Source organism: Zingiber officinale, chromosome 10B (assembly GCF_018446385.1).
Source record: "Zingiber officinale cultivar Zhangliang chromosome 10B, Zo_v1.1, whole genome shotgun sequence".
NCBI lineage: Eukaryota > Viridiplantae > Streptophyta > Magnoliopsida > Zingiberales > Zingiberaceae > Zingiber > Zingiber officinale.
This window is the reverse complement of record NC_056005.1, coordinates 96,056,286-96,128,374: the sequence shown is the minus strand read 5'-3', so window position 1 is coordinate 96,128,374 and position 72,089 is coordinate 96,056,286. Positions and strand designations below refer to the sequence as shown.

Sequence of the window (72,089 nt, the reverse complement as noted above, 5' to 3'; positions counted from 1 at the left end):
AGTAAATCGTGCTTGTCAATTCATGCATGCTTCAACTGAACAAAATTGGAATAATATAAAAAGAATACTTCGTTATCTCAAAGGTACTATTCTACATGGTCTTCTTTTATATCGTCAATCGTCTCGAGATTTACATGCCTATAGTGATGCGGATTGGGCAAGTTCTACTGAAGATATACGCTCTACTAGTGGATATGCAATATTTCTTGGATGAAATCTTATCTCATGGAATTCGAAGAAGCAACCTACGGTATCTCGTTCAAGTACTGAGGCAGAATATAAAGCTATAGCAAATACAACATCTTAAATTATTTGGCTTCAATCACTTCTCTCTGAACTTCATCTTGCATCAAATATTGTACCAAAAATTTGGTGTGACAATATTGGAGCAACATATCTCACAGCAAATCCAATCTTTCATGCTCGTACAAAACATGTGGAGATTGATTTTCATTTTGTTCGTGAACGTGTGGCAACTCAACAATTATCCGTCTCTTATATCTCTGCTGAAGATTAAATTGCTGATATCTTTACTAAGTCATTATCCAAATAACGTTTCAATAAGTTAGCAAGCAAACTCAACGTCAAAGATCTCCCGTTGAGTTTGTCGGAGGTAAAAGAGATGAAAGAGAATTACCAAAATTGATCGGATCAAATCATCAAATCAAATCAAATTAATTTTAGGATTATTCTAATAATTCTGTTATAATTATTAGAATAATTCTCAGAATAATTTTTAAAATTATTCTGTTATTTAATAATTGGTTAATTGGCCGAGTACTTGTTTAAGCCCTATATATTGTATTGTCTTGAGGACAAGTATCAATGAACAATAGATTTTATTGTTCTTATATTATGTCTTGCTCTCTCCCTCTTCTCCTTCTTTTTACACGAACAATTCATTCATTGTCGGGTTCGGTGTCAGATTTTTTAGAGGGATTTCTTGGTAACATTTGTTTATGGACTTCATTTTATTATTATTTAGAGGTCGTTATGTGAGGCTCTTATGGACCTTGGGGAATCTATATCGGAGCCATGGTTGATTCTAGGAAATTTTAACTCCATTATATCGCCACTGGATAAGCAAGGTGGCTCTTCGATCTCCAATTATGAAATACAGGATTTCTAAATTTTTACTCAAGTATACGGTTTGGTGGATCTTTGCTCCATTGGATGTCAGCTCACTTGGACTAATGGCATAATTTTTTATAAATTGGATAGAACTTTAGTGAACTCTTTTTGGTTAATGGCAAATTTTGATGCTTATGCGGAATTTACGATGCCTGGGTGTCTATCAAACCATTCTTGCACTATATTGCAAATTTTGATGCTTGTGAAGTGTTCATCTCCGGCATAGGGGCGTCTTCTTACTGGCGATACCGTTCATCTATTCGGTACACCTGTTCCTCCCCTCCCCTTCTTCTTCGTGTTTTCCTCGATTTCATCTCCTTGGTTTTCTTTGGCTTCCCCTTTCTCTCCCCTCTATTCTGGTGCTCAAAAGAAGGCTCTTGGTTGGTCAAATTCCCATTGCAATGTTCTCTGTTGAAGATTTTTCGACGAACTAGATCTTCGACCAACCTATTGTAGAAAAGGAAATTTCATGACAATTTAATCAGCTTTAATGGTCAGTAATTGCACCAGATTCTAGCATTAATTGAAGTGGTGCAGTTTTTGGAAAGCTAGTGGTAAATTTGAATTGGTACTTGGCTGGGAGGGACCACACACATGTTTTTTGTTGGAAGTTCACATTCAATCATTCTAAATTGGTGCTCGTCATTTCTTAATTTTGTGTACATTCAATTGAAGACTCCTTGATTCAACCAAGTGGACTCCTATGCACAATGGGAAAAAATAAAAAAAGCTTAAGTATTCACCTTTGAGTCAAACCAAGGAATCATTTGAAGAATGTAGATTTGGCCAAATGCAAGATGCGGTAAAATTGGTAGCACTTGACTTTAATGAAGCCTATGGTGGGGAATAGTGTAATGATGTGGATCTAGATGATGGTGTCCCTCCTCATGTTGATGATGGTGTCTCTCCTCACATTGATGTTATTGGCGATGAGATGGCTAGTGAATTGACGGATGTTGTAGTTAGAAACGGAGTCTCTAGTGACCTTCCACAAGGGCCTATTGTGCAGCAAGCTCAGATACATGTGAAGGCAGTGTCACCACTAAAGGGAGGAGAAATCATGATGGAGGTAGTGCAACAATGGGAGAAAACTAATTGATTAGAAGCCAATGACGCTGCAGGAGTTGCTAACCATCCTACCCAACACAAAAGAAGACTTGGGTAAGCTTATTCAAGAACAACCAAAAGTCAACTTCAGGCATTGTCTTTGGAACAATATGATGCTAAAGGCAAGAAAATATCTTTCGATTTTGATGATATTGATGACATCGAAGACACCTTGGATTTTTGTCTTGTTGGTTGTTTCATGGGCCAACATCTAAGATAAACAGAGTCTATGCGATAGTCAATCAATGGAAGGTTCACTACAAATTTTTCATGCACAAAAGTGGGTGGGTGGTCTATCATTTTGATACAAAAGAGAATCGAGATGGAGTATTACAAGGAGGGCCTTATTTTGCTTTTAGAGTTCCCATTTTTTTGAAGATCATGCCAAGGTGTTTTCTCTTCCATAAGGATGGTCGGCTAGTCCCAGCTTGGATCCAAATCCATGGTTTACTATCAGATTGTTGGTCACAGAAAATATTGAGTATGATTGGTTCGGAGGTTGTGAAACCTTTATACATGGACAACTTGACAAGATCAAGGGAGCGACTGGAGTATGCTCATCTTTTGGTGGAGGTTCTGATAATTAAGAATAGAGTTTATGAGGTACCAATCACATTACCTACTGGAGTGCAGATTGATCTCATAATTGTTTATGAAATGATGCCCGAATATTATGATGTTTGTAAGAAGATTGGTCATCGAAAAGAAGATTGTGATGGTGCAATGCAATCAAATATAAATGTGCCTCACACAGAAAGGTCGAGATCTAAGTCAGCGGGTCACTGGGGGATAAGGAGATCGAGACCAAGACCGAGATGCAGAAGTCAGACAAGGCAAACCAATCAACAACCACTGAATGTGGAGGATCCGGTGGCACAGAATGGATTAGCAATTATGGTGATGCATAATCTTACGCTTGTGGCGGTTGAACCTCCCCTAGATCATGAAGAGGTGGGCATGCAACATGTACATCATGAAGAGGTGTCGAACACAGAAGAGTTGTCTGCTATATCAGAGGTTTCAAGTAACAAGGAGGCCTCTTCCTCTTTAGCGGATAATCAGTCCCAAATAGCTAGTAGTGGTGCAACTCGATCTTCGGCACAATCATCTTTGCCTGCATCAGTGACACTGGGATCGACTTCTTCAACATCCTCTCAGGTTGATTATGTGAGCAATAGAGTGAAGAACAAGAAAGTGATTGGAAGTACAACGGCCCTACAAAGTGGATGACAACTACGCTCCGAGCAGTCCGATTGGGAGGTGTCAAATGAAGGTAACCACATGGAACTTTAGAGGCTTTCATAAGTCCCTAAAACATAGGGGCATGCAACACCTCCTCAAGCAAAAAAATATTCAAGTGATGATATTATTGGAGACGAAACTAGATGGCAATTCTCTTTTTTTGGGGGAAGGTAAATGTATTATGCTACTAGAACTAAAACAATACAAAGTACAAAGTACAAAGTAAATTACTTGATGTCTACAAAGCGTCAGACATGAATCTAAACTTTGTGAAACATCCTCTCAACACAAGGTACAATGCCCTCAAAACGTGATCGGTTACGTGCCTCCCATATAAGATAAATCATCGAAGATACAGCAAGATATCGGGCCTTGACTTGGCGCCCTTTGCCTTCATAATGGCGTTGAAACACAGCAAGTAACTTTGCCATGCTAGTGATATCAAATTTGATGTCCATCCATCTCACAACCCTATCAAGAAGAGACTTGGCAATTGCACACTCAAAGAAAATGTGTCCATTGGACTCTTCATGTTGCTGACATAAAGCACACATCTTGTTAGCTAGAGCCCTAGAGCCAATCATTTGATGATTATTTTTTTGGACTTGTTATATCATATTCTATATAAATAAAGGCATTTGGTTTTTGGTTATTATACTTACTTGTATTGGTGTCAAATAAACTAAGTATAATAACGTCCTTGAGTAGAAAAGTTCTTACCTATATCAATCGATTAGTTGAATCGATAGTGAGATGATATAGGGAACACTACTCTTAATCATTCCTAGTCGAGTATTAACATTCAGGGACAATGTTAATGCAATAAGACTAGCATGTAGGTCAACTCGATGACTTGATCTCACAAGTCATGGATATAGAGATATCAAGTTGACACATAGGTATACATTAGAGAATGTATACTGAATGACCTGTCATGAAAAAGTATCATGGATCGTTATATGAGTGTCATATACTTTCTCATGTGGCTATTAGTATGACTACTAGTCCTTAGGCCTGAAGTCGCCATGGATCCCTACATAAGGAGTTATGTACTTTGGTTTCGTCAAACGTCACCCGTAACTGGGTGGACTATAAAGGCGATTACTGGGTATGTAACGAATTATGTAGAGGGATGTGAGTGATGTAGATGGGATCTATCCCTCCTATATGACGGGAGTGACATCGATATTCTTGATAGAGTGAGACCACGAAGTGCATGGCCATGCCCAAATGAGTCAATATGAGATATTGAGCTCATTTGATTGAGTGAGTCTATTTGGAGTTCAAGATTTAGATTGGTCAGAGGATGACACGGTCTATGCCTCACATTGATCAATCTAGATGTCTATGATAGAAGGACACTTGTCATATATTATGAGGAGTCACAATTAGTAGTCACAAGGTGATGTTGGATCTCAACATTCTTGTAACTTGGGTAGTAATGATGTGTTGCTAGATACCGCTCATTACTTATGCTCCTAAATGGGTTTAGGGGCATTGCCAACGTTACAAGAACCTATAGGGTCACACACTAAGGACAATTAGATGGAGATTAGGTTCATATGATGAACCAAGAGGATTAGATTCATTTGATGAATCAAATTGGATTAAGAGTAATCCTAATTGGACTAATTGAGTTGGACTCAAGTTGATTCATGTGTTCAATGAGTCTAATTTAGATTATGACTCATTGAATCAATTTAATTAAATGAATTAGATTCATTATATTAAATTGGCTTGAATTAAATGGTTGGATTAGATCAACCATGAGAGAGATTAAGTCAAGTTTGACTTGACTTGAGAGGAAGATGAAGAGTCGAGTTTGACTTGACTTTATGCCACCTCATTGGTGAGTTGGCATTAAGTGGCCAATGATGAGGTGACACATCATCATGTTTAGCACATGTATGTGCCACCTCATGGAGGTTACAAATCTCTTAATGGCCACACTTAATGCAAAAATGGGGGTTACACTTGGAAAAGTGGCCGGCCACTTTTTGTTGTGAATGTGGATTCATTTTCTTATTCATGTGCATTCACTTCATCTCCTTCGTCTAGCCATTTTTGCTCTCCCTCTCCTTTCCTTGGCCGAATCCCATAAGGTGCTAGCACACCTTGTTTTGGTCATTTCCATCTAGTGTGTTCATGTGGATACGTATAGAGAAGTATCTATTTTGATACTTTCGAGATTCGGTGAATCTTGGACGAGCGGGATACGAAAAAGGACACGCACCGAAGGTATAGATCTCTTCCATGTAGATCTAGGAGTAGATCTAAGTTTTAGTAAACTCGTATTCGTAGTTTTCAAAATTTTTCTTTGTACGAATCCGTTGGCTTTGGGGCTTTCGGGATTTTCGTGAAGCGAAAACGCGGTTTTCGCGGCCCGAAAAACCCAACAGTGGTATCAGAGCCACGTGCAAAGACGAATACGAGTTTATTTTGTGTTTTATGAAAACTTTTCAGTTCTGTAATATTCTGTAAATTTAGTTTTTTTTATAGTTTTTATGGGTAATTTTCTCGTAGAAGCGAAGCACAAGTGTTTCGGCGCTTGTAGGCTTCCGCTACCGGGAAGATTTTTCCAAAACGGCCAAGTTTCGCCCCAAAATTTTTTGGGACAGCAGGCTAAGGCGCTGTTAGATCGCAATGGAACCCTCGCGATGGTTAGATCGCGGGTAGGGGCGTTGCCCCTGTCCCTGCAAGGGGATTCGTTCCGCGATTGCGCCCGAAAACCGCTAAACGGAACCGCCGGGAAATTGTACTTGTAAAAATTGTAAAAAATTATAGAAAAATTACAGAAAATTATAGAAATATATAATTTTGAATTATATATTAATTTTGTGATAGTCATGACCCAAACGACCCAAATTGGATTTGGAAATGTGTTGTAATTCATAATACGGCCTACGTGCCGTTATGTGATGTGTGTGCTGTATTTATTCTTTTATTTATTTTATTTTCACGACCTGCGCGTCGTGCCTTTCTCTTATATTCTGGTTGTAAATTAGATTTAGACTCGAATGTAACTCGAGTTTCAAAATTGTAATGTAATTTTGAAGCGGTGGAAGGTCCACACGAGACGGAGTTACGAGGAGGGCTCGAGCAACACAAGGTGGTCAGAGGAAGAAGCTTGAGAAGTTGTTGACCTTAGGTTGACCATCCGATCTTCTCATTGGCTTGAGAAGATCGTAGTAAGGGCCATGACACAATCACAAAATAATTTAATTAATTGCTTATATGTATGTGATGCATGTTTAATTAAGTAGTTAATTAGTGTCTAGCGATTAGATTAGATCTAAATCGTGCACATGATGCACCCCACGTTTAGATTAGATCTAAATCAAGTATTTGATACGCATCATCATTTAGATTAGATCTAAATCACGTCAACTCGTAATGCCTACCATGCTGTGATACCTACCACTACCTCGATCGCATGTTGTTGTTGAATCTGCCAAAGCAGAGCAACACATACTATCTTGGTAGGGTACGGAGGGACAATTTTGGTCCCGCCTATCAATGCATGGGTGAGTACAACTCAATTAGATTGAGTAACTAGTTAACTCAATTGGATCGAGTTTAACTATAGGCATTATCCAATGGTTGGTAGATAGGTCAAAATCACGTTTATATTAACTCTTGGGCGTATTAGCCAAAGCTAACTCGAGTTTTAATATAAATGCGGATTTTGATCCTATAAACAAGAGTTACATAGAGATGTAATTGGTAATCGTTACCTACCGATCATACTAAGTCTTGGGCGTATTAGCCAAAGCTAACTAAAGGGTTAGTATGATGTGGATCTTGTCCCACATGAATTATAGAATTCAGTGGGAGCATCATTTAGTTAAAGGTCTAATTAAATGATTAAGAATATGATACTTATTTCTGCATTTATTTCTGTTGTAGATTACCATGACGTCGAATACGAACACCTTCTCCCTGCGATCTGTCCTCGAGAAGGACAAGCTCAACGGAGCAAACTTCCTGGACTGGTACAGGAACCTGAGAATAGTTCTCACCCAAGAACGTAAACTGTACGTTCTGGAGCAGCCCATTCCGGAGGCTCCTCCGGTCACTGCCCCGCGAGCTGACCGAGATGCTTTCAAGAAGCATCAAGCTGACGCATTAGATGTGTCTTGTCTAATGCTCGCGACCATGAACTCTGAGCTTCAGAAGCAACACGAGTTAATGGGCGCTTATGATATGGTTGAACATCTTCGTCAACTGTATCAAGGTCAAGCGAGGCATGAGAGATTTGAGATCTCAAGGGCACTGTTTCAGTGCAAGATGTCAGACGGGACTCCTGTAGGGCCATATGTACTCAAAATGATTGGTATATAGAGAACCTACAAAGGTTGGGTTCCCACTTGGCCAAGAGCTGGCCACTGACTTGATCTTGCAATCCTTGCCGGATAGCTACAGTCAATTCGTTCTAAACTACAATATGAACGAGATTGACAAGCCACTGCCCGAGCTGCTTAGTATGTTGCGAACTACTGAGCTGAACCTTAAGAAGGCTAAGCCCAACACTGTTCTGATGGTTCAGAAACATAAGGGCAAGGGCAAGCCCAAAGGCAAGGGAAAGTCCCAGGCCAAGGGCCAAGGCAAGGCACTGAAGCCTAAAGGAGGGGTCGCCAAGGATGCTACCTGCTTCCACTGCGGTCAGACCGGGCACTGGAAGAGGAACTGCAAGGTATACTTGGATGATCTTAAGAAGAAGCGAAGTGAGACTTCCACTTCAGGTATATATGTTATAGAAGTTAATCTATCTATTTCTACATCATGGGTATTAGATACTGGATGTGCTTCTCACATTTGTACTGATGTGCAGGCGCTGAGAAATAGCAGAGCAATGACAAAGGGCGAGGTGGACCTATGAGTAGGCAATGGAGCACGGGTTGCTGCTCTTGCTGTAGGGACTTACTTTCTATCTCTGCCCTCTGGGCTTGTACTAGAGTTAGTCGATTGTTGTTATGTGCTTGCATTAACTAAGAACATTATATCAGTTTCTTGTTTGGACAAGAAAGGTTTCTCGTTTACAATAAAGAACAAATGTTGTTCCGTCTATTTAAACGATATGTTCTATTGTAATGCACCTCTGATAAACGGACTCTATATTCTAGACCTTGAGAGCCCTATCTATAACATAAATACCAAGAGGTTCAAGTCAAATGACATGAACCAAACCTACCTCTGGCACTGTCGCTTAGGTCATATAAATGACAAGCGCTTATCCCATCTCCATAAGGATGGTTTGCTGGACTCATTTGATTTTTAATCATATGAGATATGCGAGTCATGCCTACGAGGCAAGATGACCAAGACTCCCTTTAGTGGGCACAGCGAAAGAGCGACTAATTTGTTAGGACTCATACATAGTGATGTATGTGGCCCTTTCAATGTCGTTGCTAGAGGTGGTTATAGGTACTTCATCACATTTACTAATGACTTCAGTAGATATGGTTATGTGTACTTGATGACACATAAGTCTGAATCCTTTGAAAAGTTCAAAAAATTCAAGAATGAAGGACAGAACCAGCTTGGCAAGAGTATTAAGATACTTCGATCCGATCGAGGTGGAGAATACCTTAGCCATGAGTTCTGTGACTATCTAGCTGAGTGTGGGATTCTATCCCAACTCACTCCTCCTGGAACACCACAGTGGAATGGTGTATCCGAAAGGAGGAATCGTACCTTATTAGATATGGTACGATTGATGATGAGTCACACAGATCTTCCGACATACCTTTGGGGCTATGCTCTAGACACGACAGCTTTTATACTCAACCGAGTTCCATCCAAGGTCGTGATAAAGACACCATATAGGATATGGACTGGGAAAGATGTCCAGGTGTCTTTCATGAGGATTTGGGATTGTGAGGTTTACGTTCGACGTCAAGTCTCAGACAAGTTAGGACCCGAACCCGACAAGTGCTATTTTATTAGATATCCCAAGGAAACTAAGGGATATTACTTCTACATTCCCAGTCAGCACAAGGTAGTTGTGGCAAAGACTGGGGTCTTTCTAGAAAGAGACTTTGTTTCTAGAAAGACTAGTGGGAGCGCGTTCGATCTTGAAGAAGTTCAAGATGTGAACAATAGCACTGATGCCTCGATAGAAATTGAACTGGAATCACAAAGTGTTGTGGATGATGTTGTTCCACAAGGAGTTGAGGAACATCAACCAGTTCAAGTAGACATACCTCTTCGCAGGTCTGATAGGGTACGTCGTCAGCCTGAGAGATACTCATTTCTCTTGTCTGACCATGATGACATTGTGCTCATAGAGGATGAGCCCACCACTTATCAGGAAGCTGTGATGAGACCAGATTCCGAGAAATGGCTAGAAGTCATGAGATCCGAGATGGAATCCATATACACCAACCAAGTATGGACTTTGGTTGATCCACCTGAAGGAGTAAAACCCATTGGGTGTAAGTGGGTCTTTAAGAGAAAGACTGACATGGATGGACTTATCTATAAGGGTCGCTTGGTAGCTAAAGGTTTCAAGCAAATTCATGGTATTGACTATGATGAAACCTTTTCTCCAGTAGCGATGTTTAAGTCCATTCGGATCATGCTTGCTATTGCAGCTTACCACGATTACGAGATCTGGCAGATGGACGTCAAAACCGTGTTTCTGAATGGAAACCTACTCGAGGATGTGTATATGACACAACCTGAGGGTTTTGTAGATCCACAGCATACTAGCAGAGTATGCAAGCTGCATAGGTCCATTTATGGACTAAAGCAAGCTTCTCGGAGCTGGAATCTTCGATTCGATGATGCAATCAAACAGTTTGGTTTCATCAAGAACGAAGATGAACCTTGTGTCTACAAGAAGGTTGTAGGGGACATAGTTGTCTTCCTCATATTGTATGTGGATGACATACTGCTCATTGGGAAGGGCATCCCTATGCTTCAGTCTGTCAAGACCTGGCTAGGGAGTTGCTTCTCAATGAAGGACTTAGGTGAGGCATCTCGCATTCTAGGGATACAGATCTATAGAGATAGATCTAAGAGATTGCTTGGCCTAAGTCAGAGTACATACATTGACAAGGTACTTCTACGGTTTGCCATGCAGAACTCCAAGAAGGGATTTCTGCCGATGTCATATGGCGTGAGTCTTTCGAAGACTCAAGGTCCCTCTTCTAGAGAGGAGAGAGACCGCATGGATCAGATCCCTTATGCCTCAGCCATAGGATCGATCATGTACGCCATGCTATGTACTCGACCTGATGTCTCGTATGCTTTGAGCATGACGAGCAAATACCAGTCAGATCCAGGTGAAAGTCACTGGATAGCAGTCAAGAATATTCTTAAGTACTTAAGAAGAACTAAAGAATATTTCTTGATATATGGAGGCGATGATGAGCTAGCTGTAAAGGGTTACAATGATGCTAGCTTCCAGATCGACCAGGATGACTATAGATCGCAGTCGGGGTTCGTATTTTGCATTAATGGTGGTGCTGTCAGCTGGAAGAGTTCGAAGCAGGACACAGTAGTTGATTCTACAACAGAAGCCGAGTGCATTGCTGCATCAGAGGCAGCAAAGGAGGCAGTTTGGATTCACAAGTTCATCACTGAACTTGGGGTGGTTCCTAACATTGCTAACCCTATTGAGCTCTATTGTGACAACAATGGAGCTATAGCACAGGCAAAGGAACCTCGCTCACACCAGCGGACCAAACACATACTACGGCGCTTCCATTTCATTTGAGAGATCATCGAGAGAGGAGATGTGAAGATTTGCAGAGTACCTACAGAGGCTAACATTGCAGATCCCTTGAACAAGGCTTTGGCACAGAGGAAGCATGAGGGTCACACTAGGTCATTGGGGCTTAGAGCCTACACTGATTGGCACTAGTGCTAGTGGGAGATTGTTAGCTAGAGCCCTAGAGCCAATCATTTGATGATTGTATTTTTGGACTTGTTGTATCATATTCTATATAAATAAAGGCATTTAGTTTTTGGTTATTATACTTACTTGTATTGGTGTCAAATAAACTAAGTATAATAACGTCCTTGAGTAGAAAGGTTCTTACCTATATCAATCAATTAGTTGAATCGATAGTGAGATGATATAGGGAACACTACTCTTAATCATTCCTAGTCGAGTATTAACATTCAGGGACAATGTTAATGCAATAAGACTAGCATGTAGGTCAACTCGATGACTTGATCTCACAAGACATGGATATAGAGATATCAAGTTGACACATGGGTATACATTAGAGAATGTATACTAAATGACCCGCCATGAGAAAGTATCATGGATCGTTATATGAGTGTCATATACTTTCTCATGTGGCTATTAGTATGACTACTAGTCCTTAGACCTGAAGTCACCATAGATCCCTACATAAGGAGTTATGTACTTTGGTTTCGTCAAACGTCACCCGTAATTGGGTGGACTATAAAGGCGATTACTGGGTATGTAACGAATTATGTAGAGGGATGTGAGTGATGTAGATGAGATCTATCCCTCCTATATGACGGGAGTGACATCGATATTCTTGATAGAGTGAGACCACGAAGTGCATGGTCATGCCCGAATGAGTCAATATGAGATATTGAGCTCATTTGATTGAGTGAGTCTACTTGGAGTTCAAGATTTAGATTGGTCATAGGATGACACGGTCTATACCTCACATTGATCAATCTAGATGTCTAGGATAGAAGGGCACTTGTCATATATTATGAGGAGTTATAATTAGTAGTCACAAGGTGATGTTGGATCTCAACATTCTTGTAACTTGGGTAGTAATGATGTGTTGCTAGATACCGCTCATTACTTATGCTCCTAAATGGGTTTAGGGGCATTGCCAACGTTACAAGAACCTATAGGGTCACACACTAAGGACAATTAGATGGAGATTAGGTTCATATGATGAACCAAGAGGATTAGATTCATTTGATGAATCAAATTGGATTAAGAGTAATCCTAATTGGACTAATTGAGTTGGACTCAAGTTGATTCATGTGTTCAATGAGTCTAATTTAGATTATGACTCATTGAATCAATTTAATTAAATGAATTAGATTCATTATATTAAATTGGCTTGAATTAAATGGTTGGATTAGATCAACCATGAGAGAGATTAAGTCAAGTTTGACTTGACTTGAGAGGAAGATGAAGAGTCGAGTTTGACTTGACTTTATGCCACCTCATTGGTGAGTTGGCATTAAGTGGTCAATGATGAGGTGACACATCATCATGTTTAGCACATGTGTGTGCCACCTCATGGAGGTTACAAATCTCTTAATGGCCACACTTAATGCAAAAATTGTTGGAATGTATACTGAAAGCCTAAGCTTTGTAAACATTTATTATGAATAAAGAATCACATTTGGTCTAATTGTCTACATTTGTTTGTAGTTGTTCATTTAATTTATATTGTAGATAACATAGTATGTGGTGTCACATACAGAAGATGATGTTATCAGTACCTTATAAATTATAAACAGTAGCTCACGACCAAAATGGAAAAGGAACAAACCATTAGAAGGTTGTAGTGTAATTAGATATTAGTTTATCTTGACTATATAATTACACTAGTACACTCAGAGTGTATTGAGTAGGACCATTTGAGGTCGTTTCTTTTATACTGACTTTATAAAGGAACAAAGACCTCAGTTATTATGGAAGTGTGTGCTCTTAATCCTAATATAATAACAAGCACATATATTTGATATTTATTTCTTTAATTTATCAATGGGTGAGATTTAGTTCGTTGAATCAATAAACCCGATAAGTTGGGAAATGGTATCACTTATAGTGTGTGTTGTTGATTATAGAAGGAAACTGTGTCCTAGAGATACTAGGTTGATAATGTCCTCAAGAGGAGCTCATAAAGATTGTCATGTTAAACCCTGCAGGTGGACTTAGTCCGACATGACAATAAGGTTGAGTGGTACTACTCTTGGACTTAGATATTAATTAAATGAGTTGTTAGTAACTCACTTAATTAGTGGACATTCGATATCTTAAACACAGGGAGACTAACACACTCATAATAAGAAGGAGCCCAAAAATGTAATTTGGGATTGGTGCGGTAGTTCAATGATAGTTCTCTAGTGGAATGAATTATCATTGATAAAATTAAGTTGTGTGTTCGGGGCGAACACGGGATGCTTAATTTTATCGGGAGACCAAAACCAATTCCTCCTCTCGGTCCCTATCGTAGCCTCTTATTTATAGAGTTCTATACCCACCTATACCCACCTTCTATACCCACCAATAAGGGGTCGGCCAAGCTAGCTTGGGAACCAAGCTAGGGCCGGCCTAGGTATATTATTGGGTGGTCGGCCCTAGCTTAAACCCAAGCTAGTAGGGCCGGCCAAAATAAATTAAAAAAAAAGAAATTTAATTTTAATTTTTATTATAATGTGGAAGATATAATTTAAAGAGAATTAGAATTAAAATATCTCTCTTGTAAAATATTTACAAAAGATTAAAGAAAGAGATTAGATCTCTTTCCTTATTTGTAGATTGGAGAGATGTTTTATTTTCTCTTTAAAATTATTCACATGTTAATAAAATTAAAATTATAGATATTTCCTTTTATTAACCATGAAGAGATTTTAAAGAGAAATTTTATTTTTTAAAATTTCCGGAAACAAATTAGGAAGTTTTAATTGTTGATTAAAACTTGTCCTCTTTTGTTTTCCAATGATGTGGCCGGCCACTTGAAATTGATTTGGGAAATTTTATTTTATTTCTCTCAATTAAATCAAGTCAAGGAAATTAAGGAAAATTTATTGTAATTAAATTTCCTAATTTGCCTAGGCCAAGGAATATAAAAGAAGGGGTAGGGGTGCCTTCATGAGGGACAACATCTATTGTTTTCTCTCCCTTTTTCCTTGGTGTTGTGGCCGGCCATTACCCTCTCCCTCTCTTCCTCTTGTGGTGGCCGAATACTTCATCTCTCTTGGAGTTCTTGTGGTGGCCAGATACTACTTGGAGAAGAAGAAGAAGAAGGAGAGAAAGTTAGCATCTCTTGGAGCTTGGTTAGTATTTTGATTTTCTTCTTTGGTAAAGTTCTTCCTTTGTGGCCGAACCTTGCTTGGAGGAGAAGAAGGTGGTTGGTGGTTTCTCATCTTGGTAGATCGTTGCCCACACAACGTCCGAGGTTAGAAGAGGAATACGGTAGAAGATCAAGAGGTTTTTCTACAAGGTATAATTAGTAATTTTTATTTCCGCATCATGCTAGTTATTTATGGAAATAATACCAAATACAAGAGGCTTATGATCTAGTATTTCAAATATGTTTTTCGATGTTGTGTTCTTTTGTTTCTTTCTTTTCCTTGTGATTTGATTGTTCTCTTTGGTTAACCTAAAGTTATTTTAGGAAATTAAATATTAGCTTTCTATTAAAGGTTTTGTCTAGTCGGTGGTGGTTGCTCCCATATCCAAGAAGGTCATGTGCCTCGCCACGTCAGTACTGGGAACCTTTTATGGAAATTAGTATTTAATGGAATTAATAACTTAAGGAGACTTGGGTCGAACGTGTTAAGTTCCGCAGGAGATCCAAGTTAAAATCTAAAAGAACAAATAGATTAAGTTTTGGATCAAACGTGTTAAGTTCCGCAGGCGATCCAAAATTTAATTTAAAAGAACACATGGTAGCTAGGAAAAAGGTTCAGACCTTTGTACAAAATTTTTGTACAGTGGAACCTCTAGGTTTTCCGAGTAGCAACCAACAAAAATGGGGGTTACACTTGGAAAAGTGGTCGGCCACTTTTTGTTGTGAATGTGGATTCATTTTCTCATTCATGTGCATTCACTTCATCTCCTTCCTCTAGCCATTTTTGCTCTCCCTCTCCTTTCCTTGGCCGAATCCCATAAGGTGCTAACACACCTTGTTTTGTTCATCTCCATCTAGTGTGTTCGTGTGGATACGTATAGAGAAGTATCTATTTTGATACTTTCGAGATCCGACAAATCTTGGACGAGCGGGATACGAAAAAGGGCACGCAACGAAGGTATAGATCTCTTCCATGTAGATCTAGGAGTAGATCTAAGTTTTAGTAAACTCGTATTCGTAGTTTTCGAAATTTTTCTTTGCACAGATCCGTTGGCTTTGGGGCTTTCGGGGTTTCCGCGACGCGAAAATGCGATTTTCGCAGCCCGAAAAACCCAACAGCTTGGCTCATATGACAAACTGTCTGCTGTCCTTAACTTTCCGTGAGCAAGCAACCAAACTGTGAATCGATGTTTAGGCATTAAAATTGACTTCCAAATCACTGAAAACCAAGGAACTTTGGGCTTTTTCGGCCTGAAGAAGTCATAGGCCAAAGTTGTCCCGTTTTCTCCTTCCATGAACCATTCTGTGAGCTTCATGTTTGCTGCTCCAATTGAGGTAGTACGCTGTAGGAGAACATCCCTAATCTGAAGTAAACATTTGATAAGGGGAGAATCTGAAGGCTTACCCCTCCAATGCCAAAAATCCACAAAACGGAGATAGTGTTGATGAATCCACCTCACCCAAAGAGAGTCCCTCCGGCTTTGTATGTTCCATAAGGTCCAACATAAGAGAGCCATATTCCATGCTTGCAAGTCCCGCAACCCATAACCCCCTTCTTCTTTTGGTAAACATATAGTTGACCAAGAGATAGGAGGGTGCTTTGTAGACCAAACAAAGGATCGAGAAATGTCATAGATCTTATCTATCACTCCACTAGGAATAGAGAGAATGGATAACCAAAAACATTCAACACCTTGGAGCACCGATCTTATTAATTCTATCCGGCCAGCATGTGATAGGGTGTGCTTCGGCCAAGAGATTACCTTCTTTGTGATTGCCTCAAGGAGCGACCCATAGTTTGCGATGCGTAACCTCTCCGTGGCTGAGGGAATGCCAAGATATCGAAAAGGAAAAGCTCATTGCTGGAAACCGGTGATGTGAAGTAATTCTCCACGCAATTGCTCTTCAATTCCAGCAACATATAAATTGGATTTCAATGGATTTGCTCTAAGCCCTGCCTTATCACTAAAATTTGTTAAACATCCCATGATGAGGTTCAAAGTGGAGACATCCGCCCTAGCAAACAGTAATAGATCATCGGCGTAGGCTAGATGGGTGAGTTCCACCTCCGCACACATAGGATGATAGTGAAATCCGTCCAGCCTTGATGCCTCCTTCATAGAGCGTGAGAAAATCTCCAAACATAACCCAAATAATAAAGGTGAGAGGGGATCACCTTGCCTCAAGCCCCTTCTCCCACTAAAGAAGCCATACAATCCTCCATTGAGACTAACCGAATAAGAGACCGTGCTTATGCATTCATGTATCCATCCACAAAATTGTTGGGGAAAACCATAACCAACAAGTGCGTACATGAGAAAACCCCAATCAACCGTATCAAAAGCCTTCTTGAGATCAACTTTAATCATGCACCTTGGGGAAATTCGCTTGCGAGCATACTTCCTCAATAATTCTTGGGCTAGATGTATATTCTCTCCGATGGACCGATCCTTAACAAAGGCTACTTGTGCCAGATCCAACAAGCTACTCATAACATTTGCCAACCTTGCCGACAATACTTTAGAAATGACTTTGTAGAAGACCGTGCAACATGAAATATGCCTATAATCAGTGGCACACGGAGAGTGATCAGATTTGGGGATTAAAGCAATAGAGGTATGATTCCATTGCTTTAAGAGATTTCCATGGTGAAAAAACTCCTTTACCGTCGCTATAAAATCATCTCCTATCTTGTCTCATGCTGCAGTGTAGAATTTTGCGTTGAAACCATCCGGGTCGGGTGCCTTGTCGACCCCAATATCAAAAAGGGCATTTTTTATCTCTTCACTAGTGATTGGGACAACTAGCTCCTCCCTTTGAGCTTGAGATAAGTGATTCCCAGAAATGTTATTGCTGTCCAAAGGAGTGCATTGCACGGTTTTGCCCAATAAGTCTTGGAAATACCCCACAAACTCCTCGACAACTTCATCTAGACTAGTTGTTTGATCCCCGGATTGCTTGGTGAGTTTGATGATTGCATTTCTTTTGTTGTTGCGTTTCACCAAGTCATGAAAGAACTTTGTACATCTATCACTATTCTTGAGATAAACACTCTTTGCACGTTGTTGATAGAATAGTTTTTCCGCCTCCGCTAACAATGTTGCCCTCTTTCTTATCACTTCATAATCATTTGGAGGACCGGCCCCAGATAAAAGGCTTCGTTGAGCATCCTCTAGTACTGATTTTTCCCTTAAAGCTTGCTCCGAGATGTGCTGAAAATGTAATTTATCAAGTTCTCGCAGCTTGCCCTTTAGTCTTGTAAGTTTTGCCTTAAGTGCAAATTGAGCATTTCCAGAAATAGGCTCATCCCATGAACTTGCCACCAAATCTTGGAACCCCTCATGTAATGTCCACATATTGTAGAATTTGAAAGGCCTATTGCATCTCTTCTCCCTTGCAAGTGTTGAAACAATACCACAAGAGTGGTCCGATAGACATCCGGGTGGTGTAAATTCCACATAACTCTCATAGTCCACTATAAGCCAATGGGAGTTCACCATAGCACGGTCAAGCTTTGAAGAAACTGATCCATTAGTCCACGTTAGCCGACATCCGATGAAACGAAGGTCTACCAAGCCACAAGTATGAACAAACCGCTTCAAATCATGCAACTCATAGTTGGAAACCGGTTGCTCACCCTCTTTGTCTTGTACTGTCAATAAAGAATTATAATCCCCCATGATGATCCAAGGCTCCACTATATTCTCACCAAGAAGTGTGAGTGAATTCCATAAAGGTCGCCTTGCCATGATAGAATGAAAACCATAAACAAAAGTAGCCAAGAAAATCCGATCCGTAATGGAGCAACGCACCCGACAATGCATGTATTGACTTGTTGTCATAAGAACATCCAAAGAAACCCTGTGCATATCCCAAAGGAGCAACATACGACCTCGATTAGAATAATTAAAATTATTTGTCATTCCCATACCTGAGAATCTCCTTTACATAATAATATCCAACGTATCATCATCGAGTTTGGTCTCTATCAACGTCATCACTTGAATCTCTTTTTGTTTGAGGAGGTGTTGGACCCCCCCCCCCCCCCATGTTTTAGGGCTTTATGAAAGCCCCTAATATTCCATGAGGCTATCTTCATCGTCCACGTGTAGAGCGGGCTGCTCGGACCCGTGATTGTCGCCCATTTCGGTTGTCGGTTTCCATAGACAGTGGTGCTTCTGAACTTGATGCTTCCTGCCCTTGTTCAATATCAACGAAGCTGCTGCTCTCCGTGTTTATGCTAACCGTATCCTCTGTGCCCAAAGTGATTGAATGCAAAGAACTTCCTTCAGATTGTTTAGATTGCTCAGCTTGCTGATTTTGTGCAGCCCCACTGCTTTCTGCTGCAAATTGGCCACTGTTTTCCATGTACGGCCCCTGCTGAGGTTCAGTAGGTGTCTTAGGTGATGAAACACTGTTTTCCACATCAGTTTCTCCATGTTGCAGCGTTATTTGTGGTGCTATGGCCACTGGGACAGCCTCCTCCACAACCGTCAATGCCATTGTAGGAGCCATTGGCGGGGGATGAGTAGGATTGTTACCATTTTGTGGATGTGCTCTTCTATATCTCGATCGTTGCCTTCCTCTTGTGGGTTGTGATCGATTACGGTGTGCATCCCCTTGTGTGGGTTCCCGTCCATGATTTATACAAGCTTCCTTTTGATGTCCGATTCTTCGACATTCCTCACAAAAGTCGGGCATTGATTCATATATTATTTCTAAATCAAGTTGAACTCCGGTTGGCAATGTTATTGGAACCATTTTGACCTTTTCTCCAATGACCGAGACTTCAACCAAGAGGCGAGCATATGTTAATCGTTCCCTTGTTTGAGTCAACTTGTCGGTATACAAAGGTTTTCCAATTTCCGAACCGATGAGACCAAGTACCTTCGAAGTCCAACAATCCGGTGGCAATTTATGAATTTGGATCCAAGCGGGGATATAACGTCCATCCTCCTCAAATAGGAAGCATCTCGGCATGAACTTCAAGAACAAAGGGATCCCAAATGCAAAATATGGACCACCACGCAATACTTTGTCCCGATCTTCCGGCGTGTCGAAGCGATAAACTACCCATCCGCTCTTATGCATATAGAATTTGTAAGGGGCACGCCATCTAGAGGCAATTGCGTGTACACCATTTCTCCCTGGATGTCTCCCCATGAAGCATCCAACAAGACAATAACCAACTGAATCCTCAACCGTTTCAATGTCTTCGTAATCAAAACTCAGTCTTTTTCCAGTGGGCTGTGTTTGTTGCAAGAAATTGTCCATTTTTGTTCTTCGATTATCTCTAAAAAGATTTGCCCATGTGCCACGCCTCTCCTGCCCTTGTACCTGTGGAGCTTGAGCTCGATTTTCTTCAGATGAAACACCATTTGGAGCAGGATGTGTAAGATTTGGGACTGCAGCAGGGGAACGAACAGCAGCTGTAGGAGGCTCTGTTTCTTCACCATTTGCTACTGATCCTTCAACATTTGGATCTGGAAGTTGCTGACATGGAGGGTCACTTGACACCTCAGCTCCACATGCAGTTTGGTCAGCATCCATGACACGTTGCCAGGCTGGAGGTTGCTGATGATGAGGCAAAATCTGGGCAGCATCACGTTCAGCAGTTCCTTCTGCCGTTGCCTTCAAAGTCAATACTTCCACCTCTTGTTCAACCAATGAGGTGCCTTGTACATCTTCTTCTACTGGTTGTAAAGATACAGGTTCAGTGATTTTGTCAGAAGTAAACCCTTTGGATAGGCCCTGTGGAGATTGCTTGGATCTCTTTTTCTTTTTTCCCATTGGAGGAAAAAAATAGTTTGCAGGGATCCTGGATATACCGCCCAAAACTTGTTGGTTGCTACTCGGAAAACCTAGAGGTTTCACTGTACAAAAATTTTGTACAAAGGTCTGAACCTTTTCCTAGCTACCATGTGTTCTTTTAAATTAAATTTTGGATCGCCTGCGGAACTTAACACGTTTGATCCAAAACTTAATCTATTCATTCTTTTAGGTTTTGACTTGGGTCTCCTGCGGAACTTAACACGTTCGACCCAAATCACCTTAAGTTATTAATTCCATTAAATATTAATTTCCATAATTGGTTCCCAGTACTGACGTGGCGAGGCACATGGCCTTCTTGGATATGGGAGCAACCACCACCGACTAGACAAAACCTTTTATGGAAAGCTAATATTTAATTTCCTAAAATAACTTTAGGTTAACCGAAAAGAACAATCAAATCACAAGGAAAAAAAATAAAAGAACACAACATCGAAAAACATATTCGAAATACTAGAATCGCATGTCTCTTGTATTTGGTATTATTTCCAAAAATAACTAGTATAATGCGGAAAGAAAAATTACTAGTTATACCTTTTAGAAAGACCTCTTGATCTTCTACCGTATTCCTCTTCTAACCTCGGACGTTGTGTGGGCAACGATCTTCCGAGATGAGAACCACCAAGTACCTTCTTCTTCCTTGCAAATTTCGGCCATCAAAACTTCTTCTAGGATGAAGAGGTTCGGCTATCACCACCATGCTCCAAGGGATGCTAGAAAAGAGACTTCTTTTCTCTCCTTCTTCTCCTTCTTAGATCCGGCCACCAAAGCTATCTCCACCATGAGAAAGTTTCGGCCACACAAAGGAGAGGAGAGAAAACAAAGGGTCGGCCACACCCAAGGAAGAAAAGAGGGAGAAAAATAGAATAGAGTCGTTAGCCTTGAAGCCTCCTCTACCCCCTCTTTTATAATCCTTGGTCTTGGCAAATAAGGAAAATTTAATAAAAACTTCCTTAATTCTTTTGTCAATGAAAAGGAAAATTTATTTAATTAAAACAATTTTTTCTTTTCAAATTTCAATGGCCGGCTACAACAATAAACTTCCAAGCAAATAAAATTTTAAACACCAATTAAAACTTCCTTATTTGCTTCCGGAAATTTATAAAATTTCTCTAATAATTTTATCCCTTCATGATTGGTTTATAAAAAGAAAATTTAATAAATTAAAATCTTTCTTTTAACATGTGGATAAAAAGAAAGTTATCTCTAAAAATTAAAATCTCTTTTAATCTACAAATAAGGAAAGATATCAAATCTTTTCTTAATCTTTTGTAGAAACTTATAAAAGAGAATATTTAATTTTAAACTCTCTTTTAAATCATGAACATGGTTAAAAAGGAAAGTTTTCTTAAAATTTAAAATCCTCCTTTAAACAACAAATAAGGAAAGATTTCAAATTTTAAACTCTCTTTTAAACATGTAGATAATTTACAAATAAGGAAAGTTTTTACCAAAAATTAAAACCATCCTTTTAAACTACAAATAAGGAAAGAGATTAATCTCTTCTCTTAATCTTTTGTAGAAAGTTATAAAAGGAAATTTTTAATTTTTAAACTCTCTTTTAAAATCATAATATCCACATAAGAAATAATTTTAATAAAAATCCTTTTTAATATTCTAGTGGCCGGCCACCTAAGCTTGGGACCCAAGCATTGGCCGGCCACCTACATGGCTCATCCACTTGGTCTTGGCCGGCCCTAGCTTGGGTTCCAAACTAGCTTGGTCGGCCCCATTGGATGGGTAAGAAGGTGGGTATGCGGTGGGTATAAATCTCTATATACTAGAGGCTACGATAGGGACCGAGAGGAGGAATTGGTTTTGGTCTCCCGATGAAAATAAGCATCCCGTGTTCGCCCCGAACACACAACTTAATTTCATCAATAATAATTCATTCCACTAAAGAATTATTATTGAACTACCGCACCAATCTCAAATTACATTTTGGGCTCCTTCTTATTATGAGTGTGTTAGTCTCCCTGTGTTTAAGATAACAAATGTCCACTAATTAAGTAAGTTACTGACAACTCACTTAATTAATATCTAGCTCCAAGAGTAGTACCACTCAACTTCATCGTCATGTCGGACTAAGTCCACCTGCAGGGTTTAACATGACAATCCTTATGAGCTCCTCTTGAGGACATTCTCAACCTAGATCACTAGGACACAGTTTCCTTCTATAATCAACAATACACACTATAAATGATATCATTTCCCAACTTATCGGGCTTATTGATTCATCAAACTAAATCTCACCCATTGATAAATTAAAGAAATAAATATCAAATATATGTGCTTGTTATTATATTAGGATTAAGAGCACACACTTCCATAATAACTGAGGTCTTTGTCTCTTTATAAAGTCAGTATAAAAGAAACGACCTCTAATGGTCCTACTCAATACACTCTTAGTGTACTAGTGTAATTATATAGTTAAGATAAACTAATACCTAATTACACTACGACCTTCCAATGGTTTGTTCCTTTCCATCATGGTCGTGAGCTACTGTTTATAATTTATAAGGTACTGATAACATGATCTTCTGTGTGTGACACCACACACCATGTTATCTACAATATAAATTAATTGAACAACTACATTTATCATAAATGTAGTCATTTGACCAATGTGATTCTTATTTCTAGATAAATGTTTATACCAAAAGCTAGGCTTTTAGTATACACTCTAACAAAACTGACCAACCAGAAGCTTTCCCCACCCAAACAGATTTCGTTACTACCCCTTGGTGTGTCAGCCAGCCACCGGTGGTTGGAGGACCTCACCGGAGGCCGAAAAACTCAGATAACTTCAAAAACACGGTGTTGTAGGCAGAAAAATGGGACTGTGCAGAGCAGTTCCTCAGCTACGATTTTAAGGCAGGAATGGAAGAAAACTCTGGTGCTTTGGCCAACAAAAAAACACATAGGAGAACCCTTCTTCTCCCTCACAAAGTTCAGTTAGAGGGAGGGGACAAAAGAAGAAGAGGACAGCACAAGAAACGTGGTAGTAAAACAGACTACAAGGAAGGAGCGGGGAAGAGGATTGGTTTACCGGTGAGTGGAGGATTCAAACCAAAACCTGCCGGAAAGAAAAACCTGGCCCTGGAGCTTGCTGGAGAGAAGGAAAGAACATGCCAACAGCAGCACACAGCTCCCATCCATCAAGGAGACGAACCGCAGCAAGCTTCCATCGCCGGAGCACAAAGAAACCAAGAAAATCCTAGAGAGAAGTTGGAGCTTCTCTCACTAAACCTCCCGGCCCTCTTGACTGAGAGCGACTGAGAGCTCTTTCACGATGGCAATTCTCTTGATCCTATTATGCATAGGTGATTTTCAGGTATGAGGCATGTTCATAATTTTTATATGTCTAATCATTGTCGTATACTGCTTCTTTGGGACTTTCACAGAGTTAATATGGATGTGCTCTCGATAACCAAATAATTCATTCATTGTCGGGTCCGGTGTCAGATTTTCAAGAGGGATTTCTTAGTAATATTTGTTTATGGACTTCATTCAATTATTGCTCAGAGGCCGTTATGGAAGGCTCTTATGGACCTTGGGAAATCTATATCGGAGCCATGATTGATTCTAGGGGATTTTAACTCTATTATATCATCACTGGATAGGCAAGGGGGCTCTTCGGCCTCCAATTATTAAATATGGGATTTCTAAATTTTTACTCAAGTATGCGGTTTGGTGGATCTTCTCTCCTTTGGATGTCGGCTCACTTGGACCAATGATACAGTTTCTTATAAATTGGATAGAGCTTTAGTGAACTCTTTTTGGTTAATGTCAAATTTTGATGCTTATATAGAGTTTACGACGTCCGGGTGTCTATCAGCCCATTCTAACACCATAATGCACACTCTAGAGAAAGATTGACCTCCAAATCGCCCATTCAAGTTCCTTAATATGTGGCCACTTAAAGAAGGTTTCACTAAACTTGTGTTGAACTCATGGTTGGCATCGGTTATTAGGAATGCTCAATTTATTCTTAAAGTAAAGTTGACCCATTTGAACAACAGATTGAGGGAGTAAAATAAAAATCATTTTGAGCACATTTCGGAAAAGGAGAGAAGAGCAAATGCGGATTTAGAGAAGATACAGACAGGGATCCTAGTAGAAGAAATATTTGCATAAACTATGATGATATAAGGAGGAAGACCATTCTTCTTACCAAGGTGGAGAAACAATTCTACCAACAACGGACCAAGAATGTTTACTTAAGGAGCTCAGATAAGTATACTAATTTTTTCCATGATGTGGTGAAGCAGAATAAAAAGAGGAATGCCATCATCACACTCACAAAAAGATATAAGGAGTAAAAATCAAGTTTAGGTGAAGTGACAGATGAATTTGTGGTCTTCTTTCATGATCTACTTGGGCAAAATGTGGCATGCGATCCTATGGACAGCGGTGGTCTTCCCGGAAGGAGGATAACTCATAGCCAATCTGTAGACTTAAAATCAAGCCGATGGAGGTGGAGGAGATTAAAGTAGCCTTATATGACATTGGGAGTGATAAGGCACCGGGTCCGAATAGTTATGGAGTGAAGTTTTTCATCTCATCTTAGGATATTGTTAGGCCAGATTTTATCGCAGCAATTCAAGAATTTTTTTAGAGTGATGAGCTACTCAAACAATGGAACCATTTATTGATATCTTTGGTGCTAAAGGTGGATCATGTCATGAGGGTTTCAGATTACCGGCCTATCTCCTATTGTAATGTCTTCTACAATGTCATTGCAAAGGTACTGGCTAGTTGGCTAGCAAGGGTTTTGAGGGACTTGTTGGATCCAGCGCAAGCGGCTTTTGTTCAAGGACGATCTATTGGTGACAATATTAATCTCACTCAGGAGTTGCTATGGAAGTATGCACGTAAAAGAATCTCCCCGAGGTGTATGATCAAGGCAGATTTACAAAAAGCATTTGATATGGTAGATTGGGACTTCCTCATAGTGGCCCTTGTTGGTTTTGTTTTTCTCCAATGATATTGTGGATGGATTTGAGAGTGTGTAATAATGACCTCCTATTCTATTTCTCTAAACGACAGTATTTACGGATTCTTTAGTGAGCATCACGATCTAAGGAAAGGTGACCCCCTATCTCCCCTACTTTTTGGTCTATGCAGAGAAGTGTTATCACGTAAATTGCTGGTTGCCTCCTTATTGCCCTCTTTTCACTTCCATCCTATGTGTAAAGAGGTGGACATCACTCATATTGCATATGCCGACGATTTAATGTTGTTTACCCGAGTGGATGAGTCCTCAATAAAAGTATCAACGAATTGTTTGGAATGAAGCAGGACTATGAGCTAATTTATTGAAGTTTCATATGTATATAGCGGAAATTGATGATAGAATGAAGGACTGATTGCTTCACCATATTAGATTAAAGAAGGAACGTTTCCGTTCTGATACTTGGGGATTCCACTAGCGACGAAAAAGTTATGTATTGCGAACTATGGTCCATTTCTTGATATTATTACAAGGAAGATTAATTCTTAGCCAAAGCACACTTTATCATATGTGAGGCACTTGGAGTTGGTTAAAACGGTTCTTCAAGAAGTGGAGTGCTATTGGCTTTCTATACTCCCTATCCCCAATGGTATCATTAAAAAGATCAAAGTCATATGTCGTACGCTTGTGTAGTCTTCAAAGCATCCTCCTATATCATGGGTTAATATTTATCTATCTCAACATGATGGTAGTTATGGACTTCATAATCTTCATGCATGGAATGAAACACTACTTAGCAAGACCCTTTAGGAGATCCAAACTAATGTGGATTCACTATAGATAAGATGGATGTACCATTATTATCTCAAGGGGACTGATTTTTAGCAATGGGAGGTCAAAGTCTCGAACTCTCCTCTTATCAAACATCTTGTGGCCATTCGGAACAAAATCCAATGGGCTACAAATGGAAGTGGGGAGGCAAAATTGTTGATGGGTGAGTGGTTTGTAGAGGGAAGAAGTAGGACTGTAAATGCATATGGTCAATTTATGTCGAGAGGTCCTGAGGTGGCATGGGCATCATTGGTTTGAATGCCGGAAATTATATGGAAGCATCGGTTCATTCTATTGTTACTTACTCATGAGAAGCTACAAACAACTGATAGAATGTCATATGTGGAGAATAAATATATGCTTTGCTGATGTCAAGATGAGTTGACTGACCACTTGTTCTTTGAGTGCTCTATTACATGTGCTCTTTGGAACAAGGTGAGGACATGGTTAGAGATAAATTATGAAGCTAACTCAGTTGCGGAGCCCCTTCACATTCTTGGACGACACTACAAAGGTACAAGCCAGCAAATGAAGGTCTGATATCTTGGAGTTTCTAGTATGATATATGTCTTGTGAGAAATCTACAACAGATGTCGTTATGAGGGGATGATTCCTAATGTTAACAAAATGTTGTGCAATATCTAAATCCATGTGTATCATTCTGTGGACTTATATAAAAATTGAAAGGGTTAATCTCTGTTTGGGTGGTCTTCTAGAGGCAAAAGCATGGACGGAACAGATTGTGAGGATGGTGTAGATAGTGCGGCGAATGGAGCAGTCCACATTGCTATATAATTTGACGTTGATTTCATCGACGAATGGAGTAGTCCGCGTTGCTGTTCAATTTGATGTTGATTTCATGTTGTTGCTTGAGCAGATTTTACGTCCGTGGCACAAGCAAGGTTTGAGTTGATTTGATGTGTGGGTGGCACATGCATGGCTTGAGCAACTTTTAACGTTGGTGGCACATGCAGATTGGTTTGATGGATTTATGTTGCATGTCATTGCATTTGTCTTTTGGATTTATACGTGAGTCAACAAAAGTCATGGACTTGTCAATGTTCACACCTCATGTCTAGAGGATGCTAGCTTATGTTCTAGCATATTATGTGTGCCTTTGATTGTATGTTCGAGATTGTAAAGGGTTGAACATTTTATAATATATTGATCTATTTCTGTGATTACTAGTATAGTATTATCGTGAAAGAGATCTTAGTCAGACATATCTTTCCCTTCTAGTATAGAAAGAGAAACTCTCCTTTCTCTCTAGAATTTCTAGAGAAAGGGTGGTCAGAAGTTGGTAAGGACGCCGAACTCCTTCTCCAATGGACTTGGATGAGTCTTTCTTCTCTATTAGCATCTCAAGAAGCGTCTTCTTGGAGGCGGTCGTCCTCCCATAGTGGATGACCTCTCTATGATGGTTCTTGGGTGGAGTTGGAAGGCATTGAGAGAGCATCCTATTGGTGATATCGGAGTATTTTTCTCTGACATAAAGATTGTTTTCTTATTGATGATACCGTTCATTTTTTTGGTAAATCTCTTTCTCTCCTCCCTCTTTCTTCCTTTTTTTTTCCTCAATTTTCTCCTCGACTTTTCTTCCTCTTTTGCTTCCTCTTCTGTCCTGGTTCCCAAACGAAGAGATTTTGATTGGTCAAATATTTACTACCACACACATTGACGGAGGACACATCGGAGAAGAAAGCATGTGATTTCTGGCCAACACATTGCATAGAAGGAAACTTTTGAAATAATATTCAATATTAATGGGCATTAATTCCAAAGGATATTGGCTTTAATTGGAGGGTTTCTTAATTGGAAGTCTTAGGTTGCTTTTCTGATTTGATAATTAGCAGTAACACTTGTTTTGTTTACACGGTGATTTTAAATTGATAGTTGCACGTTACTTCTTCATTTGAATTGGGTTGTCATTTCCAATTATTGAATTACCACATGGACATCAAAATGGGGAAAAAGAAAAGGGATTAAAATATTCTCCTTTTAAGTTAAACAAAGGAATCATTTGGAGAATGCAAATTTGGTAAAATGGAAGATGATCCGGTGGTAAGGATGGAGGATCTTTGTTAAGGTCAATGACACGTGGAGGTCAAAGGTTAAGAGATTCAATCCTGAGACCCAGCTGACCGGACGAAGCAGGTCATCCTCCGAGCCGAATGAAAGACAACACGACTAAGGGTCGGGTTTCCAATACTCAAGGTAATAAGGTTTCAGGTCCGAGCGGGCAGTCCGCTCGGCCAGGGCGCAAGGCAACAAAGACAGGCAGGAACAATCTCATCCGAGTATACGACCGGGAGTTCTCCCGGTCGGACCGATACCTACAACCGACGGCAGAAGTGATACGCCTGCCGAACGGCCTAACCGCTCGGCCCTGGAACAAATAGGGAACGCAAGAGGACAAAGGAGATGGGGGATAATATCATCCTCGAGACGTCTGCCGCCGACAAGCAGCAAAGATGGCGGCCGAGCCGTACACAGGATCATACGGCGGAAGCTTCCACCATCACATCCGGGATATGCTCGGACGATTGCGGAATGACGTCAGGGGTACTTTTCTGACATGGGCTCGTTAAGGTATGTTTGGGGAAGCGTGCACGCATCGAGAAACGTGTCGCGCCTCCCTGGGGTCCTATATAAGGACCCCAGACGTCGACGAAGGTATGCGCAAATCTTCACTGTAACCACAGTTACGCTGCCTCTCTCACTTCTCGTTGCCTGACTTGAGCGTCGGAGGGCCGTCGCCGGGAAACCCCTCTCGGCTCGGCTTCTTTGCAGGTTCACCGGAGATCTACACCACTAGTCGGAGACAACGGAGCATGCCACGTCCCAAGCATCCGTCGACTCAGCGCTCGGACAGGATCAAATTGGCGCCGTCTGTGGGAGGAGTTGGTGGAGGAAGGAACGAAGCCTCCTCTATGCTATGTGGCGGCCACCCCGAGCCAAGCCCGTCGAGTAGCGACGTTAAATCTTAGAGTCGAACCGACGACTATAAACCCTCCGGCCTGAAGACCGTCGAGCAGCGACGTTAAATCTTAGAGTCGAACCGGCGACTATAAACCCTCCGGCCTGAAGACCGTTGAGCAGCGACGTTAAATTTTAGAGTCGAACCGGCGACTATAAACCCTCCGGCCTGAAGATCGTCGAGTAGCGACGTTAAATCTTAGAGTCGAACCGGCAACTATAAACCCTCCGGCCTGAAGACCGTCCAGCAGCGACGTTAAATCTTAGAGTCGGACCGGCGACTATAAACCCTCCGGCCTGAAGACCGTCGAGCAGCGACGTTAAATCTTAGAGTCGGATCGACGACTATAAACCCCTCGACTTGAAGACCGTCGAGCGGCGACGTTAAACTCTTGAGTCGGATTGGCAACTATAAACCCCCCAGACGAGGCAGTGTCGCATTGAAGCACTTCAGCGAGACACTATATGAAAATTCATATAAAATGGAGAGTCATTTGACTGATCGGCGTAGAAAAGAAAAATACTCCAGCGACAAACTCATAAAAATCCCAAGCAAAGTGAAAAGTCGTTTGACCGTTCGGCGCAGTAAAGAAAAACATTATGCGAAAAGCTCATAGAAATCCAAGGGAGTGGATGGTCGTTTAACCGATCGGCATAGTAAAGACAAACACCCTTGCGACAAACTTTGAAGTCCCAGGCATAGTGGGAGGTCGTTTAATTGAACGGCGAAATTAAGAAATTCCCTGCGGGAAAAAGGTCTAGCGACCAGTCGGCATAGTCAAAAGGAACACTCGAAAGGAAAGGCTAACGCAGCAAGAGCGGGCATTCATTTAAAATTAGCATTTAAAAGTTACAGATGCCACATGAAAATTAAAGACTCGCCGATCGGAAGAATTACTGAAAATACTTCATTCAAGGAAGTCAAAGATATGCTTTGGGATGGTAGTGAGAAGCGCTGCATGTTCCGTCGCAGGGATGACGACGGACTCGGGGAGCTGACCCTTGGTCTTCAGATAATCCGCCGTGGCTGTGATGGCCAACTTGAAGGCGATGACCAGCCGGTCGCACACCTTCTCCACAAACTCCAGCGAGCGGATGTAGTTTTGCCTCAAGGCGGCGACGCGGCCCGGCTCCGCCTCTTGGTACTCCTTGAAGGTAACACGGGAAGCATCAAGAGCCTCCTGCAGGTCCTTCAAATCGTCCTTGAGCTTAGTCACCTCCTCCAAGCGGCCTTTCTGTTCGCCTTCTAGCAGCTCGGCTAGCTCATTTACACGCTGCTCCAGAGCTCGGGTTTCTACATTCTTTTTTTCCAGATCAGCGATGGCGGTGTTCTTCTGAGTGGTGGCCAGCTCAATCTTGCGGTCACAGGATTTGACCTTTTTGGCTAGCTGGTCCAACATGTAAGCCTGGTCGGCCGTTTTCTTTCTCTCGGCCTCTAACAGATCCTTGGTTTTGGCGAGCTCCTTCTGCAGCTCGGCATAAGAAGGGCCTCGGGAAGACGACGGGGCACCCTAACTCTTCAGCCTCTTCAGCTCGTCCTCCACCATTGCCAAGCGGTTGGAGACAACAACCTCTTCCACCCATCGCTGATGTACACGGAAAGGTTAAAAGGCCGATCAGGAAGACTACATAAAGAAGAAACAAAGCTTACCCCTGTGGCCTGTTGCATGTGGCTGTCAGCCAGCTTGTCGAGCGGTATCATGGCCACACGGGCCCGAGTGTCCGCCCACATCTCAGCGAGGGGCCCCTTCATAGTGATCATATGCTCGGGGGCCGTCGGCCGATCAAACTCGGCCATGAAAGCCTCAGTAGGGAGATACAGAGTAGCCCTAACCGTACGGCGTTGGCCCGGAGTCGTCTGAGTGGACACCAAAGGATCGGAAGCCGGGCTGGACAGGGTGGACAAAATGCCCGAGCGGAGGACTCGGCGTGGTGCATGAGGAAGGGAGGCAACCGGAACCGCTTCGATGGGGGCCTCATGCACCTCCAATTGAGAGGGAGTCCGGTCGGAGGAGAGAGCCTCAACCGATAGTTCTTTGCCGCGTTGAGAGGCGGTGCCCGTCCGCTCAGATGCTTGCACTGCGGAGGTTGCCGAACGGAGGGGCTTCTCAACTCGTCGCCTTTTCCTGTCGAGCGGTAGTTCGTCCTCCGGATCAGAGCTTTCCTCCCGAACGGCCGGTTCCTTGCTGGAAGTTGCACCGGCAGCGGCATCCATAGGCGAAGCCTGAGTGGCCGACTCGCCTGCTTGCGCTTCACTCTCATCCTCGTGCGAGCCGACCGGAGCAATGCCCAATTCCTCCATTTCCCTGGCCGCTGCCGCCTCGAGCGCGACCGCTTTCTTTTTCGAAATCCTGAACAGCACCGACTCCATTACGATATTCGCTACAAAGAAAAGAGAAGGAAATCAGTTAGAACTCAAGGCAAATGTACAAGTGAAGTTCTTACCGAAGCTGTTCGGGAGGGGGGTCCGGCTCGGACTCAAACCAAATATGTACATCACTCCTTCAGGTAGAAGTTTATTAATGTCGAGCTTCAGACCGGCTAGTAGATTCGCTACTTGGAGATAGTCCGGTCGGGTCTTATATTTCTTCAGCTCGAGAGAAATGGGCGGTCCGACCTGCCATTTCGTACGGAAGGAGAGCCGCCCAGGAACACGAAGGTAGAAAAAGTTCTCCTTCCAGTGTTTATTGGAAGAGGGCAACTTATCAAAAAAGACTGAGTCGGGCCGACCTTGAAACAGATAGGTGACTGCTTGGGATAATAAAAATAATAAAAGACCTCTGGGCGGAGGGGAATGTTGTGTATCTTAAATAAGACCACAACCCCGCACAGGAGGCGAAAGGTGTTGGGAACCAGTTGGGCGAGCGGAATGCCAAAAAAGTTACAAACTTCAACAATGAAGGGGTGGAGGGGGAACCGCAGACCGGCTACGAGTTGGTCGCGGAAAAGACAAAAGGTGCCGCTCGACGGTTTGTGCGGTCGAGCGGAAGGTGAAGGTAAAATTAGCTCAAAGTCGGAAGGGATATCAAAAGCGTTAAACAGGCTCTCGACATCGCGCCGATCGAACCGCGACTCCATGGTGGTATACCATGGGCCGAGAGCCGGGTCCGTAGGCTGAGAGGAGCTCGCCATCGCCAGAGCAAGGGAGGAAGCAGAAATCAAAAGGGAAAACAAATGCACAAGCGAGAAGAGGAGCAAAGCAGTAACCAAAGGACGAAACGCGGCCAACATCACGAAGAAAACATAGGAATCAAAGGAAGAAAGGCGGAAGAACCTTACAAAGGAGCTGAGGATCGAAGGAAGGAGGCAGGGAATCGTCGGAGAACGGAAAATCGGAGTCGCCGGAGCGCTGAAGCACCGAAGAAGGCTGCGGGACACGCGAAGGCAAGAGTGCGGCGGAGGAAGAAGGTGAAGGCTTTATAAGGTCGGGCCCGATCGGCCTAGACCGTCGGATGCAGGTCATAAGAACCGAGGCCCACATTGGGTCGTTCATTTCAAACCGCCGATGTCCCCTCGGACACGTCGCCGAGCCGTACGATGACGCAAGCGGAGGCGCCACGTGGCACCATGCCACAGGGGCGCATTTAATGAGCATTATTACGGCGCGCAGCGCGCGTGCTCGGTCTTAATGGAGAAGATTGCACGAATTCCGAAGAGATCCGAAGGGCGTCAGCGTTGACCGTCGACGCGGTTGCAAAGCCAGTAGCAGTAAGAAGCCGAACGACCGCGAGGAGGAACATTCCAGAAAGTGGCAAAGCGGTGTCACTCCGGCCGACCGGCAGTCCAGTTAGTCGGACTTAGCGCCTCCTTCGACTAGACTTGAAGGGGAGGCATGTGATCCGGTGGTAAGGACGGGGGACCCTCGTTGGTGGAAGGTCAACGACACATGGAGGTCAAGAGTCAAGAGATTCAACCCTGAGACTCGGCCGACCGGACGAAGCAGGCCATCCTCCGAGCCGAATGAAAGACAACCTGACTAGGGGTCGAGTTTCCGATGCTCAAGGTAATAAGGTTTCAGGTCTAAGCGGGTAGTCCGCTCGGCCAGGGCGCAAGGCAACAAAGACAGGCAGGAGCAATCTCATCCGAGCATACGACCAGGAGTTCTCTCGGTCGGACCGATACCTACAACCGGCGGCAGAATTGATACGCCTGCCGAACGACCTAACCGCTCGGCCCTGGAACAAATAGGGAACGCAAGAGGACAAAGGAGACGGGGGATAACATCATCCTCGAGACGTCTGTCGCCGACAAACAGCAGAGATGGCGGTCGAGCCGTACACAGGATCATACGGCGGAAGCTTCTACCGTCACATCCGAGATATGCTCGGACGATTGCGGAATGGCGCCAGGGGTACTTTTCTAACATGGGCTCATTAAGATATGTTTGGGGAAGCGTGCACGCATCGAGAAGCGTGTCGTGCCTCCTCGGAGTCCTATATAAGGACCCCAGACGTCGATGAAGGTATGTGCAAATCTTCACTGTAGCCACAGTTACGTTGCCTCTCTCACTTCTCGTTGCCTGACTTGAGAGTCGGAGGGCCGTCGCCGGGAAACCCCTCCCGGCTCGGCTTCTTTGCAGGTTCACCGGAGATCTACACCACTAGTCGGAGACAGCGGAGCGTGCCACGTCCCTAGCGTCCGTCGACTCAGCGCTCGGACAGGATCAGAAGATGTGGTGGCTAACTTGATGGCAAATGTGTTTAATAAAGGATGTATGAAGGACATGTGTGATGGAGTGGTTTCGGTTGGTGAGATGACCTTTCAAGTTGCTGCTACGGTTGAAGATGTGGCTAGTGGTTTAGTAGCACATGACTTGGCTCCAAAGGCATCTGTGCCTCCTCACTAAGGTGTAGCTATTGTTAATGTAGCTTCGTCACCGAATGTGGATGACACCATGTCAGAAGTAGTACAACTGAGGGAGAAAGCTAATCCATTAAACGCCAATGACGATGCAGGAGTTGATGCCAATCCTACCCAATTGATTTAAAAGAAGTATTGGGCAAAGTTTATTCAGGAACAACTGAAAGTCAACACCAGCCATGTCTTTGGAGCAATACAAAGCTAAAGGCAAGAGACTATCTTTCAATTTTTGATGATATTGATGACATTGAAGACACTCTGGGGTTTCATCTTGTTGGTTGTTTCATGGGCCAACATCCTGGAAGAAATGGAGTCTTTACAATAACCAATCAACGGAAGCTTCCCTACAAATTCTTCATGCACAAAAGTAGGTGGATGATCTATCGTTTTGATACGAAAAATGATTGAGATAGAGTCTTACAAGGAGGACCTTATTTTGCTTTTGGGGATCATATTTTTTTTGAAGATTATGCCAAGATGTTCTCTCTTCCATAAGGGTGGCTGACTAGTCCCATCTTGGATCCAAATTCATGGGTTACCGCCGAATTGTTGGTTACAGAAAGTATTGAGTATGATTAGTTCGAAGGTAGGAAAACTCTTATACACGGATAACTTGACAAGATCAAAGGATCAACTGGAGTATGCTCGCCTCTTGGTGGAGGTTCCGATCATCGGGGATAGGGTTTATGAGGTACCAATCATGTTGCCTACTGACGTGTAGATTGATCTCAAAATTATTTATGAAATAGTGTTTGAATATTGTGAGGTTTGTAAGAAGATTGACCATCGTAAAGAAATTTGCAGTGGAGGTGCCCAAACTGATCTAAATGCTCCCCAACCTAGGAGTCTGAGGTCTCAATCAGCAGATGGTCGTAGAAGGAGAACAAGAATCGAAATCGTACGGGACAACAACATCCGCATTCGCATAATGTAGAGGCTATGGATGCATAGAATGACATGAAAATTGGTGCACAGTCCTACTTCTGTAGCGGTAGAACCTCCTCAAGATTGTGATGGAGAAAGTCAGAGGGCAGTGCAGGTGCCACCACAATAAGTACCACAAGAAGAAGCATCAATTGATGAGGGGTTGTCCACTATTCCAGAGGTCTCAGATAGCTCAGGTGCTTATACGTCATCATCAATGCCATCCAAGTCTTCGGCGCCATCTTCTTTAGCCATATCAGTAATATTAGGCTCTATTTCTTCTTCCTCTTTGGCCAAATATATGAGTAATAGAGAGGTGGACATAAAAATGAATGAAGGTCCTATGACCTTTCAAAGTGATAGACAATTATGGATTTGAATAGCCTAACCAAGATGTGTCAAATGAAGATAGCCACGTGGAACATTAGGACTTTCATAAGTCCCTAAAACATAGAGGATACAACACCTCCTTAAGCAAAAGAATATTCAGGTGATGACATTATTGGAGACGAAGCTAGTGGGGAATTCTCTTAACACAACTATGCAACGATTGGTTTTAGGTATGGGGCATGTTCATAATTTTGATATGTATAACCATGGTCATATATTCCTCCTTTAGAATTTATAGAGGGTTGATATGGAGGTTATCATGACAACTGAACAATTTATTTATTGTCGTGTTCGGTATCGGGTAACATTTGTTTATAGGCTTAATTTTATTGTTGCTCAAAGGTCATTTGGGAGGCACTTACGGAGCTTGGTGGGATTATCTCTAAACCATAGATGATTATGAGGGATTTCAATTCTATTATATCAACTCAAGACAGACATGGAGTCTCTAATCACTAACTATGAAATGTGAGATCTTTAAATTTTTACTCAAGTATACGATTGTGGAATGCAGTACAGTGTTTAAAGTTAGCAGGTCCAACGGTACGGTGTCCTGTAAATTGGATAGAGCTATGGTGAATTATTTTTGGTTGATAATAGATTTTGATACTTGTGTGGAGTTCACGACACCCGGAAGATTATCAGATCATTCATGTGGTATAGTATATACTCTTCTAAAGGATCATACACTCAATCGGTCGTTCAAGTTTCTTAATTTGTGGTCATTACATAAAGACTTCAAGAAAGTGGTGGAGGAGTCCTAGGTGGCGCCGATTATGGGGAATACTAATGCTCAATTTATGCTAATGGAGAAACTATGTTATTTGAAGGATAGGTTGAGAGAGTTGAGCAAAGAGCAATTTGGTAACATTTCTAAAAAATCAAGAAGAACAAAATTAGAGTTGGAAGAATTGCAACATGGTATTCTAGTGGGATGAACCATCTATTCAGATTATGAAGAAATAAGGAAGAAGAGAACACTTTTAGCGAAGGCAGAGAAACAATTCTATCAACAAAAGGCTAAGCATATTTATCTGAGGAGTGTGGATAAGTGTACCAAATTTTTCCATGATGTGATGAAGAGGAATAACAAGAGGAATGCTAGTATTATGCTCACTAAACGTAATGAGGACTAAATGACAAGCATGAGTGAAGTGGCGGATGAGTTTGTGGACTATTTTCATGATTTATTTAGGCAAATGGTGACGTATACCCCTATGGACAACAATGACTTCACTGATGGAGGCTAATGAGTATCCAAGTTAGAGACTTGATCAAGCCAGTGGGGTGGAGGAACTCAAAGGAGTACTATACGACATAGGACATGATAAGGCGCCGAGCTCTGATAGTTTTGGGGCAAAGTTCTTTACCTCTACTTGAGACATTATTGGTCTGGATTTTATTGTTGTTGCCCAAGAGTTCTTTCAAGAAGGGTGATTGCTTAAATAGTGGAATCATTCTTTAATCTCCTTAGTGCCAAAAATGGATCATGCTCCTAGAGTTGCGGATTACAGACCTATCACTTGTTGTAATGTGTTATACAAGGTGATTGCTAAAGTGTTGGCCAGACGTTTATCATTGGTATTGGAATATTTATTGGACCCCGCCCAAGTGGCATTTATAGCTTCTTTAGCGGGCATCACAGATTAAGGTAAGGTAACCCCTTATCACCCTTACTCTTTGGTTTATATATTGAATCTTGTTAAGAATATTGCAAGTGGCCTCTTTGAAGCCCTCTTTTCTCTTCCATCCCATGTGCAAATAGGTTGGTATCATACACTTTACATACGCCGACTACTTGATCAAGGTGTTAGCAGTCTGTTTATAGTGTTTTGGTGAGGAGTCCGGTTGAAAGCAAATCCACGAGAATCATACATATATATGGCAAGGATTGATGATAATTGTAGGATCGAAAAGAATTTAGATATCTCCACAATAGCATGATATTGTCCACTTTGGGCCTAAGCCCTCATGGTTTTGCTCTTGGGCTATACCCAAAAGGCCTCATGCCAATGGAGATATCTTTTCTCTTATAAACCCATGATCTTTCCCATGTGTTTCCAATATGGGATTATGTTTGCAACCTTGGAACCCCAACAATCCCCCCTCAAACAAAGTACCATAGGCTTCCCACGTCCGATCCTCGACCCACCAGGTCTTCCTGCCTCTCGGTCCACCCGACCTACTAGGACTTCCTTGCCTAATCGCAACTAGGACTTCCTACCTAGTGTCTGGTTCTCTTGATCCGAACATAGAAGCTCCTACTTTCTTTGTTCGAAGTCAATATTGTACCCATATGGCTCAATCATACCATAGCTCTTGTGCACAGTCGACGGTTAAACCTTCTGGCAGTCCGGGCTCTAATATAAATTGTAGGATCGAAAAGAATTTAAATATCTCCACAATAGCATGATATTGTCCACTTTAGGCCTAAGCCCTCATGGTTTTGCTCTTGGGCTATACCCAAAAGGCCTCATGCCAATGGAGATATCTTTTCTCTTATAAACTCATGATCTTTCCCATGTGTTTCCAATATGGGACTATGTTTGCAACCTTGCAATCCCAACAATAATATGAAGGTTCAGGGGACGTTTGGTTTAGGGGAATAGGAGTGGGGAATGGGAATATGAATCATTGATTGCTATTGTTAATGTTTGGATTATAAGAATAAGAATACAAATAAGGGAATGAATCCTTGAAATTGGGTAATGACTCATTCCCATGTACCTCCCCTTCAATGATTCATTACCCTATTTTCATTAATCAAAATATTCCCTTATTCCAAAAATACCCTTGACCTAAAACTAAAATTTTCTCCCTTAATATCAAATATCAAAATATATTTATTTATTTTTTCTTTCATATCACTTCTCTCTCCTTGTTCTCTCTCATCATTTTATCACACACTTTCTCTCTCCTTAATTTCTCCTATCACACTCTCTTTCCTTTTTTTCTCATTACACTTTTTCTCTCATCATACTTTCTCTCTCCTCAATCTCTTCCATCGCACTCGCTTCCTTCTTTTTTTCTCATCATATTTTCTCTCTCCTCAATCTCTCTTGTCACACCCTTTTTTTTCCTCATCATACTTTCTCTCTTCTCAATCTCTCCTATCACACTCACTGTTCATTTTTTTTATCACACTTTCTCTCTCACCATACTTTCTCTCTCATCATACTTTCTCTCACCATACTTTCTCTCATCTCAATCCCTCTCATCACACTCTCTCTCCTCATTTTTTCTCATTACATTTTCTCTCTCTTCATCCTCTCCCATCATACTTTCTCTCACATTATATTTTCTCTCTCATCTTCTCTCATCATTGTCTCTCCTATCACACTCTCTTTTCTCATTTTCTCTTATCGCACTTTCTCTCTCTTCATTCTTTCTCATCACACTTTCTCTCTCATCATACTTTCTCTCTCATCATTCTCTTTCATCATATTTTTCTCTCACATTTAATTTTTTCTCTTATTTTTCTTTAAGGGTAAAAAAGGAAATTTAATTTATTCCGATAGAAAATATGCAACTAACCAAACATTGTTTTTAAGAGTGATATCTATGCTCATACTCATTCTCATTCCACAATACAATGATTCCCATTTCGATTCCTATTCCTAGGAAAGAACCAAACGCCCCCTCAGTTGATTCGGATTATTGGATTCCAAGAGGGTAAGTTTCCTTTTCGATATTTCGGCATTCCACTTGCGACAAAGAAATCGAGAATATCTAACTATGGGCCTTTGCTTGATGCCATTACGAGAAGGATAGGTGTTTGGCCAAAGCGCTCCTTATCCTATGCGGGCCGATAAGAGTTGGTAAGATCGATGCTTAAAGGAATAGAGTGTTATTAGGTCACTATGCTTCCTATTCCTAGTGGAGTTATTAAGAAGATAAAGGCTATGTGTAGGATATTTGTGTGATCTTTGAAGCTTCCCCTAATATCATGAACTACAATTTACTTTTCTAAAGAAGATGGTGGATATAGACTTCGAGATCTTCATGTATGGAATGAAACCTTGCTAAGCAAAATGTTATGGGAGATTCAATCAAAGAAGAACTCAGTATGGGTGAGATGTATTCACCAATACTACATCAAAGGTGTGAATTTTTTGCAATGGGAGGTAAGACCTTCGGACTCGCCTCTCATTGAAACATTTATGGATATTCGATACAAAATTCAAAGGGGTTCATAAGGTATTGGGGAGGCAAACATGAAGATAATTGAATGATTTGTGTGTGAAAAGAAAGGGGTTGCTAACGCCTATGACTTCTTCAAACCAAGGGGGCCATCAGTAACTTGGGCCTTCGTGGTATGGAGACCAAAGACTATGCCAAAGCACTGATTCATTGTGTGGCTACTAGCGCATGAGAAGTTACAAACGGCGGATAGATTGCCATATGGAGAGAACAAAACTTGTATGTTTTGCCAATATCAAGATGAGTCGAATGGTCACTTGTTCTTTGAGTGCCCTATCACATGTGCTCTTTGGAACAAGGTGAAAAGATAGTTAGAGATAATTCATGAAGTTAACTCAGTGGCGGAACCATTTCACATTCTTGGCTAATATTACAAAGGTGCAAGCCGGTGAATGAAGGTCTGACATCTTGGAGTTTATAGTATGATCTATGTTTTATGATAAGCCCGCAACAAGTGTTGTTATGAGAAGATGTTACCTGATGTTGATAGGATGCTACGAAAGATCCAAATACATGTGTATCATTTTATGAACTTGTGCATACCGTAGTGGTTGTAGTGTGCAATGTGATATGTTGTAAATACGGACGACTTGTTGGTTTTCGTGGAGCTTGGGCAGGCCGTTGATTTTGGTGGTGCTTGTGTCGTCCGTTGATTTTGGTGTAGCTTGTGCAGTCCATGGTGCTCGCTTGTTGTACTGTGCATGTGTGGATTGCTTAGTAACGTGTAGTGTAAGATTGTGTGCATTGTGCTGTTTGCATATCGCCCTGTGGGTCTAAGTATGTGATCGGTGGATATAGAAGGTGGGCATTGTGTTGCTTGCTTACCACTGTATGATGTAAGCTTGTGATTGGTACATGTATACTTGTGATTGTCATGGTCACATTATGTTCAAAAGTTGGTTTTGATGGTAAGCTTGAGGCTGTAAGAATCTTTTCTAATATATGTGCTCATTTTCCGTAATTAGAGTCGTCAGATGGGTCAATCCGTGACGAGACGAGTCGGTTTGTGGCAGGCTAACCATTTGGCGGGATGGGGCGGGCTAGCCCGCCAACTTGACGGGTTGGGAAATTTCCAACCCAACCCATTCTAAGGCGGGTTGCGGGTTTGACGGGCCAACCCACGGACCCATCAAAAATTTTTTAAAAAATATTTCATATCTTCAATATTTTACTTCGAAAAAGTTTTCTACAATTAAATGTATACCTAAATATGTATTTTAAATATAAATGAACACACGATTATTTATGTTGGATGAAGAGTATTATTTTTATTTCAAAATTATAACAAAGAAAGATAATAAATTAGACTACAACTTAGCTTACATGTGTTTTTCAACCCATGGGTCAACCCTAGGCCGAGCGGGCCGACCCGCGCGGATAGCGGGCCTAGGAGAGTCGGCCCATGACGGACTTGGGTTGATAAAATTCTAACCCAACCCACTTAAATTGTTTGACAGGACGGGCCAATCCGACGGGTCCAACCCAAATTGACGGCTCTATCCGTAATGACTAGTATTTATTTATTTATTTATCGAATTCATAAAATATCTTATATAAATCAAATATTTATATCAATTTTATTCCTAACGGACACTTTCCTTTGATCAAAATCCGCTCGAGGTTTCAAATTTTAAAATGGAAAATTTGGGATCCCAAATCAGGCTTGGAGAAAAGCAGGGATTGGACGGCCGGGATGCGTATCGCATGAAGGAGAAACCCTAGACTGCCCATATAAATATAACCATCTGTGCTCTCGCAATTTCATCGTTCTCCCTTGCTGTTCTCCGTTTCTTTCCTGTTTGGTCGATTGCTTCTTCTGAAAGGAGGAGAGAAACGGAGGAGCATTTCTCTGTCGCTGATTTGGAAAGGTGGTAAATTGTTTGCTTCTTCTCCCGTTCCCTCTATAATTCCGTTATGTTTTGATTTAGTTTCGTGGTGTTTGGTTTGTTTGATTTAAACTGTATTCTTTGCTACAAAGATCGTCCTTTTTTTAGCTTATGGCAAACTGCGTGATAATCTGGATCTGTTCCATTGTGTTTATGAGATTTCGTGGTTTTTTTTTGTTTTTTTTTGGTGCGATTCATTGTTCCTCCATCCAGTTGATCCACCATCAATGTATTCTGTTGATTTGTTAGTTGGACTAGTAATTTAACTCTTTGATAAGACTAGGGCTTGTATCTTGCAGGTTAGATTTATTGAAAGCCTTTTTTTTTTAAAAAAAAAAAAGTTTGACATGCCATTCGTTATATCTGGAATCTACTTATAGTTAAAACATGCCTCTTTTTTTTGCCTCTCATTGTTATACAATGTTTGGTTTGCATTTTTGTGCTACTGCTAATGTGTTTTTTTTCATTGTAGTTTATTTGTCTATCATGTTTGGTTAAGGCATCTAAATATTGCCCCTTGTTAATCTTCACAACTATCCTATATTTTTTTGTTTACACGCTAATGAAGTATTTCAATATGTCATGATCCTAATGTACCCTTGATTCTTGTTTGAAAAAAAAAATAAACATGTTTTATTTAGTCTTCCTCGTGGGCCTGTGTTGGACAATTACAAAATATACTAAGAAAGTTAGTATATTGAAGACTTGAATGTTAAGAAGGATGTATTGAAAGATAAACTACAATATACTTCCTAAAAGTATTAGGTATATCTCTAGTAGGTAATAGAATGAGAGAACTGAGTATATTGGAAGATGACAAATAATTTTTATTATAATTCTAATTGATGGTATGATAGAGATATAGGATTGCAGATGTTATTGTAACCAACATAATTAAAAAACTATTTGAATATTTTTAGTGTGATATTCTTGTACTCTTATATAGTTTGATAGAGGGATTGAATACAGGTAGCTGTGCTTAAATAGTTGTGATTACATTTCCTTAGCATCCACTCTAAGGAAGATTATTCTACTTTTTATATCCCTTGTTCCAACTAAGAGAAAACTTCTTTCATGGCATGTTGATTATATTGCCTATATCACATGCCATTTAGCAGAATTGTGCTTTTACATAATTTGTAGCAATTCATTCTTAAGATTCATTTTGCCATCTTTTAATTTGATTAACATGTTTATCATTCACTATATACTGAGGTAGCTTATTTTGTGTCTTATGTAGACTTTGTTATTAGCGTAATGGCTGATCAAGTTAACCATCCAACTGTCACCCAAAAAAATGTTCGCCAATTCCACATTGGTTCTGGACTTACACATTTGGTACATGAGAGGCATTTTTCAACTGCAAACCACATGAATGGTGGACTTCAAAGTCCAGTGTTATCTGCATGCAGAGCTACCAGTGATCTTGCAATGTTGTCATCTGCATCGCCTATCCTTGCAAATGCACCTTCAGAAAAAGGATTTACAAATTTTGCCATAGATTTTCTTATGGGTGGAGTCTCTGCAGCTGTTTCCAAAACAGCTGCTGCTCCCATTGAGCGTGTGAAACTTCTAATTCAGAACCAAGATGAGATGATAAAGAGTGGTCGCCTCTCCGAACCCTACAAGGGTATAACAGATTGCTTTACACGGACAATGAAAGATGAAGGTTTTGCATCACTATGGAGAGGCAACACAGCAAATGTCATTCGTTACTTCCCAACTCAGGTTAGTTATGTATACTTATATTGTCTGTGCTCACTTGTAGTAGCGTGGCTCTGTTCACCTGTAGTAGAGTGTCTCATAACATTTTGTAAGGATTGCAAAATTCTATAAATAAACAAAAATACTTGAATGCCATTTGATGTAATGATAATTTTTACCACTCTTTGGATACAATACCTCCCAATTTTATAAGGATTGCACAACACTTTATGTTTCTCCCTTTGATCCACAACTCAGCAAAGGCTTTTCTTTATAATTATATTGTGTATTGTTGCACTCTAGCTTGGACTTGACATATGCATCTAGTGTACCCATATTGAACTGAAATTGGTAGAATTATGGAAAAAAGAGTCTAAGCAGCTGTTTGAGGGATGTCTCACATTTGTAGATGGAAAATAAGGATTGCAAGGGAATGGTGGAAAGTGCTAGCTGATTAGAGTTATAATATGGAACATTTTGGAAAGTCTGCCAAATTATTAGAATTTTTCAAGACGCCCCTAAACTATTAGTCCAAAAGACTCCATCTTGTTTCAAATCCATATGCTATATATATTAATATTTTTATTTTTATTTTTATTATCTTTTGTGTATCTTTGTCTATGTTCTAAGTTTTGACCCTTATCCTCATGCCCCCATCTTGAAAAAAAATCACATGACAAATGCTGAGATTCATATTGGATACATGTTTGAGTCTAACATAGTTGTTGTGTATGTGTGGAATCCAATTCTTTATATTTGTATGGTTGCCCTGCATAATTCTCGGTTGGTTCAGTTAACCAGCTATAACATCTTGATCTGTTCATGTGATTGCTAGTCGCCATCTCTTTGCAAAGAATTGAATCCTATAACATATTCTCCATGTTAAAGCTGTTAGTTTCTTTACATAGTTTGTATCTCTTCCCATCTGAGTGGATTGCCTCATGTTTAGTTATCTAATTTGACAACTGTTTCCTTGGATTGTTCAGTGTACATCTGCATCTTGCCCTCTTTTGTTTGGCTATGCTTACAGTCTTCTGCTGTCTTTCTAGGCTTTAAACTTTGCTTTCAAGGATTACTTCAAGAGGATGTTCAATTTCAAGAAAGACAAGGATGGGTACTGGAAATGGTTTGGTGGAAACCTTGCTTCTGGTGGTGCTGCCGGTGCTTCTTCTCTGCTTTTTGTCTACTCCCTGGATTATGCCAGAACTCGTTTAGCAAATGATTCAAAAGCTGCAAAAAAAGGTGGAGAAAGACAATTCAACGGTCTTATTGATGTTTACAGGAAGACTTTGCAGTCCGATGGCATTGCTGGCCTTTATCGTGGGTTCAACATTTCATGTGTTGGAATCATAGTTTATCGTGGTCTTTACTTTGGATTGTATGATTCACTGAAGCCAGTGATTCTCACCGGAGAACTACAGGTACAATGAATGAGTTACATTTTATATGCATACGGTAAAGAATCTGCAAGTTTTAACACCTCTCGTTAGTATATAGATTCCAGAATTAGAAATTTCATCTTGTCTTCAAGAGTTTGCAAATTTTTCTAGTTCACCTCTCGTTCACTTCACAATCATAGCAAAATTGGACCATTTTATACCACAGTTTTAACATGGTCGGGTATATGTCCTAGTGAAATTGCCATTTTATTAAGAATTGATGAGCATATATGGACCTGTCTTTAAGCTGCTGAATCATTCCACAGGATAGCTTCTTTGCTAGCTTTGCTCTCGGTTGGGTGATAACCAACGGTGCCGGGCTTGCATCGTACCCTATCGACACAGTTCGGAGAAGGATGATGATGACCTCAGGAGAGGCTGTCAAGTACAAGGGCTCCCTTGATGCATTCAGCCAAATTCTGAAGAATGAGGGCCCAAAATCTCTATTCAAGGGTGCGGGTGCCAACATTCTCCGTGCCATTGCTGGTGCCGGTGTCCTTGCTGGCTACGACAAGCTGCAGCTGATAGTTTTCGGGAAGAAGTATGGCTCCGGGGGAGCTTAATGCATGTCACTTGGCAACTGATGGCGACGAAAAAACATAGTTTAGGTTCCTATTGCCATTTTGTTATTTCTCAGTTCAAACAATTTTTCTTCTACTGCGAGACTTGTCAATTTTGCTGCAAAAGGTTTGAGAAAAACTTTGTTTCTTTAATTTTATTACTAAATTCTTGCAAATTCCTGCTGCTCATTTTGTGCACTGAGAGATTCTTTGCTCGGTCTATTTGTTCAAAAAGTATAGTGTTTGAATTGGTAAGAGGATATTTATATTTGTTCAATACCCATAAGAGCAATAAAATGAACGAATTTAAATAATTCATTAAGCTAAACAACGAGATTAATCTCAATACCTTTTAATAGATAGGGGTGTAAATGAATCAAGTCGCTCGTGAGCTATTTAAAGTTCGATTCAATAAAAGTTTGTTTAATGAGGTTTGTTAAGATAAACAAATCAAGCTCAAACTTCGTAATACTTGGCTCGTTAGCTCGTGAACACGTTCGTTAAGCTCATGAATCAACTTTAAATTAAAAAATAATAGTTTTGATATTAAATTTATAGATGTTACACTCTACTTATGAAAAATATAGACAAATATATTAAATTTATTTATTATAATAAAATTATAAATTTTAATAAGAATATAATAATTTTCTCTAAATATATAATTTAATTTTTAATAAATATTTGAATTTATTATTTATACTTATTAAGCTCGTTTAAGCTCGAATAAGCTCGTGAGTTATGAATATATTCGTTAAATAAAGCTCGAGCTCGGTTCGATTATAAACGAGTCAAACTCAAACATTCAAGAGTTCGGCTCGGCTCGATTACACCCCTATTAATAGATAAGAACAACAAAATTCTACTAAATACAAACAAACTATTTTTAAATTTTTTAACATGTTAGAAAGCAAAACAAAAATCCATTAACTTAACATAAAAATATATTCATGGAGATCATTCATGAATATCTTAAAAGACTTGAAACAATGTAGGAATTGATGCTGGCAATGGTTCAGCATATACTTTTTTTTGTTGTTTTTTTTTTATTTTCCAGATATTTAAATATTGAGTTTATTAGTAATTTTTGTTAGATGAATTAAGTAATCAATTTTTATTAATAGATTAGATATGTTACTATTTTATTAAGAATATGTCTTCTTTACTAATTAAATTCGGTAAGCCTAAAATGAAATTAGTAATTTTTATTCACATCGAAAATAATTTTAAGATTTATTAGTAATTTTCATAAACGCATTAATCAATTTTAAGATTTATTAATAATTTTCATAAACGCACTAATCAAATATATAATTCCAGCATAGTCAATAAGAGATCTCAGGTGTGGCGTATTATTAAGAATTTTTTTATTAATTAATTAAAAATCTAGAATTTTCTTTAGTCTCATATCTTAAAATTGACATAGTACAAATTTTGAGGCGAGCACAAAACATGGTGCTTAATATTCATATATTTTTTAAATACAGACAAAATATATCATCAAAAATAATGTCAAATACTAAAAAAATAAAAAAAATCTAAACAAAATATAAAATTCATGTTTTAAACTAGTACATAGTCACTTGAATATTATTTGTCTTGTATTTTTTGAATTAAAAGTATTAATTAAGTTTGCATAATCAATTTTCTTAATAATTTTTTTCTCAATAGATAATATAGCTAATACATTTAGTCTTTTTTTGTGATCGAATCATTTTTAATCAACTTCAACTTGAAAAAACTTCTTTTGGAGATGCAATTGTAACTAGTATAGTCAACAAAATTTGATATACGATGTAACCATTTGGATAACAACCATTCGTTATTTTCAAATAATTCAGCACATCAATCACTCTTTTTGCTTTTCCAGGTAATGACTTTAGTTCTAGAAATAAATCTGATTCATAACATTGGAACGCCTATCATGTGTTAATGAATTTTGAAGATTGACACATGAGCTCAAGAGATCATCGTCATCAATAGGCTACAACTTCTTCAAACTAAATAAAAATTCAAAGGTTTTTTCGTACTTTTGAAATTGCTCAACCCGAATTTGAAGTGAAGAAAGAGTTTGATCAATTATAAATAAGAAGTAATTAACTCGAAAAGATTTTTATGAGATTGAGGTACCTTTTCACTGTTAATCTCATTAAATTGTCCTTTTCTTCTAATAATACGCTTTTCTCGGAAAATGAGTTCAATTCCTATTTCACTTGTAATATGTTAAACTTCAACCAAGGTTTAATCAAATCTAGATTTTCTTAACTCTTGGATAAAAGAAATAAACTTCTCCCTCTTTTTAGCTTGTGAATGTTTATGAATATGTTGATTTCTTCTCTCTTATTTAATATTTTTTTTAAAATATGTCAATTTCTTTTCTATATAATCACGTTTAAAATTAAGATAGGATATTTATGATATAAATTAAGATATGACTCATTTATCAACTATTACTCATAGGCTTCTTAAAAATAGGCTCATGAACATATCAAATTTATAAGTTTTTTTTTAAAAAATTTGGTGTCCTGAATTTTTTTGGGCCTGAGACACTTGCCTCACTTGTTAAACTATAGTCTCGTCTTAATTGCAACATTGCAAGTAGAGAAGTTTTTATAAATAATTTGGGCAGACGATGTTAGAAATCATACTTTTCTCGATTTTTTTTGGCTAAAATCAAGTATGATATTAAATTAATTTTTTACAAGGATGAGTCCGTTATTCTCGAGCCACTATTGACTAAGATTAAGTATAGTATTTATTCTTATCAATTTAATATTTAATCTAAAAAATGAAATCAATTTTGTATGAAAAAGAGTCTATTACCCGCATACATTCATTACACACGCAACCAAGTCACGTATACTTTTATGGGGCAGTTAACCCATCTTAATTTTTTTTATAAGTATCCTTAAAAATGTAAAAAATTAAAAAGTATTTAGAGTTCCACTTAAAAAAAAAATAAAAGTTGGAGTAATGCAAAGAGTTTTCAATTTTGACAAATGCTTTGGTTTGCGTATTTCTATTTTTATTTTCTAGAAAACGTAGGTTTTCTAAAAAAGAAAAATAGTAAATGACTTTTAGATATTTTTTATTTTTTTAAAAAATATTATTTATTTTAAAAAATAAATATGAAAAATATAAACTAAACATTATTTTTTTAAAAAAATATTCATTTTCTAAAAATAAAAATAGAAATCGTACAAATCAAATCCACCGAAATGATCAACAAATTTTTATATCGAAAAAACTACACGTGCATGTCACGAGGTGGCGTTCGTTTTGTGCTCTCTTCTATTATCAGACGGTTGGTATGCGTCTATTATGCGGCCGTTAAAATTCCATCGGACGGTTGAGATGTGTCTATCTTCCCGAAAATTAGAAACCCTAAAATCTGATCGCTTTCTTCACCCGCCGCAACTGCCCGACAACCTAAATTCTATAAATTGAGCAGATGTAGGATCCCTCGATGCCTTCGTTGATACAAGACGTGAGCCGCCCTAGGGTTCCGATCTCCCTCCGATTGCCCTCCGGTTGATTTTTCCTGTTTTAATTTCGTCGCGGTAGGTTCCCGTGTATTTTATTTTGCCCGTGGCGTTATGGATTTCGACTTCTCCTCCTTGTCTGCTGGCTAAATATGTTAGTCGATTTAGTGAGGCTTTCCGATCTACGATCCTGTCATTGTTGTTACACCGATGAAGCCTACTATCTATGTCTTTTACTTTTTTTTTCTAAGCCATAATTATTGTTTTTCCTCTATAGGTGAGGCTTTATTCGAAGGTCGATTTCGCTACAATGCTTGATCTTGTCTTTTTTGATTCATCGGTTTGCTACCTTGTTCTCATAAAAAAAGAGTTTTTTATGCTGCATTCAGCGAAAGAAGAATCAGTTGACGCGATGATGAGTTTAGGAACTGGTGTTGGCAGTGGCGATAGCATGCTTGTTATCTCCGTGAGCCTTTCTCACCATTAATACGACTTCTCCTTCCACTGAGCTCACAAGTTCTTTCCTCTATGTCTTGATGAATGAAATATATATATATATATATATATATATATATATATATATATATAATATTTTTCCAGATAATTCTAGTTCGATTATTGATCATGCATTATCTCGATGTGAAAATCTTTTTTAGAATTACGTTGATGAGATTTGGCAGTGATTCGAGGAGTATTTTTTTAATAGTGTTGATCCATCTGGTTTACGATAATGAAATATTACCGATCTGCTCAATTATTCGTGAAATGATTCTTTAGTAAGAGATTATGCGCCATTTCTGTTAGCATTTAATTGCTGGAAGCTGACATAAATCCAACTATTTGTGCTAATAATGTTAGGTAAAGAGCAAGTTGTTCATAGAAATTTTGTTGGATTGAGGCACAACATCTGAGGCTCCTTGCAAAATCCATTGTTCGGTTGCTTAATTTTTCTGTGCAATAATAAATTATGGGATGAGCATTGCAGCACTAATAGGTTGATGTTTGTGCTGTCCTTTTTCACCCAACACTGCTACATACCATTACCGTCACCTACATTGATGTGAGTTTGTTGCTTAAGAAGTTTATGCTGTTGTTATAAATTATACTTTATTTTAGTTAACGAGACATTTTATTTTCCTTAAATCAATTATAGTTAGTTGGCCTGCACAAGTAGGTGAAGAAAATATTTTCCCAAACTTGATTTGATGCATGAGTACTGACGCTCTAATCAGTATCAGTTACTCTTTGCAGCACAAATGAACTTGTTTTGTGCCGCCCTTAATTACCAAACACTATTATTATTTGCCTTCCTTTCCATATATTCTTCTGTCTGTCTTTGAGATGCTGATTGCTGTTCCTTTTCTTTTTTTGCTTTTGTCCATGATTCATTGATTCGGTCTCATCCATAAAAATCTGATAAATGCCTCTTGAATAACTGGATGCAAGAATTGCAATGGTGTGCATACAGTTCAGACGGTGGCATAGAACAACATGAATCATTGTTAGTGAAAGGAATTTTTTTATTTAATTGTTCCTCTCTTAGATGGCTTCAGATATTTAGAATGATTTTGCTTACTTCAACACAAGTATTTGAGTTAATTATGATACCTAAGGAGATTAGTTAATTATTTGGACTAATCTTCAATTCAGGGACCTTGTCTTATTTTAATTTCTTCTTTAAGAATTAATATGGTATTTATCAATTAACCACTATTCTCTGTGGATTAAGCATTTTATACATTTTCTGAAAGCTACAAATTAATAGTTTGATGCACAGCACCGACGCTTTCGAGCAAGATCCATTGTTTGATTGCCCTACATATCTGTGCAAGATTGAATTGGGGAACTCCCTTGCAGCACAAACTAATTTGCTATTCTGCTGCCAGTAGTCATCCAACATGTTACTATTTACTGATTTAGAGCTCAGATTTTGTAGTATCATTTGTTGCTCTTTGTTTCATTAGTTTATAATTGTATTCATGTTTTTAGTATCTCTTGTTTTGGCCAAGATTCTGCAGTATTCATTTATTGTTGCCTTTTTGGTTTTTCCAAATTTTCAACTTTTTTCTAATTCTATTTTTGTCTTTTGAATTATTTTTTTTCTCATCTCAAATACATACGATAGAAGCAAACTCACTCTGTCCCAAAACCTCAACTTGAGCAATGTTTTGTGGCAATTTCTTCGTTTGCAAGAGGAATCCAAAGTTGGTGTTTCTGGCCCAACTCTTCTGTAGGTGAACTTGTGATCTTGCAGAGGTGGTTTGGATCACATCTTATTATCTCTGAGTCGTGATCTATCAATATATTGATTATATGATTATTGATCTTCAATATTCAATTCAGTCAGGTTGTTCTACAGTGACACTAGTACAATTGTTTGAGCTGGAGTAGCCCTGCTTAGTTTGTAGATAGTCTCTTATTGTTCATGATTTATTGAATTGTAATTTGCTTCTTATGTAAGTGCTTTTTCTTTTGTAAATATTTGTAATGAATAACAGATATTTCTGTTTTTATATGTAATTTTTTATAATATATAATTACTTTTTATAGAGATTATTTATGTTTATTGTTTAAAATTCTTGTTAAAGTATAAATAATTTTTTTTTATTATAATTGACATTTTTTTATTTTATCTTTTATTTAGATTCTATTATGACACTAAATTGAATCCATATGAAAAATAGAGCAAAAGTGAGGACTGGATAAAAGTTTCTCTCTTAACTGTAAACTAATTGATCATTTGAATTTATTCATTTATATTTATATATATTGTTTAATTTCTTTTTGAAGTTTAGCTAAAATCAATGAATATATAAGATATGCATGATGGTTTTTATAAATATAAACATAAAATTACAAGAAAATTTGACAAAATTCATAATTTTTTTGAGGACTCTAATTCAAATCATTTTTAAATAGAAAGGATTGAAGCTCTGAATCTGTGATCTTCAACACCGTTTATCTCATAATATTTCAAACCCCATCTTATTTTCAAACATGAGATCTTTCCAAATGATGGCTCAGCAGCAACACAATCTCATGACCATCCATTGAGCAACTTCCACAGCCTCTGTGCTAAGCAGTGTAAGAATGGGAACAAAATGCTAAAGCTTTAATCACACTTTGCCAAACCAACAAAATCCTACAGGCAATGTTATACGTTAACACTAACCACAGCCTTCTAATTAGTAAACTACAGCCGCCAGCACCATAATTTTTTCTTTTTTATGTTGGTGCGATACATGTTTATGCAAAGGTCAGGGCAGGTCAGGTCGATCGATGTCGTCTGTGGTTGGTTAGCCCCAGGAAGCAAAGCTGTAGCCGCTGGCCGAATGTTTCCTTTTTCTCTAGCTTCTTTTTGCGCTTTGGTTTGTTGGCTACTGAGGTGCCCTCTTTCTTGTTCTTGGATTTTGGAGATGATCTCCTTCGTATGCGTCTTAGCGGCGTCGCTAAGAGTCTCAGTGTCGTCTGTAGAGTAAAATCAGGAAAATAATAGCTGAAATGAGCGGGCTGCTTCCTTAATGAAACAAATTGAATGCAAATCCTATCGAGGGAAATATGATCCTAGTTGTCAAAGTAGACTGCTCTTTTCAGTAGGCTTTTCTTTAACCAAACACGATACCCGAATTTGATTCTGACTGTTGATGGCCTCTCTTTAGTAGCTAGCTATCGACGACGATCGAGAGATCAAATACCGCCCTAACCTTATGGCCGGAAAGAGGCATTCTATAGTAAATCCTACAAAGAACCCCTTCACAGGTGTCGTTGAACATTGAGCTTAAATGAAAAATCAGTAGTAGAAAGGTAGCTTGACTAAATTTTTGTGTGGTAAAAGTATTTTTCTGGGAATTGTGTTGTGGAATAAAATGGTGTAGATAGCATAATGCAAGGATAGACATTAGAATTAGGGAAGAAAAAAAGACCTGATGTTTGCTATTTGATCTTCCAGTGCGTTCCACTGAGGATGACTTATCGCTATCTCCACCTAAAGAAGAACATCTCCCCCAACTCTCCCTATTTGAGCTCGAAAAGGAGCAGCATTCCTCGTTCAATTCAGTCCTTTTAGCCTGTAAAAGATGCCATCAGTTAATGTCCTGCATCTGATATATCCTTTATGAAATAGTACACATCCAAGATGACAAAAAGTGAATACGTTCGCCCCCAATGTCCCCGCTAATTCGTCCCAAGGCCAACACGGAGGAAATAAATTACGGGCGGCTACTAACCTTTGAAATAGTACACATGCAAGCAAAGTAGGAAAACTATAATCTCAAATGTTAAATCAACAAGTAAAAGGACGTGATCTAAGATTTAGACGACCAATGGGACTGCAACCATCATATAATCTAGTATAACGTTAACATCATATTACTTTAAAAAGGCAGAACGGTACACAAAACTCCCGCTATGCGAAGTCCTAGGAAAGGATCCACTGTACGCAACCTTATCTTGTTTTTTTGCTTTTTTTAGTGGGATGAAGCAAATGAAGACGGGAATTTTAGCAGAACTTCCTCTCTTTTTTTGTTTTTTTTTTACAAATTTTGATATCATAATGAAATTTCTAACAATTGAAATGATCCTTAGGGCAAATTGACAAAAAAAAAACGAAGCTGTTACTCCAAAAACAAAATTCTAGGAACTGGAAAAAAGAAACTAGTTGTTTACCTGAACACTGGATCCATCATTAGTGTCACTCTCTATTTTGATAATTGTGTTATCTTCGTCAACAAGGAAATCCTGCAAAAGTGATCGAACTATATGTTTAACATCTTACCGAAGCCATTTTCTCTTTTTTAAAACTTTTTATGCAAAAAGAAAAATCACTTCAACAACATACTCACAAAGTCATTAGCAATGGATAGATGAGTTACACTTTCTGATAACAATTCGACAACAGATTTTGCAGTTGAACCTGTGGTGCAACCAATAAACCAATTTAAAGAAAACCAAACACACAAAATAACACGATTTGAAAGCCAAATTAATGGTTAAACCTGCAACGTTAGGAATTCCAGGTGTTGATGAGGAGCATGCTTCATCACTACCAGCTGTGCGAAGACCAGTGATGATTTCATATAGCAAACTCTACAAACACAAACTTCAACATCAGATGTTGAAAATGAAACACAACTTATACTGAACTACATATGTAGAATGTCTTCCTTCTGCAAGGTTAAATTTAAGATATCAATATAGTTATAGTCCAAACATATATTTCTACATACTATGCCATTAATTTCCTTTTCTAGTACTGCAACTGATAGTTTCTTTTCTTTTCACCAATACATACATTCATGTCAAATTGATATAGAAAATTACCTCCTCATTTCCAGCACCAACCTTCAGATCACCCAGATCATAGTACCTTTCAAACTTATTCGAAGAACTTGAAGGGATTTGTGGGGGTCGCAGGACATTATAAAAGAAAATAGAAACTGAATCATAGTAGAACTGTGGTCTGGGTGAGTTGTGGTCACCCTCAAATTTGATAATGTTCTTATCACCCTGTAGAATAACAAAAGAGAATTAAATATGAGTTAATTTCCATGAAAAACTTTCAATTTTTTTTTTAAAAAAATACAAAATTTAGAAATAGAATTTTAGTTACATACTGCATATGCCTCATATATAATATCTGAGTGACGAGCTTGAATAAATATGTCATCTGAAGCATGCCCAAATAATGTTGGAATAAAGGTCTTCGGTGCAGACTGGAGGCAACGATGAGCAATTATAAGTTGACAGTATGAGGTGTTAATCATGCATTACTATCATAGTGTGTTCAATCAGAGCCAGAAAGATGCCGTGGGTGCACTAAAATTTAACTAGACTAAGCTTTCGACTAGTAACACAACTCAAGTTTAGTGGTTAGGACTTTGAACTCACTTTAAGTAAAAATTGAAGTTGCATAATTAAAGCTGGGAATAGAGCTAGACCTAACCTTAATCGCCCAAGACGGTTACGGTTCGCGGTTCGGTTCACGGTTCACCATGGCTCAAGATTATTATATTAAAAAAATTAAAAATTAACAATTATTTTAAAAAATGGCTTGCACTTATTTAAGTTGCCTACGTATCCCCTTAGGGTATAGGAGAATCAAAGCCCATGTAGTTCTTTTATGTTTTTACCCTTTTACATTAACACTCACTTCCATTTCTCGTTCCTATTGTATTCGTTTCTTTAGCATCAAAATCTTCAACTTTGTCATCTGAAAATTGCATTCTTTAGATTCTTTTCTGGGCTCTGGTTCAATTGTCCAATAAATTTGGGCTTTCAATATATCAAGAGACAAAGTTAATCGTCATTCATCTAATATGTTGCCGTCAACACTAAACGTTTGCTTCACAACAACAATTGACATTAGACAAGCTAAAATTTTTTTGATGATCACAGAGAAGACGTGAAAGCTTTGAGCTTCTGTAACCAACCACCACTTTAAGATATTGGAATTTTCACTATTTGCTTAATTAAAATCAAAAGAAATCGTAAAATAATTCTCAAGATACTGTGTGGAATTTGAGGATCCTCATGGACGTTTTGTCCGTTCTTTTAATAAAAGTTGTGCTTTTGTAAATTTTAAATTACTACTAATAGTTTGTTGTATTTTAAAAATATTAATTTGTTTTACATTTTGCATAATATTGATTATAAATATCATATAAATAAATTCTAACATTATATATAATATTAACTGGATCAGGAGAAGAAGAATATTTAATTGGAATTAAAACGTCATAATATAAAATTAACATTTCTTGTAAAACTTCTAATTTAAATCTAGGATCTAAAGCAAATACAATTAAATAAATTTCAGGAATAAAATAAAAATATTTTTCTCGTTTAGTTTTCATAGCTAAGATGCAAGAATATAAAGATTTATTAGTAATATATTCATTTACAACTAATACTATATTAGAAAAATTTTCTGAAACTAATTGAGCAATGAGATAATAAACATTACAAAGTTGTTCGGTTGCATCATTAAATACTTTTAAAATTTCACAAATATTACTACAAATATTCTATTGTTGTAAAAATAAATATATATTAGTATTAGTATTTTGTGCAAAAAAATGAACATAATAATTCTTTATATTGAAATGAATCTTGTAATAATTGGTAATGTTGAATTCCAACGTGTTGGTATGTCACGTGGAAATTTTTTAGGTCTCATTCGATTAGTTTTACAAAACCTACCCCATTGTTTCATTATAGATGGATGAGACCATAAATAAGAAGTTGCAATTCTAATTGGTTTAATATAATTTTCTAAAAAAAATTTTAATCCATCTTAAACACATAAATTTAAAGCATGTCATACACAACGAATATAAAAAAATAAACCACCAATAATAGGTTGACAAACAAATTTTAGATCTATACAAGCGGTATTAGAACTAACATTATCTAATGTCATTGAAAATATTTTATGAGTTAATCCATATTCTTCTAAAATTAAACATAATAATTGTGCGATGTTATTAACATTATGTGATTCATCAAAAACTCTATAAGCTAACAATCTTTTTTGGACATTCAAGAGTTATCGATCCAAGTCACACCCATATATAAATGTGTTTGCATCACTCCAAATATCGGAGCATAAAGAAACTTTATTATCTAATTTATTAAATTCATCAATTAAATTTTTTTATTCATTGTTTTACTATTTTTTAATTGTATGAGTAAGTGTAGTCCTAAGAACACGTTTAGCACATGATTAAGAGATTCTTTACAAAAATCTTCAAATGTGCATTTAGATCCAAAACTAAAAGAAAGATATTTTACATAAACAAATTTTGCTAATGATTCTCTTAATTTATTATCCAAATATAAAAATAAAACGAAAACAATACTACCGCTAATTGAAGAAAATCTTGATAATTGTGTTTGAAAACGGTTGAGTCCATATTCCGTCGGGTGCTTCGTTTCTATGTGTCGTTTCTATGACCCATAGTCTCCGTAGGCTTGAAATTTATAGGAAGCATTGTAGTGCTTACATTTTGCACGCATTTCTCTCGACGGAAGAGTGATCTTCTCAAAATGTTAGTGAAAAAAGAAGACTTTAGAGGAGAAATTTCCTGAACCTTAGAAGTAATTGTATCGGTATTTCCTTATGTTTCGGGTGTCGGATTCAGAAGGTGCTCAATTTCATCATTGATAGATTGAATGTTGGGGTCCTCCCGCGGATTCACTATTTTCTTTCCTTCCGAGCTCGAGGTGATGCACCTCCATGGTCTCCTTCTATTGTAATTGAAAATTGAAAACGAAAGTGCATAGAAATGAAGGCGAAAACATATAGAGAATACAAAATTGAGATTAAGAGTAAAGAAGATGTGTGTGAAAATGATGAAATGAGCTCCCTATTTATAGAATTTGGATAGTAACAGACACTAAATCATAATTATTGATAAAAAAAGGGTCAAATGATCCTAACCATTGAAAAAAAATCCCCAAAAAAGCCCCACCCCTCTCTCAACGGCTAGGAACCACTGGTTAACCGGTGATTCCAATGGCTAGGAACCGTCGGTTCTAACAAGCAAAAAAACAAAAAACAAAATCTGGTTGAACTTGCGATTAACTGGTGGTCCGCCAGTTTTGCACTTAAGGAATCGGAACCGGCCTGGCAACTTGCCAAACCGGTTCCGATTCAGCCCGGCAAACCGGGTCAACGGGCAACCGGCCTGTTGACCCAGTTACGGGCCCGGGCTAGACCCGACCTAGGGTCGGGTCTAAATAGAGCATGTATTTTACATAGAGTTTGTTTCGCAGGAACTACATATTTCATGTGTTCTTTAACTCGCTAAGGATGGGAAAAATCACAAAGATAGTCCAAAAGACAAATGACTACAAAGAAGTGCAAAGCCCAGTACCTGCACAGCATTGAGTTCCATTATGTCAAATTTAGCCCTCTTTTGAATAACCCGTCTCATATACCGCAGAGCCAGTCGGATCTATATAAAAAGTACAACATAATACGTTAAGATATTGAAGCCACCAAATGTAAAAGCAGCAGAATCGACAGTATCAACAAAAAGTATCATCATAAGGATGATATCAACTATTGGACAGCTACATGACTCCCTCTTCCATTACAAAACTCTAACAAGATTATGCACTGGCATGATAGTGGAAGTGGTTGAGAAACTACAAGTTATTATCAGAAGGAACAGCCAGGATATTGTCATAATAGATGCTAAAGAGCATGCGGATGGAACCACAAGACCCACCACATGATAAATACTTACGCACAGGACTACTAATCAAGTCAAGCAATTACAATGTTAAGGAAAGGTCATCTAGATATGAGTTATCTGCCCAAACTTAAAATAGCAATGTCAAGAACATATTATGAGTTGAACAAGCATTTTTCCAAAATGTATCATACTGTAAATTTTGGAAGACGGATTTTGTAGACATCCACAAGCTCCATCATAAGCTCAAATAAGTTTGAGAAGGCACTATCCAGCACCATGCCAGCAATAGAGGGATCTTCTGCTCCATAAAGAAGGCTGTTACACAAAAATAAAAAACAAAACAAAACAAGGATAAGTGGATAGCTTCCACCTCTTCATGCAAAAAAAAAAAAACAGTTTTTGTCCATATAATCAACTACATCTTGTAAACAAATAGGATGGCAACTGTATGGTCATAGAATGCAAAGTAGAGTTAAATCTAACAGCTTTATGTGTAATTAAGCCCTTTCAAAAACAGAAAAGATCATTCTTGAAATATGTATCATCACCACCAAAATTCCTGCACATGAGTTCAAGTGACAAAATGGAAAAACTACCCAGAAGAAGAAATTGATTCCAAAATGAGGTAACTGGAATGAACTTGTTGAGGCAATATATGATAATATACTGTTAGAATTATTTTCATAATAACTCCTCATATCAAGAGTGAAAATGGAACCCTTCATCTATCCCTTTTACTTTACAATCAATCACTCACATAGTGTCATTCATCCTTGCAAAGTTCACAACCTTGTGATGTCTTCAATTTGAGAGGGAGCTGAAGAAAATTATGTCTGAAGATTTTCACTTACTTATGAAGATGTCTCTCTTGAAGATTATCATCAATTACAGTCCAACCTTCAATTCTTTGAAGATCAATCCAGGGCATTGCAACAACAAAATTCTCAACTATTGCAGTATAGAATCTTTGTTATATTTGTTGAGTTTCTTCTCACTTTTGCAAATTTGAATTTTTAGATTTTATGGAACTAGCTAGAGACCTAGAGTTACATAAAATTGATGCCGTGTGACCTAGAGATCACGGGTTCAAGTCTCGGAAATAACCTCTTGCAAAGCAGTATAGTATACAATAGATTCTTTCCCGAGACTCCGCATTGGCGGGAGCTTTGTGCACCAAGCTGCCGTTTATATAACTAGATAGCGAACAATGATATTTATGCTCAGCCTGAGGGTGGCTCAGAATTATTACTTATTGAAGAATACTAAATATGTTTAATAATGATGTTATGAATCTACTCTTTTGTGGGACATTTTAGTTATAAGCTATTCAGTGCACACGCACACACAATATGATATTTTATTCCTCTCAATTTATACTACCACTAATTCTTGAGCAATACCCTATCAGAAGAATAGGTCAAAAGATTATCAAGATATTGATGAAAATAACCTATATACAGGATGAATATATGTGCATTGCATAGCAAGATTACTAGAATATGAACAGATAAATTGACATATGGATGAATAATAAAAAAAATTAACCAGAGAAAAATACCTTGTAACAGCACCCATTGATCGGCCCCAAAGTCCAATACAAGAAATTTGTTTATTGGTCCGGAGATAAGTGACCACGGTTTTGAGATCGTCTTTCTGATATACAAGTTGATAAAACCCATAATCAGTAATTTTAGGAACTGTTGGTCTTGAAGGTAATCAGCAAAAGAAATAAAACAATCTCAGCGGTGAACTATTGATAAGAGTAAGCAAAGATCATAAACCAAAAGGAATCATAATAACCAACCTCGTGCCAACCAAGGCTGACATATTCACCCTCAGAAAGTCCTGAACCTGAAAAATCGAGAGTGAAGAGGGTAATATTCGAAGGAAGAAGGATTACGGCAGCTTCATTTGCATCTGCTCTGCACCCACTGTAATTTCCATAGAAGAGACCAATAATTAAAATTCCAATTGGGGAAGAAAATTTCTTGTAGATATATAAAGATCTATTTGCTCAATCTTGGGTTAGCACTGCTACATATCTCCAGACAAGGAGACCAAGGAAAAGATTCACACTTTTGTCAACAAAGGTCTTGGCTAGTATTTAAAATGGTATCAAGAGAGATTTACATGCCCAATGTTTGTGTTTATTCTTCTACATAGCAAAAAAGAACAAGCATTCTCTGTTTGAGTTTTTTTTTTCTCCATTTTATCATTAAAAATAAATTGGTTACATTGTTCAACAAAGGTGCATATCACGACAACAGTAATACAATTACAGAAGAGTTGCTCAATATTATAACAATAAACAATATGAGAATTTTTAAAATAAAAGCATTGAAGAATGAAGACCTGTTGCCATGGCAGTATACAACGCAAGGAAGAGCAGTGTTTTCGGGTATAGAATAGGGAACATAGTGACTACATTTGAGAGTGTGACCTCTTCCATTTTTGAGCTGTCATGTTTAATGAAGTAAAATTAGCAAACATCAGCAATAAATCCTCTAAATTTTTATCCAAAAAAAAGAAGAAAACTTCGGTAACACGTGTCCGTACTTGCCTCCAAGTCTAGACGTTTATATTTTCTGCCAGCAAGTGTAAATTCCGGTTCCCATAGGTATTGGTCTGGGTTATAATCAGCCCTGGATGTCATCATACCAAAAGAACAGATGTTTTCAAAATGACAGTAAATATATGCCCTTAAAAATCCTCAATAGCAATATTAAAGGTAAAATGACTAGTTATAATGAGTTCTAACCATGATAGTAAAAAGAGGCCTAAGTGGCCATCCAGGCATTTGCACAAGGTGACTGTCCCCTAATATATAGTTTCATTCAATATGCAGAACTAGGTGGCCTATGCAGCCACATATATGGTCTGGCATATATGTGGGCATTCATAAAAGTGATTGTTATTCATAAAAGTGATTGAGGTGGACAAAAAAACAGTTTAAATGAAAACCCAAATATTACTACATTTTTTTTCTTTTCAGGGAGTAGTTCTCATGATCATGAAACAATTTCAAAAGCTAAGTTTTTGGTGTGGTACCTTGAATCTTTAACTTAACTACTTTGTATTTCATATGTTCAATTATATGCATACTACATAAATTGCTATAGCCAATCCCACTTAATGGGATATAGGTCTGGTTGTTGTTGTTGTATTAACATAGATTGATAGAATTATGTGTTTTATCTTATATGGTAATGAATATTTTAATAGAAGTATTGACTAGACAGATTGATGTTGTACTTTGTCATATAAATGCTAAGCATTTCCATAAATAAAAATAGTTTTTTCTATCTTTTTATATGGATTGCATATACGCCTACAAACCACATATGCACTATGTAGTTGGCCAGCTGCACACCATATACCATACAACCTTGGTTCTAATTAAGTAGAGCTATTAAGTCCAAGGAAAGAAAGAAGTAGTAGATAAAGAAGATACAGACAGATGAAATGGAAATGTAAGTGCACTAACAAAGAAGTTTTAGAATTATGGCAAAAACAACAAAATGAATATTACAGCACACACAAACAGGTGAGTAGACTGCTCAAAATAGCTACACTAAGCCAAAAATTTAGTCATTTATTATGAGAAAGAATATGAGATATCAGACGTAGTGGATATATGACAAAATCAAGTACGCCAGAAAGGATTTGTGGCTGGATATATCATGGCAAGAATTTGCTCAAAAGGCTTCATACATCAGAGCAAAATGACAAAAAAAAAAGTCATTTATTACCAAAAAGGATATCCTCTTATACTATGACTGGACTTCTTATATGAAATTACTTCGTACAACTCAAAGAATGTATGTATGGAAAGTTTCAGTCAATTCAACGCATGGGGAGATGGCAGGTCAAACTTACTAATTTTGTAAGTAAACAAGATATGTACATACCTAGGAGGCCGGATTACAAAGTTGATGAATTGCTCAATCATCTCCTTGCACACACCTCAAAGCTACAGCGAGTCAAGATGTGCAAAAAGAAGGAACCCTCTGCTGCATTTTTTTTCCTTCACGACAGGAACAATTCGACCAATTTCAAAACCAAATCTTGCAGTTTTTCTTGTTTTACGCTGCAAAGTCAAAAGCTTTGTGAAAAGTACTCAGTTCTTTAAACATCCGACACAATCGCGAAGCTAACCCTAGAGAGCAAGTTCGAAATGAAGCGTACGAAGAGATACACGCAACTCCAACAACATTCGCCAAAAATATCCAAATTCGAACGCTCAGGAACCCCCACTTACAGGACAGGAAGAAGCCCTAATCCATTCACGGGGATTCCTCGAGCCTCATTTTTCACTGACGAAATCACACGGAACCTCTCATCTCCACCAAAAACTGCATCTTTCACAGATCCGCAGCCTCGGGGACCACTAAATCGACAAAACACTTGGTGACTCCTTTTGCAGGTCAAAACCAACGCAGCTGCGACAGGAATTCAAGATCCAAGCGCCGCGGAACTCCTACAAGACAGCGAATTGCAGCAGCAGAAGCCTAAAAATCAAATCCTGCACTTCCAATCAAGACGACATCTGAGATCGACTAGCTCCACAGCTCCATCTCAGCGTCTAAAGCAGATCAGAAGCTGGTACCTCCGGATTCCGTAGAGCTACGGGAAACCTTATCGATCGAAGAACGAGGAGAAGATTCGCGGGGTCGGATGCATCCAACGAGGAGGGAATAGCGGGGGAATCCGCAAGAGACGGAAAGAGGAGAGCTGGAGAGCGAGCGAGATGACGACAACGCTGCGAACGGAGCGTGGTAATTGAGAACATTAGCAGACAACGCGACAAAGGGAGAAGGAAATATTTATTAAAATAAAAAATGTAAATATTAATATAAAAATTTGAAAAAGCGTCTTTTATTTTTTATTCAAATTAAAATAGCCCTCTATTGAAAAATATCTTTCTTCTTTTAATGCTTTTACATTTAAATTTATTAAATAATTATAAATAAAACTATTTAAAATTAGTTAAATATTAGTTAAAATTATTTCAATCCAAAACTGTTTTTGTTGATAATAAAAAATGGGAGATAATATCGAATTCACATTTAATTATTACCATAATTATATTGATAATATTAGTTTAGATGCTAATTCAGTTGTTGGAAAAAAATAATTTAATTTTTTAATCAGATATTATACTAATAATTATAAATATCATATTTGGTGATAGCCACACGTCAAGAAATATATATTTTTAATACGACTGACTCAAAATGTTTATAGAATCTTTTTACTCGTAGTATTATTAATTTGAAATATGGGATTAAAAAGAATTAGGTTGATATATATTTTTTATATAAAAAATAATTAAAATTATAATAAGTTTTTAAAATATTTTCAATTAGAAAAGAAAAAAAATATTAGTCTAATTTAATTTAATTTAGGGTTTATTAAAATTCATTATTAAAGGTCCACATGAGTATGATAAAATATTCATTTAATTTGAAATGGAATGTGTGTTATGATTAAATTTTGAGGTTTGAATTTATTGGCGTGTTATTATAGCACATATTCGATTTTCGTACTTAAATGCATGCATCATGCCTTAAAATTTGATAAAGGGTGTTTTTAAAAAAAAAAAAATGTTAGTCTATCTAGATGATTATTAGATATAAGTAATGTCAATAGAGAGATGATAGAAAAGAAAAAAGATTTTATTGTGAATAAAATTTTAATCTAATATTGAGAATTTTATGGTATGTTGGTTGATTTATATTGATTCATATATGATCCGGTTGTAAGAAAAGGGCCCTCCGTCCGGTGGAGTCAATGCCACGTGGAAGTCAAAGTGGCAGGTGGGCGGCCGGAGAGGGGTGGGTTCGACCGGCCGGGCGGCCGACCGGTGTCTAGTTGATGGTTAAAGGCGTCCTGTCGAAAGTCAGGGTTCCGGCGCTCAGCGGACAAGATCGCAGGGCCGATCGGACTGCACGCTCGGCCAAAACCATTAGGTAGCTTACTGCTAATAGTCTCCACAAAGTACGTGATTGAGAATCTCCCTAAGTAAACCACCGTATACGTCCGGCCGGATGTTGCGGAAGCTGGCCGACCGGACGCTCTCCAGGGAGTAAGGGCAAAAGGACAAGTGACATCTTTTTCTGACAGCGGGTATGTTCCACATGTAGGTCATACTCCAAATCTTATGACAGGGGGTTCCGCTGTCCCGTCGAGGACATGCTTGGACTGTAGCAGTATGGGTCAGGTAAGCTCACTGACAAGCCCTTACTGGAGTATGGGCCGCGGACACGTGTACACCTCGGTATGTGTACACTCGCTTCTCCGCTGCCCTATATAAAGGCCCTCATCCTTCTCCGGAGATACGCGTTCTAATATTTCGAGAGCCACTTTTTCACTGCTTGCTTGCCTGACTTGAGCGTCGGAGGGTCGTCGCCGGGAATCCCTTCCCAGCCCGACTTTTGTGCAGGCTCGCCGGAGATTCGTGCGACCAGACGGAGGCCTACGTCATCGACTAGGAGAGCGCTACGTGCCCAGCGTCCGTTGGTTCAGCGATTCGGACAGGATCAACATGTAAATAAATACATAGGAAGAGACTCTTTCTCACGTTTAGGTGCATAGGGGCGGTGTAAATCTCACTGAACCATATTGATTCATGTGTGGGTACGACTTGCACGTTTCAAATGTCGGACCGATCAGAATAAAATTTATTTAAGTGGAACAATTAATTTTTAGTTACGTTTCACAGCTCGGTGAGTAATGATCTCAATTCACTATGACTACCAATACTTTGTAGGAATCATGATTAGCTGGAGGTTGATTCATCGCCCACCCTGCTGAATCCTTCGCTCGGCCTCTTCATTTGCTCAGTCGGTCACTTGTCTGCGTCACCCAACTGACCTGGTTATTCTGTTCAGTCAAATTTGCTGGGCCTTACTTCCTGGCCTAACAGTCTACTCTCCTGTAAATCTCCGACAGGTAAATTGGTTTTCCAACAGACCATTCGATATAAATTTAAAATTTCATAGGCCACAAATATAGACGAGTTGATAATTAAATAGAGGTAGCCATGAAAATCTAGCAGAGTTCAAAATTCAAAAGAATTAGTATGAACAAATTAAAAAATATTAGAAGAACAAAGATATCCATTTCACAATTTTTACGATCATTAAATATTTTTCGTCCAACATATTAAATACGAACATTTTTTAAAAAATAAATTATGTATTTTTAGATACATTTTAAAATTTGTTAGTTCGGAATATAATTTATTCAACTCAAAAGCTTATTTAAATTAGAATCATAATCATTTTAGTCATTTTTCAAAATGATTTAATACTACACCATTCCAACTTTCACCTGATTAATTGTGAAAGTATATGGATCCTAATTGGCAGTTAAATATCATAAGTTTTTCAAAAAATTTCATGTATTTTACTATCTTACTATTTTATTAAAAATATCCTCCTTTACTAATTAATTTTGGTGAATCTTAAAATGAATTTACGTTAATATCTTTTTTCTATTCACATTAAAAATAATTCTAAAATTTATTAGTAATTTCACAAGCGAAACAATCAGTGATTTAGAGTTTGAGACTCAGCTGCGGCATATTATTATGAATTTTTTTCATCATTAATTTTCTCTGTTTATTTTATATAAAAAAATATAGTTCTCTTTAATCCCACATCTTAGAATTGACAATACTATGATCAAAGAAGATTTTATAAATATTTTAGGCTGACAATGTTAAAAAATATATTTTTCTTAGTTTTTTTACTAAGATAAGTATAATATTAAATTAAATTAATTTTTTTCATAGGAAGTCGTAAGGGTGACACTCGAAAATCCAAACAATTCGGATTTTGAAAGACCCAAATAAAATAATTCAGATTTTCAAAAGTCAGGTACTTTACTCTAATCACTCTACTTTAGTATTTTAATACTAAAATACTTTTAATTAATATAATTTCATTATAAAGGGTCAATGTGATTTCAATGTATTATATTACACACATGGGCGTCGGTCAGCAGTGGCTTTCTGCCCCAGAGATGAGTCGATCTTCTACAACCTTTCAGACAGGCTCTGTCAAGACCTTGCTTTCTTCCCCTGACTCAGTCTGGTTCTATTTCTTGTGGGTTGGGGAATGATTTTTTTGATTCCAAAACTTTAGGCAATAGAGGAAATTAGCTAGCAATCACCGAAAAGTGTACAAAGACTTCGGTCTCGAATAAGCAGTTGGATTAATGGCCAATGCGGTGCACAATCACTAGTAATATATTATGAATGAGATTTAAATCTTTATTACTGACAATCTGTCTTACCTTCTACTACTATTATATGTATCAATTATCGGAGTTATAGTATCGCGGTAGGATATTCAGATTATCCCTTAAGTACCCCGCGATTTGAACCCTAGCTACAGTATATTTACAAGAATTTTTCCTTCAAATGGAGGACGTAATCAAAGGATGTCAGACTTTTGGGCTGATCACCGTGTGCGCTTCCAGATTTATCCTGATGGCCGATGGAAAATTTTCGTGAGATCGGACCAATCACCCCTGGGCTATTACATGTATCATAGTCATGGGGCTAGTGATTATTATTTTTTAATAATCTAATTTTTTTAAAATTCTTCGACTAATCTAAAATGATCGGATTGGTCCTATAAAAAATTTTCATCATACTCACATTGATGAAAATTTTCATCAAACTCACATTGATGGTGACGGACATTCACAATCAACCCATCGCTGTAGGTCGACATGTTCACCTAGGTACTAGAACTATAACTGTGAACACAATCATTTTGCCAAGTGGGAGGCATTCGACCGCACTGAGTAATCATACTTCGAGCCACTTCTCATAATTTTTTTCTCCAAATAAAATATGTGTATATTTAGTCAAGAATCGAGAACCAAACTGTAGTGCTTCTATGACATTTTCAATTGTCAAAGTTTTGAATGAATTATCTTTTTTATGATTTTAACATGCCACATCAATATTAAAAATTTATTAAAACATCTCCTATGTTAAAACTCTGCATACATTTTTTATGGCCCAATTCATAATATATAAGTATATGACCTCATAAATATTATATTAATTTTAAGATAAAACAACATATTTAAATTTTAACTACTACTCTTAAATTATAAATCTTAAATCTCATTTCTTTAAAAATTTTTATTCATCTTGTTTTTTTTTTAAATTTTATAAATCTTTTACAAATCTTACATTAAATTGGAATTATTGACCTCGTGTTTAATAAATTATGAGGGTTGCGACCAAATTTCTTTTAAGGCAAAATGAAGGTGAGAAAGAGTGATTTATTTTTTTCCAGAAAAAGTAAACCGCAGACCAAAAAAAACAAGATTGCATAAACTCGCCGTGGAGGCCCGCGAAGGACCACACCGTGGCACCTCGACCGCATAGAACGATGCATTTTTTTATGTAAATCCCGAGTTCTATGAATCACCGACCACCTCTTTTCGTCATTGGATTTAAAAACGTGGGACCCTAAAGCAGCATCCATATACGCGAAAGGTTTGCTAGTTTAATGGAGTCGGTGAGTGATTGGAGTTTTTTTTATAAGGGAGGTTGGGTTTCCTGGAAGTAGCGGCGCACGCGTCCAAGTGACGTGGGCCCTGCGCGCGAGACATTGACAGGTTTGGTGAGGGCAAAACGACATGGACGGTCGTTTTGGCTTGGCGTGACTGTATTTTGACCAGCAACCTTTTTCGGTTGAATATGAAATCTCTTTTAAATCAAATAAATAATAAATTATGTATTTTGTCTGAAATATTAATATGAAAAAAAAAACAATTTAAATTGATTAGAAGAATTAAGAGTGGAACAGTAGGTGAGAATGGTCCCGCAGAAATCATTAAGTAAAGGTGCACCACCAGGTCACGCAGTGTAATTCTATCTTTTCAAAACGGTCTAATGACTCGTATATGATGTGTCATAAAATTTAGGACTCAAATTTTAATATAATTGGAATAAATATCTCTTATATATATTAATTATTATTCTAAAAATTAATAATCACTACACGAGTCACCTAAAAGTAGATAGATTCCGATTGAGTGAGGTATGGCGCATGCCAGCTTGGCTGGCACGTCAGCTTACATGTCATAATTTAGCTGATATGGCAATTTAAAAAAAATAGAAATAATATATAAAATTAATAAAAATATGTTTACAAAGTTTTTAAAAAAACCTTTATCGTACCATTTTATTATTTTGAGAGCAAATTAACTTCTAACACCGTTTATATTTTAGGTTAAAAAAACACGTTATTATCTAAATATTAAAAAGAAAGATGTTTCTTAAAAAAATGTCAAAAAGATGTAATATTATATTATATATCTAGAAAAAATACTTATTTACAGTGCTATTACAACATTTATTAACTATTTTATAACTATTATAATATTATAATAGCTGATATAACATTATTATAATATTATAACAGTTAATTAATAGCTACCCATTGTGGTTATAATAGTAATATACCGGTGTATTAATCATCTAAGGGGTATATTCAATCTTATTTTTAATTATTTTCAATGATTTTTGTATATTTTAAAAGTTTAGATGTATTTAATATAGATTTTTATAAACTCCATAAATATTTAGTGGTCTTAATTAAGTTTTTATAGAATTTTAAAAAGTCACGTGATATTAAAATTTACTTTTTAAAACTTTATAAAAATCTTTTCTATCCAACTTTCAATAGATTTTTATGGATATTATTAAAATTCTTTAGGTACAAATTGTAACTCTTGTTAAACTTTAAAAATAAAAAAAAAATCATCTATTCATCCTTGATATTTCTATGAACTTGTAACCCAATACGTCTCTCTCTTTTCAATCGTCGTTGCCTCTCTTTTCTCTTCCTCGATGGTTTAACTTCTTCTTTGCTCCTAGATCGACCTCCTCTGTTGTTGAATCCAAGTTCCATTTGCTAATCAATCTCTCTCTCAGGTAGGTGAACATCTATTGAAATTACACAGTTTGACTTTATTGTTTTAGTTCGTCCGAAAGAAATTATGACGCTTTATATATTTTTTTAAATATGTTGCTGGAAGCATTCATTCTCATCTGAGCATCAGCTACCTTGATTATTGTGTGATCATCAATTTTTATGTGTCTATTTTGTTTATGGACGTATTTTATTTGTATGTGTGATTGTAAAAATGGATTTTTTTTTTTCATGTTTTCCATAAATACTATTGAAAACATATCACAAATTCTTAGTATTTTTTTATTATTTTGATTAATTAATTATTTATGTTTAATTGAAATTTTAATTTCTATAAATTGAATATGACTCATTTATATTTGTTTATACTGTCAAAAGAATATTAAAATGTGTGAAATAAAAAAAAGATAAAATTAATCATGGAGAAATTCTACTTGTATTTCTTGTTTTCTAAATATATTTTTTTAATAATTTTCAAATAAAAAAACACATATGAAAATAATCTTTTTCTTTTTTAGTCATATTTGATGGGAGTGTTAGATAATGACTTATAACATATTATTAAATTATGAATCCATAAGTTTATATGAAAATTTTTAAAAATATCTATCAAAGTCTTACAGAAAAATCTTATAAAGCTAAACTCTTTTCACAACCATATACAATTCTATAAAAATTAATAAAAATCTATCAACTTTTAAAATATTCATTTAATTATTTTAAAATAATTATGACATATACTTAGGGTTTCATTAAAATAATTTCTCTTTTCGATTAATATTTGCGTCTATTTCTTGTTGCTGATTTTTCATTTTATCTTGTTTGTTGGAAAGATTAGACTGATAGGGAGTCGAAATAGAATCTTTTTCTGTGTACTTGGTACAATTGTTGTGGGTGGCTGAATTGCTTGATTCTTAATCGTCCAAGGCTGTTTCTTTTGCATTTTGAACATCCTTCTCAGATGTCCATTGCTTCTTATACTCAAGTGGGGTTGACGAGAATTGTGATTCTGATTGCTCAAAAAGATCAAAATTGTTTGCATAATAGGTTCTTGGACATCTCTTACTTTTATCTATTCACTTAAGATTTTTCTGCTGGTGATTATTTACAAGTGCAATCTGAATAATTTAATTCTTTATATTACTAATAATATTGCCTATAGAGCGCAATGAACTGATCTCTAATGGTCATATCAGATGTCAAGTGTGACATTCGACAAGCACAATCAATGCCTTTTCATACTCAGCATATTCGAGTCTTTAGAGCAACTCCAACCGATGTCTTTTTACATTATTTTAATGTAAAAGGGACATTATATTTTCTCCCATGAATACCCTAAAATTTACATCAAAATGGTGCAAGTACAAATTTTTTATTATAATATATTATATTCTTAAATTTATATTTAAAATATTCTTAAATATTATAAATTAATATTATTTAATTTAATTTAATTTATTATGTAATGAAGTGTTATTTTTTTTGTGAAAATATTTTTAAAAAATTATCTAAATGGTTTATGATTGTGTATTATCTTTAAATATTAAATATTAGTATGTTTATTAAATTATTTCTAACAAAATTACAAAATACTAACTTTAACTTTCTTGTAACTACAAACATAATATCATAAAAATTAGCTATCATAAATAAAATTTTTAATTTTAATAGTAATTATTATCGTAATAAAATTATTTAATAAATTTATATGTATGCTGATAATAAATTATATGATGGAAAAATAGAATATTCTAAAAAATATTCCTTTTAGTGTAGGAAATGGTGTGCATTGATTGGAGTTGGAAAAATTTTTGGTACTTAAATGACACCAAATTGGTATTGAAAGTGCACCAAAATAAGTTTTGTGGCTGGAGATGATCTTAAGGAATCCTCTTTTGGTTGATGATGATCTTCCTTTTCTCATAGCATTGCTTTATATCAAGGATGAACTAAAATTTCCACCATGTGTAGTTCAACATCAATGATTTTCAAAAGAACCTTGATCCCTGAAGGTGTTGGATATTTTTCTTTAACAAAAATATGCTGATCTTCGGTGTTAAGATCCAACAATTAGATTCGATCAATCATTTCAATGATAGAGCTTGGTATTGTGATGTGGACTTTGTTCAATTTATACTCTTTATATTTCTTTTCGGTTATCAGAATACTCCTTTGGACAAGAGACATACCTTTCTTGGTATCGTTGCTACCGACCTAATCTTGTCAAACGTCGAGTTTTCCCTTCGAATATCGACACAATCCCTTTGGGTAAACTTATCTCTAAGGATAAAAGTATTAAGGTCGAGGTGAAGGTTAGACCTTCTTTCCTTAAGATGATATTGTCTCGCCCAGATGTTTATGGTTTATTAGCAATCGTCTCCCAATATACAATGACTTGCATCTCGAAATAGGAGCACTCCAAATCTCGAGCACGGTTGAACTTTCAAAGTCTTAAAACTCTTAAGAGAGGAGAGAAAGAAAAGAACCCAAAAGGAGAATTCATAACTTGAGAATTGAGTGTATTGAGTGGAAGGAATGAAGTTTATTTTATAGGAATGAAAAATTACACCTTTTGTTCATCCTTTACTCATTTCACAGGTTGCACCTTTTGTCTCTAGGAATGAGTTAGAGTAATCATTCCTAGGTGCCTCGAATCTTGTAGCTTAGTTGTCCCTTTTGAACCATGATATTGGGATCTCCAGTCAACATGGTTGGGTTACCGCTACTCGATTTAAATGTTGAGTTTTAGACTCATTCCCCTAGACATGTAGTATAATTGATCTCTTGGTAGGCTTAGCGGATCTGCACAATTCTCCATATTCAATAGAGATTTTACCGCTAGAGATTTACTGCTTTAATGATATTAAGTCATTTCAAAACTTACCATTTTACACTAGTTTCCTTCTCATAATTTCTTAGATGTCATAATGTATCATATATATTGGCACAATGGTTAACCCCCACATTAGAAGGTTCGTGACCTTTTAATGCCTTATAAAGATTTTTCATTTATATCTCACTGGGGCTTGTGGTTTACCGAGAGAATAATTTCCCTCACAATTTTCAGGATAAATTCAAAACTTATCAACTTAGCTTTTATCATCTTCTCAATATTATTGTTGAATTGAGGTGAATATGATATAGTCAATTATTGGAATGTTGTTCTTCCTTGAGAAATATTCCTTGAGCAATATCCTACATTCTCTCCCTTAATCACTATGGATGTTCTTGCTTAGTTGATTTTTCCAACCACATTTATAGTGTTTTATAAAACACTTCAAGGGCATCAATCTTGCTTAAAAGCAAGTCTCAACTCCAATATTTTGATTTCACCGAGTTAAAACTGCGGTTATCTAATCAGGATGATAATCACGATTACATTTGATGTC

General features: G+C 37.8%; 2 protein-coding genes, 1 long non-coding RNA gene and 2 other non-coding genes across 6 annotated transcripts; 4 read left to right on the top strand and 1 right to left on the bottom strand.

Annotated features, from left to right (window-relative positions):
* The first annotated feature begins 41,215 nt into the window (after positions 1-41,215).
* On the top strand, positions 41,216-45,213 carry LOC122029463 (ADP,ATP carrier protein 1, mitochondrial). The gene is made up of 4 exons (XM_042588452.1): positions 41,216-41,339; positions 42,598-43,085; positions 44,111-44,482; positions 44,767-45,213. Exons 2-4 carry the CDS (start codon positions 42,615-42,617, stop codon positions 45,061-45,063), a joined length of 1,140 nt encoding a protein of 379 aa, XP_042444386.1. The 5' UTR covers positions 41,216-41,339; positions 42,598-42,614; the 3' UTR covers positions 45,064-45,213.
* Positions 45,214-48,474: 3,261 nt separating this feature from the next.
* LOC122029464 lies at positions 48,475-51,093 on the top strand. The gene is made up of 2 exons (XR_006125066.1): positions 48,475-49,602; positions 50,668-51,093. It is a non-coding gene; the product is annotated as an uncharacterized LOC122029464 (long non-coding RNA).
* Positions 48,949-49,055, top strand: LOC122030733. Its single transcript, XR_006125582.1, has one exon. It is a non-coding gene; the product is annotated as a small nucleolar RNA Z152/R70/R12 (small nucleolar RNA).
* On the top strand, positions 49,962-50,101 carry LOC122030741. The gene has a single exon (XR_006125587.1). It is a non-coding gene; the product is annotated as a small nucleolar RNA snoR138 (small nucleolar RNA).
* Positions 51,094-51,627: 534 nt separating the features above from the next.
* Positions 51,628-62,525, bottom strand: LOC122029461. Of its 2 annotated transcripts, XM_042588451.1 has the most exons (15): positions 62,346-62,525; positions 61,648-62,261; positions 60,300-60,381; positions 60,092-60,195; positions 59,544-59,670; positions 59,298-59,392; positions 57,931-58,054; positions 57,416-57,496; positions 54,155-54,253; positions 53,862-54,047; positions 53,537-53,627; positions 53,384-53,454; positions 53,208-53,279; positions 52,466-52,609; positions 51,628-52,010 (listed from the first exon to the last, which is right to left on the bottom strand). In XM_042588451.1, the coding sequence occupies exons 2-15, from the start codon at positions 61,686-61,688 to the stop codon at positions 51,810-51,812; spliced, it is 1,518 nt and encodes a 505-aa protein (XP_042444385.1). In that variant the 5' UTR covers positions 61,689-62,261; positions 62,346-62,525; the 3' UTR covers positions 51,628-51,809. The 2 variants fall into 2 exon arrangements, with proteins under 2 accessions (XP_042444385.1, XP_042444384.1); XM_042588450.1 differs by having other exon boundaries at positions 61,648-62,525.
* Between the last annotated feature and the right edge of the window lie 9,564 nt (positions 62,526-72,089).

Coding starts and splice junctions, on each gene's coding strand:
- LOC122029461 (XM_042588450.1), bottom strand. CDS start 61,688: ATGATTGAGCAATTCATCAACTTTGTAATCCGGCCTCCTAG. Junction 60,196..60,299: donor ATAAACGTCTAGACTTGGAG/GCAAGTACGGAC, acceptor TAAACATGACAG/CTCAAAAATGGAAGAGGTCA. Junction 58,055..59,297: donor TCAATGGGTGCTGTTACAAG/GTATTTTTCTCT, acceptor TTTGTGTAACAG/CCTTCTTTATGGAGCAGAAG.
- LOC122029463 (XM_042588452.1), top strand. CDS start 42,615: ATGGCTGATCAAGTTAACCATCCAACTGTCACCCAAAAAAATGTTCGC. Junction 43,086..44,110: donor TTCGTTACTTCCCAACTCAG/GTTAGTTATGTA, acceptor CTGTCTTTCTAG/GCTTTAAACTTTGCTTTCAA. Junction 44,483..44,766: donor TTCTCACCGGAGAACTACAG/GTACAATGAATG, acceptor ATCATTCCACAG/GATAGCTTCTTTGCTAGCTT.